We start from the raw sequence: 71485 nt of genomic DNA on the forward strand, positions 1-71485 counted from the left end.
GGTCCAGCGCCCATGCTTGGTTCAATGACCTTTTCAGAGTGGACCCCGACCTGCTCGGTCTCTCCCAACTGGTAGACGCCCTGGGTCCTACATAGGGTGCGACCCAGTACCTCAGGACACCACAGGGTCCTACACAGGGCGCGACCCAGTACCTCGCAACACCTCCTGCGGAGGGAGTGGGAGGACGGCCGACTCACGACGTTCACCCGCCGGAGCCGTGGACGTACGACCGGCAACAGACCAGAGCAGCGCAGCAGGCAGCGAGGCATAGTCGTGGCGCCGGCGAGCCTCGTTTCAAGCGAGGACGCATTTAGTGCGTAGGGCGATTTCTTATTTTTTATCTTTTGTAGGATTATGATGTGTACGATTATCTTTATATGAGAGGACTGCTCTATCTAGATAAGTTAAATGCTTTTCATTGTTCGTGTGCGTTCACTATACAAGTCTAAACATTTCCCAATTAAGAATTAAAAGCACACAATTAAAATAATCAATCACTACGAATGAAAATCGTGCGGCGAATAACGGAGTACATGACCTAAGCACAACACAATGAAAGGTCCAACAACACACAATATTATCCATGAATAAACCATGGACACACAACGAAAGGTCCAACCGCACACAACGGAGTACTAGCCAATAACAGAGCCTACTGAGTACAACGAGGCCACTTTCCCTTCCTCAGGGCATCGGGGTTCTCCTCCATCGCTGCTTTCGCTCGGCGTGCACGCTCAAGCTTCCTCTCCCTCTCCTCCCTCTCCGCAGCAAGACGCCTCATTTCCTCCTCTTTCTTGTGCTCCTTCTCTGCAGCCTCCTCTCCATCCTCTCCTTGTTCTCTGCCACCCAACGCAACATGTACTGCATCTCCTCCTTGTCCTCAGGTTGATCTCAGTGTCAATCCACTGCTCAAAATCACAGAGCGGTGGAGGGGTTTGCAACAAATGTAATTATTACAAAACAAAAAAATCATGCAAAATGTCATATGACACAAAATAATTATTGCACAACATCAATTCCTTACCATCTTGTTAATGCGGCGCTGACGAAGTGTAGGCTCAAACGCAAAATTGGAACACATCCAATACCTCTGCCTATACGTGTCCTCTTCATCGGTCTTGGCTACCTTGCAAGGATCGCCGCAGAAGCACATGGGCACTCGAACACCACTAGTCAAAGGTAAAGGATCGAAGGCATTTCCGGTCAACCGAACACCACTCCACCTTTACTATTTTCGTTGTAAGAACCGGAAGCAACTAAGATTAAATCATACGACTACCAGTTAACATAATAACGTGCACTGAGATTACCTTGCTTTTCCAGCTTTTCCACGCCTTGGCATCCTACGCTTGTATAATAAAAATATTAAAATTTCATGAAACTATAATAGTAAATACTTCTAGATCTAAATACTAAACTATGAACTGAAAACCGAATCTACTATACTAACTAAACTACATTTTTAACATCTAAAAGCACACAACCTATCTGTAGATCTAAATACTAAACTACGAACTAAATACCGAATCTACTGTACAAACTAAGCTAGATTTTTAGCATCTAAAAGCACAAGATATTTTTAGATTTACTATACTACAATAATGAAAAACTTACCTGATGACTAGGAGGTTTCTTCCCCTTCTTTCCTCTCTTTCTTTCTTCCTTCCCTTCCTTCTCTCCCTTCTCTCCCTCTCTGGTTCTCCTCTCAATAACAACAGGTCTGGATCAAGAGAGTTGGGTGGCCTAAGGCCTAGCTGCGGGCGGGTTATGTAGGGGGAACCCCCGCCAGCCCAGGTGACGGCAAGGGTCCTTACCGCTGGCCCAGGCGGCAGTAAGGACCATTACCGCCCGTGCGCTGATTGTACCGTGATGGTGCAAGGGGCCGGGTCCTTACCGCCGGCCCAGGCCGCGGTAGGGAGTTATCGCCGGCCCAGCCGGCGGTAATGACATGGGCCGACGGGGTCGGCGCCTTACCGCTGGCTGAGGCGGCGGTAAGGCCCTTCTGCCGCCTAGGCCGGCGGCAATAGCCTAGATTTGCAATTTTTCCATCCGACTATATATTTTTGCAAAATCGAAAAAAAATATAAAAATAAAAAAATTCCAACAAAACACACACGCGCGCGCATTCGGAGATGCTGATGATTGATGATTGTTCAGGCCTAGTAGTAGAGCTCGTGTAACGGTGTAAGAATCAACCAACAAGGTCATAGAGATGGGCCTGTATTATCAGCGTATCTTTTGTTGGTTTCCATCAAAAGAAGTTTGAAAAGGGTTGCTAAAACTAGTCATGCAAACACTATTCAATGGCCGAGCCCCTATCCATATGCATTGCAACAGGACAAGGTTTTAAAGCGTTATTATTTCAAACGTGAGCATCACGACACCCATGCCTGGGGATACAAGTTCAAATCCACAGACCAAAAGAGTTCTCACATCTACTGCATGCTACCTGACCTCCCACGAATAGGGATAGAGTTTTAAATGATAGACAATCAAACGATAGACAACCACATGTTGCTGCTTAAGTTTCCGATTAATCACCGTGTGCAGATCAAAACGCACGCTCCAAATCACCCAGGCAAAGGGCCAGCATCACCAGCTTGTGGCAAGAGTTATCCAGGCACCCATTGGATTGACAGGTGATCCATCAGAAAGGACCAATCGTCCATGAGAGCTTCCCTGGCCTTGAACCAATGTCTTTAATTCGTGACACCCAAAGCTCGAATTGCTCCACGTATTTTATTGGGCACAGAATTGCCCAACCCTGCATGCCACTTGCAGCATGTTTGGTGAAGAGCATGTTTGAAGAAAGTACACACGAATGGGAAACAAAACTCTCTTAGGGCTTATATTTCTCAAAAAATGTGAACCCTTGTACAGTAGGGGTGCCTCCCCTTTTATAGGAAGGCCAACCGACTTTTACCTACCGAATTTACCCATACTGAACCACTACATCCTAGGAATATGCTGTACATTTTAGTAAAGAAAGAGTTCTAATCCAACTTGTACACCCCAAACGGATCACGCTATTCACGCTATCAGGGTCATATTCGCAACGGGATCCCAATCCTCCGCACCTTCTCTTGAGCAACTTGGATTGGCCGCCGGATTCTTCCTCGAGGGAGTTCACGGGTCCTTCGCGCTTCCCAACTTGGTCTTCCATAGCGAAGGTGCCCCGAACCTCCGCACCTGCCTGCGAAAATGCCCTGAACCTTCGCGCCTTCTTCCTTGATCTTACGAAGCGAAGGTGCCCCGGATCTTCGCATCTTACTTTGCTCCATCCAAACATCGTTTCCTGCAATCATGCTTAAGTAAAACGCTGCTTACCTTCGCTAGCGGTTCAGCGAGGGTGGCATGCGAGGGTGACATTTGATATCCTTGATCCAGATCCTCAACAGTAGCCCGTCGTGGGCGAGGTCCTACTCCAGCGGGCCGAACCCTCGAAAAATCATTTGATCTTGATCAAGGATAAAAAACGTCTCCTTCACGTGCTGGAGCGGAGATCACCACAAAGGTTGTTGAATTGACACTTTTGCCCCTACTTTTTTACCGTTGAGCACGGTTATCGAAACGGCTCCTTTTCATGCCTATAAATAGAGAGGGGGTTGCGGTGACTTTTTCGCATTCTCATTTGTTTGGAGACCTTCACTGCTTACATTTGCAGTGCTTTGAGATTCATGCTTTCCGTGCCACTGCTTGTTCAGCTGTTGCGAAGGTGCATGTGCTACTTCTTTTTCTTTCTCCCGTAAGTTTCGCTGAGTCTCTTTTCATTAACATTTTTCCACTCTTTTCTTCATTCTAGAATTCATCGTGGCTCGCACGAAACAAAATGCTAGACTCATGAGCTCCCAGGAGTTAGCCGCTGCTGGGCTGGGAGATGCTGTGCATGATGCGAATGTGTCTGATGACGATTTGGGTGGTTCTCGATGAATTCACAAGGGTGATGATGCGTCTGGCACAAAATATTTTGAGAGCAAATCTAGAAATATTGGTGATGAAGAAGAAGACGAGGAGGGGGAAGAGGAGGATCTTGAGAATGTTGAAGCTAATGTGATGAGCTTATCCCCGAATGTCCCAAGATTTGCTTCTTTGGTCACTCGTTGGTGACCCAACGAGGCATTGACTTTTATGTGGAGAAATGTTATTTTGCCGATGGTGATTGCAGACCTTTGGACGAAGAAGAAATTATTGTTCCGAAACCCAATGGGACCATAGTATTTCGTGACTTCTTTGTTGCTGGACTGAGATTTCCTTTTGAAAATGTCGTTGTTGATATTCTCAATGCCTTCAAGGTTCAGCGGCACCAACTAACACCTAATTTCATTCCTCACCTTCTGAAGTATATTTGGAGTTGCCGCTTGTTTGGTGGTGAGTCGAGGCAGACTCTTTTTGCTACCATTTTGAATTGCATCATCAAAAGAAGCACATTTTGGTTGGCGAGGAGGAAATGGAAACTCAATATGGGTGTTGTACTTTTCGAACATGTCAAATCAGCGCTGGTTTAATTCATGTTGCCTTAATCCTTGCTCAGAAAAACATGTGGGCTGATAAGTGAGACTCATATTGGTTCTATGTGACGATTCCCGTTGTTACTGGACAAGATAGCGAGGGCAAACCCATTGTCGAGTACCCACTTGCAAGCAAGATTGAGGACATAGATGCAGATTATTGTCCTCCTTTTTCAAAGAAAAGCTGAAATTCTTCAGTTAGCAATACTTACTATATTGGCAGCCAGATCATTACTGCACGAGATGCAGTTGAAGAATTCTTGGCTGCTGAAATTTGGCCTTCGCGACACAGATGGTGTCCCAAGAGTTTTTATGAGAAAAATATTCCTGGTATGATAGTTGCTGTTAAGTTTCCTAAATTTGGAGTGAAAAAACCTAAGGGGATGACTGATCAACAAATTGTTGATGAGATTGAACGGAGAGTTGTTGCTTTGATTGGTAATTATTTGCATAAAGAACATGAACAAGCTCAAAAAACTTTGAGGAACAAAGGTAGGATCAATCACGTCTTTGATGAAATGGGCATTACGTGCGGTCCTAGTGCTCGTCCTAGCATCGCCAGCAAGAAGATGGTTGCGGTCGGAAATATTGGCTCTGAAATTCCTGAGGTTAAAGCAAAAATCACCAAGGAAGAAAAAATCATCCAAGAATCTATCTGATGCTTCTAAGCAACCAAGCTCAAAAACCGGCGGCTCCTCCACTGTTTCGAGATCTGCGAAGGTAATGGCGGTGCTGACAAAAAGGAAGCGTGAAGTCGATGCTGTTGGCAAATAATGCAAGGTTGTGCCCAAACTATCAGTTGTTGCTGAGGAGTCTCCCTCATCTAAACTTGTTGGATCGTCTAGTGCTAAAGTTGGTGAACAAGAAACTTTACAGACGGAATTGGAATGCCAACAATGCCAGGCCAAAAGAATACTACCAACACATGGAGGAGAACAATTTTTCTCTTGACATTGAGATGCTCGGAGCTTCTACCAATGTCCATGCTAGTATGGTAGATGTTTTGGATGACAATGACAGTTTGATCTACTTGGACGAAGATGTTGCCGACGTGGACTAAGGCATTGCTGTTTCTAAACTTTCTTTGATGCCCGAGTCAGGTAGGGCTAAGCCTGTTGTTGATTCTTTGGAGAACTTTCCATTGCCATTATCTTCGATCATTGGAGGCCGTACAAGTGAAAATGATGGATTGTCTCCCCTGCGAGAAAAAAATTGAGAAGTAGCTGTTGTATCAAAGGAGTTTCCCTCTGTGACCTTTGAAGAAGACTTTCTTTCCCCAAAGTTCATGAAATTCCTCCGTCCGCTAAAGGAAGAGATGTCTTGTCTCCCTATAAAGGTGATTTTGGTTCTTGAAGTATTTCTTGCTTTTGGTACTGATTTACTTTATTTCATATTTTTATAGTTTTGTTGTCTTGTAATGTTTGCAGATGGTGACACAACTGCTCAGACTCTACTTTTAGTGAGTCACCTTAGCTCTGACGAGCTGAAATTGATTAGGATGTCAGAGCGTTTGAGGGAAGCTTGGAAGATCAGCCTACTTTCAAGGGAGTTCCCGAGGTGGATCCTGGTGAGACTAACAATGACATTCCACCTTACTAGTATTTCGATCCTAAAGGTTAAAATTTTTTAATGCAGAGCATTATTAACTCGGGTCCTTGTTGATTTTATACAAACATGAGTTTGTGCTGTTGCTTGTAGAATTTGAAGCCAGCATTCAAGGCTTCAGTGGTCTTGAACTCTGCACTTTGATGACCACCTATGCAATGAAAGGTGTTATTGCTGGAAAACTTGGTTGCCAGAAGGTCTTTGATAAGATGGAAGACTTTCGCATTGAAAAAGATGACCTTAAAGCGGAGAACCAGAAATTGAAGGATCAGATTTCTCAGATGGAAAGTAACAATAAAGATCTTTCTGCTGAGGTTAAGAGCTTAGCGAATTGAAACCAACAGCAAGAAGAAGCTTTGATAAATCTTCGCGCGGCTATTGAGAAAGATGTCGAATGCTATCAACAAGTTTGCAAGGAACTTGAGACAACCAAGACGACCGCAACTGCGCGTTGGCGAAAGACTTGGTTGCTAAGCAGAAGATTATCTCTGAGTTAAGGCAAGTTAACCTTTCTCAAGAGAAAATTCTTGAAGAACGTGAATCTAATATTTGGCAGCGAGGTCTACATCTTAATCGCCAATATCAAGATGGGCTAAATCAATTTGCCGCTGAGCCCCAACCATTCCCTAGTACTGGAGACACTAACAAATTCTTTCAATGGCTCGAGGATGAATTGAAGTTCTTGCCTGGTATCTTGTCCAAGGTTGGTGATTACGGTGCGGCTACGAGCGTTGAAACATTGCTCCATTTGATGGAATGCGAGGGTTGTGATCATTTCAAGAAACTTGGCTCTCGTAGTTACGAATTTCTAACTCATTCGGATATTCCATCCCCTAGCCAAAATGTTGGTGTTGTATCAAAGATATTTTTTAAGGAGTACTGGATGAAGAGCGGCCGCGAGGGTGCTCGCAAAAAGGCTGTTGACCGTCTTGCGCAAGTATTTTCTATCCTTATTCTAGCTTTTGTAAACTTGAAAATGATTGAAATACCTTTTAATGCTATGCAATTACTTCCTCACAGTTCTATCTTGGTCAGGCAAAGCAGACAATGGAGACTTGCAAGCTTCAAACTCTTCACGGGGAATCAGCTACGCAAGGCCCGCACGCTGCTCCGCACCAATGGCTAGTTCCAGAGCCCTGCCATCAACCAGTTGTTGCGGAGGTGGCTCCATCGTCTTTTGTTGCTTCTGATTTTGCAGAACCGTTAGCGTCGCATGCTGCCAGTGCATCTCATGATTCTTTGGCCCAAGGAACACTGGCACATGAAATTCAGCCTCAAGAGCCGCCCTCAATTGGGGAGGAACTGAAGGTGTAAAGTTTGGAACTGATTGAAAAATTGATTGTTAGATGAAAATAAAAATGTAACTTATTTTGTTGTAAATATCCACTGTGGCGCAGGTTCCATGTGATGGAACTGTGTGTGATGTAACTCCTGAAACATTCTGCCAAGAACGCTTGTACGTCAGCGGCCATTCTTGGACGGTTTATCATGCTAAGTATCCGGCCAAGTCCTTTGAAGATTTCTAGCATTTTGTTGTTCCTATTATCCATCACGTAGTTATGCACTTCGTAATTTACTCAATTGTATTGGAGGCACTCGGATTAGTCAATCCCAAGCTGCGATCTAGAATCTTGCACTGTGGAAGTCAAGATCGAAAACGAATGCTCTAAGGATAACGAATACTATTTTGTGTATAACGCTTGTGATCCTTACACATCCCCTGTCCGCATAGGTTGTGTAATTGAACTTCCTTTTGAATTGTAAGCTTTCGATTTTCTTCCAATCTCAATCACTTTTGGAATAAGTTTTTGGTAAAAAAATGTCTCCCCCCTCCCCCTTCCAAGAAGTGATTGAGATGCAGTGGAAAATCCTCCTTTGTAAGTGTTAATGTTTGAACAATAGCCTGAGATGGATTTTAGCTGAAAGCCCTCGCAGATCTATTTTTTGGGTGTCGAATTTGGCAACCTTTAAGTTAATTTCGACATTAATTTTCTCTATTTATTTGCTTTCAACCTTTTAAGATGTCTTTCTTTAACACTTTCGCTGGGTGTTTTAGAAAAGTAATTTCATTGCGCTTCGGTGCTTCTTTGCCACCTTACGCGAAAATTCTTTCCCTAAACAGGAAAACAAAACCATCATTTCTTGGCTTTTTCTTTAACACCTTATGCGAAGGTGCATTCTTATCTTTTCCTCTTTTTAGAATATTGATAAGTTTAAAATGCGTCTCAGACGCATTCTTTTTCGCCTTGTGCGAAGGTGTTTTCTTATCTTTTTCTCTTATTGAAAGATGATAAGACTTGTGTCACAGACGCATTCTTTTAACACCTTGTGCAAATGTGTTTTCTTATCTCTTTCTCTTAAAGAAAGATGATAAGACTTGCGTCACAGGCACATTCTTTTAACACCTTGTGCGAAGGTGTTTTCTTATCTCTTTCTCTTATAGAAACATGATAAGACTTGTGTCACAGTTGTATTCTTTTAAAACCTTATGCGAAGGTGTTTTCTTATCTCTTTCTCTTATAGAAAGATGATATGCGAAGGTGTTTTCTTATCTCTTTCTCTTATAGAAACATGATAAGACTTGCGTCACAGGTGTATTCTTTTAACACCTTGTGCGAAGGTGTTTTCTTATCCCTTTCTATTATAGAAAGATGATAAGACTTGCATCACAGGCGCATTCTTCTAACACCTTGTGCAAAGGTGTTTCCTTATCTCTTTCTCTTATAGAAAGATGATAAGATTTGCATCACAGGCGCATTTTTGACACCTTATGCAAAGGTGTTCTCAAGCATAGAAGTAAATTTATCGCGTCACAGGCGCGTTCTTGAACACAATTTCAAGGGGAATTTCTTTACTTCATAATGTAGATGATTACATCGGAATCGCCTCATTAAAAACCTCACCTCCAATGTGGACCCCCTAGTGAGGAAAAGAGTACGACCCATTTTTTTTAAATGTAAATTTGCAAGAATGTAAAAAGGAATCTGATTGCGTTTATAACTCAATGCTACCAGCCCTGCACTTACACTTTGAGGTGAAGTAAATTGCAAGAAAGTAAATCTATGCTACTTTTAGGATTCGATTGTGCTTATAACTCCACGCAACTGATCCTGAACTTTTCTTTTGCTCAAGGATAAAACCTGCGGAGGTTGTCCACATTCCACGAATGCGGCAGCTCCTCCCCCTCTTCATCGACAAACGATAAGCCCGTGGCTTGACGCTGCTCATGACCAGATATGCTCCTTCCCAAGCTACTTGCAGTTTGCCTATTGTTTCTGCATTCTTTTTTCTCTTAAGGATGAAATCTACCACTTTGATGTCTTTTTTGACAACCTTTTTGTCTCTCCACTTTCTCGTTTGTTCTTGATATTTTGTTAAGTTCTCATCTGCCTCAAGCCTACCAATCTCAACAATATCCTTGTTCATTGCTTCATTTTCCTCGTTTTGTTCAGCTATTACCCTCACACTCTGGTGTGCTATTTCTTCAAGACACATTGCCTCAGCCCCATACAACAATCTAAAGGGGGTGAATTTAGTGGTTTTGAATTTAGTTGTATTGTGCGACCAAACTACCCTTGGCAATTCTTCTGCCCATTTTCCCTTTTTCTGATCGAACAGGCATTTTTTTATGGCAGTGAAGATTTCACCGTTTGCTCTTTCTATGGCCCCATTAGACTGCGCATGGTATACTGATGTGAAATTCAATTTTGTTCCAATCATTACACAATATTGTCTGAACTCATAGCAATCAAACTGCTTGCCATTATCGACAGTTAATTCCCTTGGGACTCCGAACTTGCATATGATTTACTGCCAAAAGAATTTTCTCATGGTTCCGGATGTGATTGTTGTTAAAGGCATTGCCTCAATCCATTTGGTAAAATATTCAACAGCCACAGCTGCATATTTGTTATTTCCTTGAGCTGTTCGCAATGAACCCACTATATCCATTCCCCATCTCTATAGCGGCCAGGTGGGAGCAATTAACTGCGAAGGTAATCCCGGTACTCGTTGATGTTTGGCTGCGAATTGGCATGCCTTGCACGTTCTGACAATCTGCTCAGCGTCTATGATTGCCATTGGAAAATAGAATCTCTGCCTAAAAACCTTTCCAACTAATGCTTTGACCCCGATATGAGATCCGCAATACCCACAGTGGACTTCTCTCGGCAGCTCAATTCCTTCTTCCTGTGAGATGCATTTTAGCAGTGGTGCACTCACTCCTAACTTGTACAAGTTTTCTCCTTTCATAATGTAACCTCTTACCCTTTGCTTCATGCACTTGAGCTCGTGTTCCTCTACTGGCTCATAGTTGTTGCGGAGGTAGGCTATGATTGAGGATCGCCAGTCCTCACTGTTGATTGCATTTACTAGACTCATGGGCTGCTTGTCTCGCTTAACTGAGGGAGTGGTAATGACTTCAAAGAATACATCGGGCGGTAACTGCTCGTTTCTGGAGGCTTTCTTTGCTAAATCATCAGCCTCGCCATTTCCTTTTCTTGGTAAATGCTCAACTGTGAAACCCCTAAAATGCCTTTCCATTCTCCTAACCTCCGCTAAGTATTTTATTAGTTCTAGCTCTCTGGCCTCACATTCTTTTTTTGATTTGCTCTTTGATTACTTTTGCGTCCAACTTCACCAAGAAATTCCTTGCCCCCAACGCTTTGACTTTGCGTAGCCCAAGCAATAGTGCCTCATACTCTCTAGTGTTGTTTGTGCACTTATCTGCTGGATCTGAGTATTGTAGTCTTGCAGTGTATCTAATTTTCGCTCCTGATGGTGATGTTATGATTGCAGTGATTCCAGCCCCTTTGCGACCCTAGGCACCATCGCAGGTGATCTCCCAGACTGGAATGACCTCTTCACCTTCGCAACAATGATTTGGAGCGGTCCAATCAGCCATGAAGTCTGCCAGCACTTGTGATTTTATGGCCCCTCTTTTCTCAAAATCTATGACATGCTTGGACAATTCAGTTGCCCACTTTGCAATTCTACTAGAAGCTTTTCTATTTGCAAATAAATCATTGAGCGGCTGATCTGATAGTACAGTTACCTTATGGGCCTCAAAATAATGCCTCAATTTTCTTGATGCCATAATTACTGCGTAGGCAATCTATTCCAGCTCTGAATACATTAACTTGGAGCCTGATAATGCCTTCGACACATAATACACAGGCAGTTGCTTCTTGATACCCTCACTCTCAACTTCCCGTACTAATGCGGCACTTTCTGCTGATTGAGAGGCAACAATATACATCAAGAGAGGTTTCCCAGGCTGCAGAGGTGACAATATAGCCATTTTCTCCAAATAGTCTTTTAGTTCTACAAATGCTTTGCTCTGCTCAGGACCTCATTCTAACTTTCCATCCCCCCTTAGCACCTTGAAGAAAGGCAAGCTTCTTTCAGTTGATTTTGAAATAAATCTGTTCAACGTTGCGATTCTTCCAATGAGATTTTGGACATCCTTTCGGGACTTAGGCTCTTCCATGATTCTGATTGCCTTTATTTTGTCCGGGTTTGCTTCTACTCCCTTGGTGGACACGAGGCAGCCCAACACTTTTCCTTTCTAAATTCCGAAAACACATTTTTTCGGATTCAACTTCAAGTTTACTTCACGGAGCCTAGTGAAGGTCTCTACGAGATCTTGGATATGATCCTCTCTTTGAACACTTTTCACAATGATGTCATTGACGTATGCTAGTATGTTTCTATCAATCTGAGGTTTGAACACTTCACGGTCATACAAGTGAAAGTTAGCCCAACATTTTTGAGCCCCTCTGGCATTCGAACGAAACAATATGTTCCAAACGGGGTGATGAAGCTAGTTTTCTCTTCGTCTTCCTTTCTCATCCACACCTGTTGATACCCTGAGAAACAATCGAGGAGGGACATGATTGCTACCCTTGCTGCTCCGTCAATCACTTTGTCAACTCTAGGTAAAGGATAATTATCTTTGGGGTAGGCCTTATTCAGATAAGTGAAATCTATGCACATTCTCCTCTTTCCATTATTTTTCTTGATAGGAACAGTGTTGGATAGCCATTGAGGATACTCAACCTCTCTAATGACCTTCGCATCGAGCAATCTCTGGACTTCAGATTTAACTGCTGCTACCTTGTCATATGACATCTTTCTCAACTTCTACCTCTTTGGTCTTATTGCCTTTTCGATGCTTAGCTTGTATTCAATAATATATCTGTTGACCCTAGCTAGGTCATTTCCTGACCATGCAAATACATCTTTATTCTTGCGAAGAAATTCGACCAATTTCTTTTCCTCCTCAGGATCAAGATCGGTCCCAATGATTACTTCCTTGCCAAAAACCATGTCATCCAATAACACCCTTTTGGTGTTACAATTTTTCTCGATGTTTACTTTCTCTTTGTCTTGTTTGGGCTCCTTGATAACCTTATTTACTTGATTCTCTACCTCAAGTGCATTTACATTTCTTTGACCCGGAGTTCTCCCCCTTTCTAAGTTTCTTCCATCACCTTGATCTCCAAAGATGGTGATAACACCATTCAACGCAGGCATCTTCATACACAAATAGGCCTCATGAATTGCAGCTTCAAATTTGTTCCAAAAACCTCTACCAAAAATTCCGAAATATGGATAATACATTTCCAACACATCAAATCATATATACTCTATTCTTGCATTTTGGACTGTCCCGAATGAAACCAGTAAAGAAATCTTTCCTAATGCATGGATTACTTTTTCTCCAAAACCATACAGTGGCGTGTGTGGGAGTTGCAACAGATACCTGTTTAGCTCCATCTTGTCGAAGGTGCTAGCGAACATGATGTCCGCGGAAGAGCCATTGTCTACCAAGATTTTTCCAATTGCCCAATTTGCAATGTTTGCATTGATTACCATGGTGTCGTTGTGAGGATAGCTTTTCAACTGCATGTCATCCTCCTTGAAGGTGATTGGGACATGAGACCATTTGGTTTTCTTCACTTTGCCTTCCACAAATATGTTGCCCACCACTCTAAAGTAATTGCTTCTTTGTTTCTTACTTTCGAATGCCAAGGCTGATCCTCCGGATATTGGCATAATCATCCCGATTGTTGGCAATGCATCTGACTGCTTTGACTGCCCTTCCACCTTCGTTGGCTACGGAGGTGCTGACGCTCCAGAATATGGTGGTGGTTGTGGGATTATGGGGTGTTCATGTGGAGCTCTTCTTTACGTTCTGAGCTTTAAAAGTCTAAGATTGCCAAATTGGTTCGTGTTTGAAAGTGGGAGTTGGCTGATAATTGAAAGCTTGTGTAGGTTGGAACGATGACACCAAAGTCATTTACTTCCCCATCTACATGGAGGCAGTGCCACTCACATGACTCGAATCATTGGATAAAAACTCCATCGACTCATGGAAGGACCTCAAGGTAGCATTCACCAACAACTATGCAGGGGCAATGCAGCGTCCTGGCAATAGGATCGATTTGTCTCAAGTTAAACAACAAGAAGGCGAGACCCTGCGGAGCTACTTACGTCGCTTCTTTGATAAGAAGACCACAATCGTGGACATCACGGAGCGCGACATCATATACTGCTTCCAGAACGGCGTCCATGACCACCGGATGTTCCAGGACTTCGACAGAAGATGCCTCACTGATGTCAAATCTCTCAAGATCATGGTACAGGCATGGACAGATGAAGAAGACAGGGAGATCGAAAGTTTCAAATCCAATCGCAACAAAGGCTAGAACAGCAACAATCAGAACAATGGCCAATGCAACGACAAGAATCGCAACGATCGCCCCAACAATGACAACTGAAATAACTACTCGGGAGGCCACAACTACAAGCGAAAGCTAGACAACGCTTTCGCAGCAATTTCGCAGTCATCCAACAAAGGTGGTGGCAAGAATAAAGACAGACCTTTGTTCAACGAGCTCCTGAAGAAACAATGCCCATGGCATCCATACCACAAGCACTCTATGATAGAATGTTTTAGTCTACGCAGAGTCATGAAGGTTCTGTTAGAGCCATTCGACACCAAAGACAAGGGCAAGGGCAAGGAAGACAAAGATGATGGTGGCAATGGTAAGTTCTAGAACCCATCCAACACCATCAAAGTCATCTTCAGCGGAACCCCGAGTACTGCTACTAAGCGGTCCCATAAGCTCGCTCTTCGAGAGATAATGTCCATTGAACCTGCAACGCCAATGTTTCTCAAATGGTCCAAGGTGCCAATTACCTTCTCTAGGAAGGACCAATGGACTAGTTTCTCTAGACTTACTAAAGTACTCATCGATGGTGGTAGCGGTCTCAACATACTATTCACCAAGACAATGAAGAAGATGGGCCTCGACAGCACCAATATACTCACCCCAATGAACTCTCCGTTTATATAGGATCATCCTGGGCAACGCAGTGGTACCCCTCGGACAGGTGGTTCTGCTAATTATCTTTGGGACCAAAGAACACTACTGGACAGAATACATCAGGTTCAAGATAGCGGATTTCGAAACATCATACCACACCATCCTCAGAAGACCAGCATTGGCCAAATTGATGGCCATCCCGCACTACGTGTACTTGGTACTCAAGATGTCGGGACCCAAGGGAGTACTCTCCCTGCGCGGAGACTTGAAGAGGTCGTACGACTGCGACACAGAAGCCATTGAGCTAGCAGCAACTATCCAAGTACAAAACTCGATGATGCAAGTCTTCACTGCATCTAAGAAGTTGTCCCCATCTAAACTCGAAATCCTAGAAAAGAAGTCGAGGACAACCAAAATCAAGCCGGCAAGTGAAGTAGACGTTAAAGCCATTGACCTGGAGATTGGTGATAGCTCCAAGATAGCCTTGATTGGCACAAGGCTAGATCCTAAATTGGAAAGCGCGCTCGCCAGCTTCCTCCGGGCCAACCGAGACATTTTCGCGACGAAACCAGCGGACATGCCAGGACGCCTAGGGAGTTGATCGAGCACTCACTCAACCTGAATCCAAAAGCTACACCAAAAAGATAACGCCTACAACGATTTGCCCAGGACAAAAGGGAAGCCATCAAGAAAGAGCTAGCCAAACTACTCGCGGCGGGCTTCATAAAAGAAGTCTATCATCCAAAGTGGCTCGCCAACCCCATCCTGGTGCGAAAGAAAAATAACAATGAGTGGAGGATGTGTGTCGACTACACAGATCTCAACAAGCACTGTCCAAAGGATCCTTTCGGGCACCAATAGAAAGAAAAGAAAAAGGAATGAAAAAGAAAAGAAGAAAAAGAAGAAAACAAATAAAATGCTCCTCAGTTCTTTGAGCCTCATTAAAGTTCCCAGTACTCTCAAGATTAAGGATTGATCCATACTCAATTTTTCAACCACGTGCAATCCGATAACGATGACTTCATTTGTGCCTCGAGATCATTCATTTGTCACTTGCACATGTCCACTTATCTAAATGTGTGTGTTTCATCCCTCTCCTTCTCCACATCTATTTTTCATGGTCTTTTTGACAAGTCTCAATAATCCTAATAGATTTCTCTCTTAATTTAACAATATTTCAGATATAATGTTTTGCTAGGATTGTTTCTACCTACCAAGCTCCACATAAGCCTTCCACTTTCATAAATGAGTAGAATAGGTTGAAAATAATCTAGTACAGGCTTGAGTGACTTGATGAGATAAATGTTTCCATGAGCTGTTGCAAGAGAATCTCACTGGTATTATATTTGCATCTTTTTGAAAAACTCTTCACGATGAAATAAGGTAAAGGTCTGAAGTTCACTTAAGTTCAAGAGCATTGTATTTATTTTATTGCGGTATGTTCTTTATTGCTAGTCTATCCTCCATGATGAAAATTAGCCGGTCACAACTTGAACTTATGCTAAATACTTGAGAGAGAAATGTGTCTTGTTATGTACAACTGAGTGCAGGGACGACATCAAAAGGCAATGTTGATTTCCTGATTAAGTAAGTATCCTGGACTTACTCGACGACGAGCAAGGTTTAAGCATGGGGGGATTGTTGACGCTCGTTATTGACACACTTTTAGTGTCATTTAATTGGTATTTTCATATATATTCTTAGGCTAATCTGCCACTTGACACCAAAAATAACCCCATTTTTGCATATGCATTGTATTTTGGAGGACATTCTATTTTTACAGAAAATTGAACTATATTGGAGCAACAATCCAGAGAAACACGAAGGCTAATGGGTCCAAAAAGGGCCTAGACCGATCAGCCTATAGAGGCTGAGGCCGATCGGCCTAGGGTCCTCAGGGCTTCGATCATGCTCATGTTCAGCGAGAATTTCTCCAAGAATACTTAGGGGCTAAGTTTCACAAGATATGATAAGTTCACTTTAGGACCAAAGATGGAAACAAACAGGACTTTGAAAAGATATCAAAATCCATCCTTATCCCGAGGCTATCAACGTGCAATTCCCGCATGCAAGTAAAAATAAGTTTCCATATCATCAAAGAAGACTTGACGACGAAGTAGGACGCGAGAGGCCACAAGGACCATGCTGATCAGCATGGACCCCCCAGGCTAATTGGCCTGAGGCTTTCCTTGCTCCTCTCGCCTTCCAATTTTCACCACGCTCTCCCCGGACTATAAGTACCCCAAAAATTCACCGACCTCTGGCATCCATCCACGAGAACTCGATGAAACGAAGGACATCCACCAGAGGAAGCTGAGGGCTACTGCAAGTCTTCGAAGTTGTCTAGAAAATGGCTTAGGCCGACCCTAGCCACCATGGCTTCCCTGCGCGATTGTGTCATTGTGGAGTTCAGGAGCTAGTTATGATCATCAATGGTATGTAATCGGTGGTGATGATCTGAATACATTTCTTATATGAGCAATGTTTTTCATGTCATCCGATCTATTAGCGACTCGTATTCTCCTTTTATGCTTTCTTCTTATCATGAATATGTTTATTCCTTAGTCTAATTGGAGGTTAGACTTCATAGAATGCTTTATGTAATCATGGTGATTAGATCTAGTATGTTGACCCTTCATGATATTTAGACATGTTCACTTGTGTTTGTGCCCTTAAACTACCTGCCCTGATAGAGAGGATCGTGATAGGATCTGGCTTGTGTAAAGTGGGATTTTTGGGAGGTTGATCGGAGGTAGTAGTTTAAAGATTGCTTTGGATGAGATGCATATTGTGCTTGCTTGTTAGCTAGAACTACAACTAGAAGACGATAGGCTCTTACTATCCTTGGTGGTTTTTTATCATATACATATCTATGGATGTGATCTACCTATTCTCATGATTTACTTTTACACCAAGGTTACCCTCTTCATATGCAATCTATGTTTCATGTTAGGATTAGATCCGTTAGATTATATGGAAAATCCTAGTTAGTTCGTTGCCGATCCACGGATTGATAAACATTGGATGGAATACTCTGAGGGAAAAGTCACGATGATCCGTGCGCTTGCGGTTCACAAACTGGCGTGCTAACTACCATCAACAATCCCAATCCTCCACACCTTCGCTTGAGCAACTTAGGTTGGCCGCCGGATTCTTCCTAGAGGGAGTTCACGGGACTTTCGCGCTTCCCAACTTAATCTTCCATAGCGAAGGTTCCCACGGGACCTTCACGCTTCCCAACTTAGCCTTCCATAGTGAAGGTACCTGGGACCTCTGCACCTACCTATGAAAATACTTTGAACCTTCGCGCCTTCTTCCTTATCCTACGAAGTGAAGGTGCCCCGGACCTTCGCGTCTTCCTTTGTTCCGTCCAAACATCGTTTTATGCAATCATACTTAAGTAAAACGTTACTTACCAACCGAGGGTGACATTTGATATCTCCGATCCAAATCTAAAACAGCAACAACATGGAAGAACCGCTCTAGTTTCCATTCTGAAAACAAATTCGAGCTTTTGAAAGTCATATCATAGTGCGTACCGAGTCCTGAACCAGTTGGTCCAAGAAGCAGCTAGGTTCACTTCATTATTTCGGGAGCCTGTGTCTTAGTAAGGATTTCCATTCGGCCCAGAGACAATTTGTTGGGCGCTTGTGTGTAAAGTTGGCCAGTTGGGGCTGTTTCTAGGACGACGACAAGGCTGCCTGCTAAAATTTTAATACCATCACCAGTCTTGAGTCTTGACTCTTGTGCGTCTTGATCTCGAAGAACCATGGCTGCGGATGAACTATGCATTCGTTTAGGTCACTTCCTTTTGAACTCAAACTTTAGGTCTCATTCGGATTACCTGGACATGAAGGTGTTAGTACTTGGTTACAGGAAGGCAAAGCTATGGAAGACATAGAAGGGGAAAAAACCTAAAAAAAAGACGAACGGTTGCCAGACCGCAGACTTCGTTTTTTTCTAAAATTTGTGTATAAGGTCAATATCAGTGCACAGTTACCAAGTTAGTTACCAAGATAAAAAACTATAATTGTGACAGTTGAGTTTCATGGGGAAAAACTCTATGAAACTCCTCATAATAATCTTGCCAAGTTAGCAATTTTGTTAACATGATAATAAATTTAATGCTCATGAAACTTCCATTAAGATCAGCTTGGATTAGCCGGGCATCATGAAGTAGTTAGTACTTCGATTTCGTTGCAGAAACACAAAGCTTTGGGAAAAGAAAAATCCCGAAAAAAGAAAGTAAAAGGATATTGACGAGAAATCCGATTTGGTTGCAGAAACACAGAGCTTTTGGGAAAAAACATCCCGAAGCAATTATAAAAAGATACACTGACGAGAGTGGGATTTGAACCCACGCCCTTTCGGACCAGAACCTTAATCTGGCGCCTTAGACCAACTCGGCCATCTCGTCTCTGTGATTGACACTGAACACAAACAGTAATGATTAGAGTATATTCTTGCCACAATCACGTGTCCTACTTCGAATCTGACGGAATAACTAACCGAAATTGTCTCAAACGAACAACAAATTATACAAAGAAGGAGAGAGTATGGGTCTACTTCTAGAGAGTAACACACCAATCATACATTCACCAACGTGTTATATTATAAGTATACACAAGTGGACCTTGATACAGATCGATCTACTAACCTGTCATGCATGCTGCGGCCCAAGTGAACCCAGCCCGACTGCTCGTTCCAACCTCCAACTAAGGGTCCCTTTGGAATTCTTGCCGGACACTCGCCTCACCTTGCTGTAAGGCCGCTTGTAGCAAGCTTGCCTGGCTGGGCAAGGATTTCCTTGCTCACGTAGGAGAGCCGATTCCGCTCTCCTGCGTTGGTAGGTTAGCTTGCTCACCGAGACGAACACAAGACAAGCACGAGATGTCACGGAATCCAGATCTGCCGCTGTCGAATCGAGTCCGGTGCCGTTGAATCGAACTCACCGGCACCAAATCAGACCTTGCCGCCACTAGTTGGAGTTGCCACATCCAGCCTCGCGCCACCGAATCGAGCTGCTCCACCGCTGAATCGTGCTGCTCCACCACCGATTTGGTGAGGCGAGGCGAGCGGCGGCAAGGGATCCGAACGGACCCTGAGCCTGTTTCTCTACAGCTAAAAAAATTAAAACTAGAAAAAACATCGTAGGTAAATCGCGTTACGCGCTTTGGGTCTGCCATCGATCGATGCAACGCCGTCCATAGCCCTCCGCCCCTCCGCGCACAAACCGCCTGCCGTTTGATCCCCCGCATCCCTCCGAGCCGTACTTCGCTCCGCCCGCCGCGCTCCCCCCTCCTTTCCGCCGTTCGTTCGCCTCCCGTTCACCCTCCTCACGATCTCTTTCTCGAGCCGCCGACGGCGCCCGTGCCGCGCCGCCGCCGTCCCCCATCCTCTCCGCGCCCCGACCCCTTTCTCGAGCAGCCGCCGCCGCCCGCCCTCCATCGCCATACCCGCGCCGCCGCCGTCCCCGGTCCTCTCCGTGCCCCAATCGCCATACCAGCGCTGGCACCACGAACGCCAGCACGCGGCCCAGCCTCGTCGCGGCCGCTCGCCAGCCGGCCTCCTCGGCTCAAGGAGACATTCTCCGTGGACGTCGCGGCGGCTGAGGCGGCCCCGCTCGCCGTGCCCCTCGCCGCGCCCTTCGCCATCGCGTCCTCGCGCCTCGACGCCGTCTCCATCGTCGCCGTGCGCGTCGAGCTCCGCAGCGGCGCCGTCGGGTGGGGGAGGCACCCGTGCTGCCATCCGTCGCCGACGAGGACCAGCCGGCCGCGCTCGCGGCCCGCGGCGTCGCTCGGCGCGCTGCTCGACGAGGTCGCCGGTGTCCTCCCTGGACACGCCTTTGCATCGGTGAGGAATCCGCACCTTCCCTCGCCCGGCTCGCGGGGTAGTAAAATTTGCATTCTGTTGCAGCTGGGTTGACAGGTGCTTGATCTTGAGATGAAGTGAAAAGTCTAGGATGTTGTGGAAATCTTAAATTGTTGAACGTGGTGATCCCGATGTTGATGGGGTGACTGCACTTTGAAGTATAGGCTTTGATGTAGATGGGAATTGCCTTTCAGGCGCTGAATTACTGAAAGATTTTGTTTCTTTCAGAGGATCTAATTTGTTGCCATCCTTACGAGGTGAGTGGCATGAATTTTGCCATCATGTGAGAGGGATGAATGTGAGATGGCCTTCAGAGGAAGCGTAACTGAAAACCAAGCTTGGTTATAACCGTTAATATTTGCTCTGGATGGTAACTGGCCTGGTGAAATCATCCTTGAAAACCCATTTAACCTGAAAAAAAAATGTTTGGTTAGTTATAAGCTTAGAGCAGTTCATTCAGAATACAAGCCCCTAAACCAACCAGTTTTGTATCCCAAAAAAAAACCTACATAAGCATAAAGGTCCTTTCCATGTGAAAAATCAATTATTTTGTTTTGCTCATGTAGAAATGTACCATTTATAAAAAAAGACCGTTGATGAATAAATGGAAAAACAGGCATGGATTATTGTTTGTTTCTGATATTCATATGTGTACTCAAGTGTTCGGTTGTTGTTTACACATCAAATACAAGATTTCCCATTCCATGTGTATTTGATTGTAATTGTTTTCCAATTAAGGCTACAGCAGGAGTGGAGATGGCACTGATTGACGCGGTTGCTAACAGCATTCACATCCCTCTCGTGATTATTTGGAGGGGCATCAGATACTGTGACCACGGACATAACGGTATATTTTTATCCCATCATAGTCTGCACTATGTCCAGAAAGTTATAAATACCTTCACCAAATAACATATTCCATATTTCCCAACCTAGATTCCAATCGTGGCCCCAAATGAAGCTGCTCAATTGACTGCAAAATATCGAGGGCAAGGGTTTCAAACACTGAAGCTCAAGGTTGGGAAAAACTTGAACTCAAATATGGAAGTTCTGAAGGCTATACGGTTTGTCCATCCAGACTGCTCATTTATCTTGGATGCGAATGAGGGATACACAGCTGATCAAGCAATTGAAGTTCTTGATAGACTAAATGGTTTGTACTCCTGCAAACTCTGTGCTACTATATCAATTCACCTTTTAATCTTGCCTCAATATGTTGAATTTATTAGCTGTTCATGATCTGTATATTCCAACCTTCTCCCAGTAGTTCTTCTAACTTATTTTTGTTTCTATTCTGTCACTGGTTTTAGAAATGGGTGTGACCCCTGTACTCTTTGAGCAACCAGTTCACAGAGATGATTGGGAAGGTGTCCATGATGTTAGTATTGTTGCCATGGAGAAATACAAAAGTCGCTGTTGCTGCTGATGAAAGTTGTCGGAGTTTACTTGATACTCAGAAAATAATACATGGGAATCTGCCCCATGTTATTAACATCAAGCTAACAAAATTAGGGGTTCTTGAGCCCTTGAAATAATCGACACTGCAAGAAAAGCCAATGTCACTTTGATGATTGGCGGTATGGTTGAGACTAGAATCGCTATGGGTTTTGCTGGTCATCTAGCTGCTGGGCTTGGTTGTTTCAGGTGCGTTTGTTGTGAAAGTATGAAATCATTTTTTAACATTGTGCTTAGGTTGCTCCAGCCAGCAAATTGAAAGAAATATTACTTTGTTCAAGACCTTATATATGTTGAATCAGCTGCTAAAATTGTTCTTGAAGCATATGGATGCAGTTTTGTTGATCTGTACACACCTCATTTACTGTCGGAAGATCCAGTGTATGGCGGCTATGAAGGTAGTCTTACTCTCTGCACAAAACTCTTTATATGTCTGCAGCTCCTTTTTAAAGATAGTGGCTACTGGCGACTACATTCATGTCTACTTTTATTAAAAATGGGAAACTACGGTTGCAGGTCCAGTAATGGTTTCAGGCCCACAAAGATTCAGTAATGCTTTCGTATGATGTGTCATATGTGTTTTTTCCTTGACTCAGCCTGCTGAACCCAAACCCTTCTGTATCTCAATTCTCATTTGAGGAAACTACTTATGTCGTGGAAAATCTGTATCTCAGTTGTCTTGAGGCTGCTATGCTTGTTGGGAGATTGATCCTTTCAAGCTGCTGACCTTCATAAAACAAATTAAGTCTCAAACTGTATCTCCAGTTTATTGTTTATACGACTCATGCAAATTCTCTCTCCAGCCTTTGAACCTCTGTCGTACAAGTTCACAAACGCCCGAGGCCATGGTGGTTTCCTTCACTTGGACAACGATGAATCGGTATATCACAGTTATCCCTGATGCTTAGTTACCCTCTGGCTTCCTGTAAAAGTATTGTGTTCTTCTCCTTGTTTCATGTGGGAGCATTGTATTTTTTCCCCTGAACTGACAATGTAGCTAGCTGATTTGGGGGAAAACGAGGGATCTTTCCCTTCCTCTCATCTGTCACATGATGCTTGTGGGGAATTTCCCTGCGTTTAATTCCTACGTACAAATCCTGCTAAATTTTGGTCTCACCATTCCATAGTGGGTATTATTTTTTTTCATGTGTGCCTATACCTATGTGCAACGTCAAGTTGTAGCTTCTTCTATTTATTTTTTGAACTTTCAGGTACCTTGAAAATATATTAAGATATTGTGGTCGATGCATATCTTTTTTGTTCCCCCCTTTTGTTGCACTCTTGTTAAATAAGATTTTTTTATACTTACTGATATGCTTGAGATCAAATCAGATTATAATAATGATGCTCAGAGTAGGGTTTGTCATGAAAGATGGCCACCAACCTCTTAATAACATCCCTGTCTTTTTGGGCAGACTCCTCACGGCACATGGTAAACCTATGCTATTAAACTGCCTTCACCAGATTACAATGAACTGTGAACTTCAGAACTTTAATTTTTGATAAGTTGGAGTCGATGCTTAAGACTTCAGAACTTTATTTAATATATGACAATTTTAATAGCAGTTTGATTGTTTTACTCCTGAGTACCAACAGCTCTAAATTTTTGTGCACTGCACCCTTAGTTTTTGAGTAAATAATACTGATTGCTGAGGTTACAATGCATCTTTCTATGTGGGACTATAGTTTTGTCAAGTAAGGCTATGTACACATTGATAAATCTGCTTCAGAATAATATGGCTGATACATTGCAATCTCATTATCTGAACAAAATTAGGTCTATCTGTTATTAGTAGAAGGCTTACTTGTTAAAAAGGACCTAAATAGGTTTCTTTGTCTATATGAATCTTCGGGGAATTCTGCTTATCTTCCATGGATAGATGCTACTTCATGTGTGTGTCAGCTTTTTGCTTGCCAAAGGAGCTTGTGACTTGCAACTACTACTTATTCAATGATCTCTAATAACTGAATCATTTTGTTCAGATTCTAATTATCAGATCTTTTCCTGATCTCTTTATGTTTTGAGGTGTTGGATGAGAAAGGGTTAATGGTGGTTGCTACCATGCTACAAGAAATCAGAGCTTGTCGTTATGAGTGCTGTAGTTGAAGTGGGGTTAGTGTACGTTAAACCATGATGGGCCTAGGAGACTTCATCATTCTACACTCAAGAAGCAGAAAGGTGATTGTTGCCCCCCACGACTTGTTGGATGCAGGTTGGTTTGGTGTTTGCATTCGGTTGGTGTTTGCATTCGGATCAGGTACGATTCATAATGCTTTGATCCGCGATTCTTAGAAAATGTTGTGTTTCAGGCAGCCAATGTGTTGACGCAAAAATCAGACGATGACCTTCGCGTACTAACACACGAAACCTGAGAGATCTGCTTTGCTTAAGTACAGGTTGTAACCCTCTCGATCCAAGGCGTGCCAGTCAATTTGACTTGCTAATTGATAAGGATAAAGAAGATGTTAAATTTGAGAGCGAATCGGCTGATGTTCCGATTAGCTCCAGGAGATCGTAACGGCCGGGTAGCCGATACAGAAAAAGGACGATAGGTTAGGTTAGTCGATGTATGCATATTCAATGCAAAGGAATTGTTGAAACGCAACCTAAACAATGCTACGTGAACAATACTTGAAACAGATCCGATCGGAACCTATTCCAAGCTGGATAGTGGTGATAGCAACAAGATTTATATAAATAAACTTGCAGATCTAGTGAATATCGATAACTTGATGAATAAATCTAGACGAAACAACAGTGATGCACTGGAAGTTAAAGTCTAGAAATTACTCGTTAAAACGGAACTTCGTTTTAACTTACAGTCCAGCTGGAGATCAAGATGATACAGCCCTGCTAGCTTGGAGAACTCGTGAAGAAAAAGAAATTTTTGGCGAAGTCACCAACTTGAAAGTAAATTACGATTAAAATAGATTTGTTTGTTTGTGCGTACCTATTTTTCAGACCTTACAGGGTTTCTATTTATATCCTAAACTCAAGACTTCTAGTGGGTTTCTATTTATATCCTAAACTCAAGACTTCTAGTCCTAATTGATTAGGACGCAATACAATATCTGTCCTAATTGATTATGACGCAATACAATATCTGTAAGTAAAGAAACAAACTTTTCTAAATAAAATGACTCGTACAAGAGTCGGAAATGAATTTGACCTCCCTTGACCAACTCTACATCCATTGTCTCGCAATATCTTCGCCGATCAAGACTCTTGCCTTTTAACGGTCGAACCCTAATATCTCCGATCAGCTGGAATCCTCTTGCTCGCATCGGTTAGGTCTCCGTCACCCTTCATCGGCTGACACCTTCCGTCCTCATCGGTTGGGTCTACATCACCTTTCATCGGCTAAACCTTTGTGACTCTATCGATCGTTTTCACTAGCCGTTGCCATTTTGTCATGCATCAACATCTCTGCTTCCTTTTGACGTCAGTTTTGACACGTGTCAAAAAACGGTATCAACAGTGTTAATCGGTTGCTTGGGATTCTTTTGCTAGCAAGTAGTAAGGTTGCAATTTCGTCATCACCTGCAGATAGGCATCGAGGTATTTTCCGCATCCAGGAGTGTGTGCACCGCGTTCGTGGGAGCGGTGGAGAAGAAAGGCCATGAAGCGGCTCCCAGGACAATGTCGTCGACGTCCACGGGGCCTTGTGCAGGTCAGCTTCTGCGGTTCTACCCAACCTTGGTCTATGTGAGATCTGGCTTTGCGAGCGCATGGAGACACCCCCACGGCACATGACCGGTTGGAGCAATTGGCTGGTAGCTTGCCATGATGTGCACTTTCGATCAGTTCATGATGGCCTCCATGCGCGTGAAGGTAATGTGCTCGTGGAAATTCTCCTAGAGCACTGTCTGGATTAAGCCACGAATGTCATCATATTGTGTGAACTATGCAAGCGTTTTCTGAAACATTACATGTGCGGTAGTACAGTTAAATATGATAATAGAATGATGCTCGTTTTATGATTTACATGGATGGATTTCAAGATGAATTTAACAATTGTACTGCATTCTGGCTTTATTTTGTCATTTATAATGACCTGTTGGTTTGAAACTTGCTCATGCATGGCAACTGATATATCTTCATGAATTAGCATGGACCTAGAAAACCCATGGAAAGATACCGAGTACAGAAAATTTCATATTTTGGGTGTTCAAAACAAGTTATTTAAGAAAGCAAAAGGATCCTTCTTTAAATAAGGGCATATGATTTAAATAAGGGCATATGATTTGTTGTAAAAAATATAGGTTTCATGTCATCCTTTGGTTTCAGACTTTCGGGCATGCGATAGATTTGGTTTTGGGCTTGAATGCTCTGGCGTATATAATTTTATTTAATTCATTAACTACGTTCTTGATTAATTTTTTTTAATATTTAGATTTATTTTCACATTATTATTGTCTCGTCGAATACTCCATGTATTTCTATATATATTGTCCGTAGCAATGCATGGGCACGATCCCATTAGATGATTAAAATTTAAGTTTAACTTTAACTAAAGTTTAGACGTCTAAACTTTAGTTGGCTAAAATTAGTCTTGTCTGGTTTGGAGCGAATTTTTAGGTAAAAGTTCATTCTATCCTTAGAGGGTGTAGGGGAAAAATAGCAAGATTTCAGTGGGAGGGTATTTTTTATCTTTATGACTAAAATTAGCCCCCATTAGCTGAGTTTGGAGGATTAATAAATTAAAATTTAGTTGGAGAGTTGGCTAATTTTTAGCTCACCTTTAGTCCCACAGTTTGGATCATCAAAAGCTAATTTTTAACCTGATTAAGTTTGACCTTGGATCCAAACCGAACCTAACCTAGTCATGCGAGCTTAAAGCCAGCACTGTGTTAACTCTTGGTCCATCCATCTACATAGGCGTGCCCGTTTTTTTTTTTGCATATTGCAAAAATGCAAAGTAGCTTAGGTACGTATCCTAATTAAGTATTTTCTTCCAGCAAGCTTACGTTGCACACTTGTATAATGTTAGAAATAGGGATAATTGGTGATCAATTAGTGGTTAATGGTGCTGCTAATAATGACATATTTCACTATGCTAATTTTATGTTAAAAATATTCGTGCATCCTATAAACTCGGTCAATTTAAGTTAAAGAAATTTGGCTTAAAATAAAACTAAAATGTTCTATACTTTAAAACCGATGGAGTATAATTAAGCTTGCACGTTGTACGCCGTTGGCTTGACCTAGTGGATGCATGGTTGGCACGGCACGACCTAGTGGATGCATGGTTGGCACGGCACGTGCATACGTATATATGCTACATGCAGAGGTGGATCCAGGATCTCTAGATATGGGGGCTCATTTCCTCCTCCTTCCTTCCTCCTCTCCGGGGGTTCCAGCCCCCACACTAGATCCGTCCCTAGCTACATGCAAATCTTTTGAAATTAGAACAAACGATTGAGTAATCCACTAGCTCTAGAACCAATTTGGCTTAATGGTCCATTACTCGATGTGTCATGTACATCATGGAGATAATATACTCCATCATGGTACATAGGGACATAGCACGCCCCATCCATCTTATTATTTTCTCATGATGTTCTTTATTCCTTCTTGCATCTTCTTCTTCCTCTTTGACAACCTTAGCTTTGATCACTCTTGTTAGCTTCACAAAGATACTGACTTTGACACCCTTGTCTCATGCCACCCTTGTGAAGACCTAGGTTAACAGCGGTGAGGGGGCCGCCACTCAAGTTTGAAAAAACATAGCTATTTTACAATGTTCCACCGTAAAACCCAAATAACTTATAGTCTAATTACTCTTACTGTTGACGTATGTCTTTTTTTGGCGCACCCCTTGGACCTCTTCGCCGCTCCAGTAGCTCACGTGGGCTATCATAACATGATACTATATCTTGGTGACATCATGTGGTGCAGGAGCCTCCTGCTATTTGAATAGTGTTTTCATGCATATTCTATACTAACCCATCACTTGGTACTTGAAATAATCCCATTATTACGTATTGTGTTTTGGACCATATTGCAAAATCACAGGAAATACGATATAAATAAAGGGTTTTTCTACAAGGTGTACTTGGGTCCGGACTTTGGATATTGAAAGGTCCAAATCATGAACATTGAATTGCAGGCCTGCAGAAGAAACTGAACTTGCACGGGCTATATCTTTCTCATCCGAACTCCGATTGGGGCGAATTTACAAGAAAAATTGCATGGCTCAACGAGATATACAACTTTCGTATGAAGCGCTCGGGCATTAGAGGCGAATAGGGGGTGGGCCGATCGACCTCCCCTTTCACCTTTCACCAGGAGGAAGCTCGTGATGTCCTTAGGGTTGTTTTCCAGATACTTGGCCTCAAAGGCACCCTAATTGACGCCGCCAACTATAAATACCAAGACATGCAACAAGGAGGAGGATCCCGACGAGTCTAGACCTAGCCACCGCCGCCACAAGATGAAAAACAGGGATTAGATCTATCACCGCGACGACCAACGCCGACCAACGCCGATGGAGGGCGGGAGGCACGAAGAATCCCTCAGGCCCATCGACCTGAGGAGCCCTAAGCCAATCGGCCCAGGGTGTTCTTACACTCCCTCGCCGCCATCTTCGGTGACGACGTTCTCCAGAGTCTTCTTCCCCCCCTTTTTGCGTCAATCTCTGTAAGATGATGGGGTAAAGCCTCCGTTCATCCCTAGGATTGTTTGGATCCTTGATATGTAACTACTACATGTACTTTATGCTTATCAATTCTTCATGGTCTATATCATTGCAATGCTTCATTCATATGTGTTCTAATCAGCCCATATTCTTAGTAGTGTGTGTGGTAATCGTGGCGATTAGCTTAACTATGTGGACGCTTTGATATAGATGTGTGAGCGAGATTGTTGAGTACCCCTATGTAGTGACGGTATGCAGTAGGGAAAGAGCGGAGCAAGCACATAATCGTTGTGAAGCTAGTGAAGGTAACACCCCTTTTGTATTGTAGATGCATATTCTTGTGAACCTAGATCTTAGGAAGGGAACGCATATCTATCTTTATTTTCCATCTTGTATCACCCTTTGCTCTTTGTTAGTTTAGATTAGTTTGTCTCTCTACACAACTCATAGTCTTATTTCGTTAGTAAAGTCAGTATAAAGTGAGAGCCAGCATCCCACTTGTCCACGGATTGATAAACCTTGGAGGATACTCTAATGGAAAAGTTACAATTGATCCATGCATTTGTGGTTCACCAATTGATGCGTTAACTGCCATCAACACCTTCCAAAATGCAGCTAAGGAACATATTTTTTAAAGTTCATGTACAAACATTTTTCTTTACTATTTTTTACATCCATTAACATTTGTTGACAATCATCAACATTTTTTATAAATTGTCACCAACATTTCTTGACGTTGACAAACAATTTTTATATGTACCAACATTTTTATTCAAATTTTTTGCATTCACCAATATTTTTGGCTCAACATTTTTTTGACATTCACCCATTTTTTTATGAGATAGTTCACCTAAAATAATGTTGACTTTTAAAAATGCAACAAAATATAGTCATACTGGATCTCATTGTAGTATTAATCCAGCAAATATCATGGTTCAAATATATTTTAAATTGGAAATAGACTTTAAATTGGATGCATGGGTTAAGAGAAAAATAAATCAAAATTTCAGATTCAAAAGGAATCCCTCCGGTCATGCATCCCGAGCAGCCAACTAGGCTCTGACGCGTGTCCTGCTCCCCTCCTCTAACCGGTTGTGCGTGGAGCAACAATTGCATGTGCGTTGATCTCGTCCATTCATTTCGGTTTGCACGGATCTCAAATATTGGAAGGTGGATAACAAATTTTCTTTTGCAAGATATATAGGTTTGCTGGTGGTACAACCGGATTATCAAGGGAATGGGAACAGAAGGCCCAATGCATGTTCAACTCGTGGGCCTAAGCCATTAGCAAGCCCAAGCTTAAGGATTCCACTCATTCATTGCTAGAGGCGACAAAATTGCCTGATGTCACCTGAAGCACAACTCGGCCTGCTCAATAAACAGTAGCAGCATGCAACCCAAAGAAGGGAGTATGAACGTGGTATGCAGTTGGACCAACCCAAAATGTATAACATTCTTTGACTGAAAGTGGGATTTTTTTTGGCTGAAATGGCCAGTCAAAATAACGTAACATGAAGAAAACTAATATAACCATTAAAAATTTATTCTACAAAGTGAACAATAAGGTTGAACACATGAAAAAATACTTTCGCACTTAGAACAAATTAGTCTTGCATGTGACCAATTTAGTCAACAAAACTACAAAAGTGAACAAAATGACCCTGCATGTGAGAGAAAAAAATACATGAAGAACAAACTCATCAATATTACAAACAAATTATGTTTTCAGGCTAACAAAGTATGTATACATGGTGGAAATGACTAGTATAAAAAAAGAAAAGAAAAAATAAGAAGAAAGGATAGTACTACAAAAAATAAAAGGAGAAAGGAGGAAAGAAAACTAGTATTACTGAAATGAAAATAAAAAAATACAAATTTTAATAAGGAAGAAAAGGAAAAATATAAAAAAAAGCAAATGCTTGAAACGGAAAATGAAACAAAAGGAAGAAAAAAATAAAGGTAGAATAAATATGAACTATACCAGTATTAAATGACTGCACGATTATTTTGAAGGGAAAATAAAAAATAAATAATGAATAATAAAATAAAAATAAACAAAAGAGAACTATAGAAGAAAAAGCAAAATAAAAATAAAAAAATACAATAAGATGCAGGAGGCGCCAGGCTTGCGCAGGCCACGGCAGTGTATCCCCACGCGGCCGAAAACGTTATTGGTCCAGCACCTCTTTTGCGGGCTAAAAACGTTATTGGGCTGAATTCCTTCAACCATCGTGTGTGCGCGCGACAAGAGATCTCCACGGGATCTTTTCTTAAAATTTCTTGATCAGAACTACTACGAACGGATCGGTACGAGTCGCATATGTTTCTATGCGCAGTGTTGGTCTATTGGCAGGACATCCGTAGAAGGAACTCTAATCGCCATTGATCTACTGTTACTGCGTTCCAAAAACAATAGGGATGAGTCTGGCAGTCTGCGATGGGAAGTAATACCTACCGGATGCGCAGGGAAGCAATTGCATGGACGATTCTGCCAACTAATAAATCCCGGGTGCTGAAACTGATGGCCAGCTGAATAATAATTACTCTATCCGTTTCAAATTGTAGGTTGTTTGTACGTACCCAGACATACACTATATTTCGGTGCATATAAACATCTATACACTTAGAAAAGGCAAAATGTATCTGCTAGCTGACGCCTCGTGCTGCTCTTTCTGGTGTGGTCGATACAACCAAAAGGAAAGTAGCAGTGGCAGCAGTAGCAGCAGCAAAGCAAGACAAACAGCTGCATCATTTCTTGTTCGTCTAGGTTGGACCCATCAGCCGATCCCCGTCCATGGCTGGAGCTAGCTAGCTTGCTTGCTCATATTGTATATTTCCATGCCACTTCAGGAGACTTTCTTCGTTTTTTTTAAAAAAAATAGATAGACATTTGCAGAACATTTTTCAGTGTGGGATGCACGCACTCGGTATGCATGCGCCGACAGGAGAAGGGCAAGGCGTTGCAGGTCCATGTGAGCCACCCGCGTCGATCCCCTGCTGCCTCAAGCAGCAAGCACCGAGGCGTAGTTGAGTGTGATGCGATGGACGGTTGCGCACACAGCTATCACGGTTGCAGTCTTTGCCAGTTTTGCAAGTCTGTGTTTCCAAAAGAACGGAGCCTAGCTAGCCTTGGAGGCATCAGGGGATAGCCAAGACTTTTGGGGTTGTATGCAACAGAACGCATGGACTTTGTGGAGAGAATCTCGCGGCGTTAATACATTCGGTTAATCTTCGGTGGTCAAATGCAATGTACCTTCGATTTGCCAAAATACTCCACCCACGCAATTAACTAGTTTGATTGTGTGTTGCTTAACTTTTTCCACCAAAAAAAAAGTCTAATGTGTAAAATCTTAACTCCTACAACCTGTAGCCTTATGTGGATGAATCCAAGAATTGCCAAGCCGTATGCCCAAATCCTATTGATCTCGTATTAAATCCGGCCAGTTATGCAAATGCAATTTTCCATTCTATGGCCGTGACATTCATTCACGCGCGTGACATTTTTCCTTGCAGCAGTTATTTTCTGTTTATTTTGTGGATCTTCAGTTTTACAAAGTGCCTTGAACGCCCTTAATTTTCTAACCCTGGCACTGTGCGTATTTAAGTGCTGTGCTTAAGCAACTTTCTCACCTCCCCCCCGATCCCACTTTTCAATTCCTTCCTCTCTCGCTCTTGCTTGTGGAGAGGATGCTTGTCACCTACTCCTTTTAAGTTCCCCACTCCCCCCTCTCACCTTCCGCCTCTTTTCCATCATATTATTGTTATCCTTGAGGCCCAAAGCCAGCACAGAGCAAGCAAAGGGAGAAAGAAAGGGAGGGTGGGGGCCAAAGGAAGCAAGCAGAAGCAGCAGCTCACTCCTCGAGCATTGCAGTTGCAGCGCTTGCTCTGTGCTGGTCTTGCTCAATTGGTCTTCAGGCAGGAATCCCTGCTTGCTCGGTGATGGACAGGCACACCTGCAAGCTCTGCTTCCGGAGGTTCCACAATGGCCGCGCGCTGGGCGGCCACATGCGCTCCCATGTCATGGCTGCCGCGGTGACGGCAGCGTACTCGCCGCCGCCGCCACTGCCGCGGCCGCAGTCGCCGCCGCTCTCCCTGGCGTCCACCTCGTCGACCGAGATGGACGACAAGCCGGCGCAGCACAAGCCGGTGGCGTCGTGCGGTTTACGCGACGGCGCCAAGAAAAGGTCCAGGATCGGCGCCCCTGAATTCTCCGGCGGTTGGGCGGCCGGCGGCGATTCGTCGGTCGTGCAGGACGGCGAGAGCGACACGGAGTCACCCCCGCGGTTCGCCGTGAGCCGCCGCCGGTCGAAGCGGTCGCGCCGTCGCGCGCAGCCACCGGAGTCCACGCCGGATCCCGAGCAACCGGCGAGCAGCGTCTCCGACGCGACGACCGAGGAGGACGTGGCCATGTCGCTCGTGATGCTGTCCCGGGATTCGTGGACGCGGTCCAGATCCGGGCCCAAGCACCACCGGGCCCAGGCGAGCTCGGAAGCCGAGCAGAACGACGACGACGACGCGGACGAGGCCGAGCACGGCCACGACGTCGCGCGCCCGCGCGGCAGGCACCAGTGCGGCGCGTGCAGGAAGGTGTTCCGTTCGTACCAGGCGCTGGGCGGCCACCGCGCCAGCGTCAAGAAAGGCAAGGGCGGGTGCGTGCCGGTGCCGTTGCCGTTGCCGCCGCCAACGCCTCCCACCGCGCCGCCGTCCAAGGCTCGGCGCGTCGAGACCTCCCCGGTGATCCACCAGTGCCCGTTCTGCTTCCGCGTGTTCGAGTCCGGGCAGGCCCTGGGGGGCCACAAGCGCACGCACATGCCGTACGCCGGCGCGCCGGCCCCTTCGACGCCAGCGAAATGCGGCGACAGCTCGGGGTCCATCGATCTCAACGTGCCGGCCGCGGTGGACGACGACTTCGAGCTCTCCGCCGTGTACGACGCAGAGTTCGGCAGCAGCACCAGACAATGAGCTCACCTGCTGATGCTGATGCTGATCGATACATGCTACCAACGCCATCTTCAGATCGGAAGATGTACTTGCACAAGCGCAGGAACTGCAGACTAGCTGCTGGCTGCTGCTGCATGCTGGAAAGAGATCGAGCACTCGAGGTTCGATGTAAGGGCTTGGGAGTTGGAATCCATGCAAGAACCAGATGGAGAACGACAGTTGAGCGTTTTGTTTTCTCTCTTAATTCTCTCTGTTACTCTATTGCGATTGTTAGTGTAGCAGTTCGTGCCTAATTAGATGAACAGCATATTCAATTCTTTTTGATCTCTTGTACCTAAATCAAATTGACCCATTTACTTCAAATTTCTCATTGAAAAGTGGGGGCAAAAGAAAATTGCATTCACCATGTTCTTGACCTGTCCCATTAAACTCTGCTTCATTGAACCTCATACTCACAGCACTAGCAGCAAGCCAGCAAAAGCAGTGGCAACAGATGCATGTACTAGCTATAGTAACTTATGCTCGCAAAACCACCAACGCTTTGGCTCCAAGAATTTGGCTGTAGTACATTGAAATTTCACATGCCGGATCAATCGTACTAATTACTAGTAAGCCATACCCCGGTGGTTTTATAGCTAACTCCTCCCCGCTGTTCGTCGTTAGCCTTTCCAGCTGTTGGCCACACTGCCTCCCGCCTTGGCACGTACCAGAGCGCTGGTTCGTGCATCACGCGACTCATACCGCACCGTACCATCTCGTTCAAATGCTTAGTACTCTCGGTTGAGTACTCCCACCATTCACCAAGTCATGAGCTGTGTGTGTGCTTGTGCCACAGCATCAGGCTCCACCAGAACAGTGCCATGAGTACCTGAGCTTAGCTTGGCTTCTCTCCTAGTGCTAGTGCTAGTCCAGCTCGCTTTGCTTGCCTCAGACTCCGATCAATGCAGCAGTAGCAGCCTAGCAGGCAGCTGCTCGTGCTTGCTTCCCAGCCAAAAAGGCTGAGCTCTTGCTCTGCTCGCGGCTCGCGCCATTCGTTTCCACCGCCGCTACCGGCCGGTGCCCCGCTCGTGCTCGTGCATGTGGGCTGTGGGGAAGGGCACCTGGTCCCCCGCCCCCGCATGGCAGCGTCGGTGTGGGGGTGCGCTTGCTCTGCCGGTCTGCCCAGTTTGGTGGCTGGCTGTGGCTGTGGCCTGTGGGAGCGGGTTCCGCCTGCGCCCAACTGCCCGCCGTCGCTTCTTGTCCTGACTCCCCGCCTTGGCGGTTGCCTCCCGCGCATTTCTGGTCCTGGGCCCTGGCGCCTAGCGACACGGTCGGCTTCGTGCCTTCGTCTCGTCTCGTTCCCCCATGGTCTCCCACTCTCCCCTCTCATCTCTCGTCTCCGGCTGCCATTTGCCCGAACTAGGCACGTCCGAGGTACGTAAAACACACTGCCGCTCGCTTTCATTCGCACCACCATTTCGCAAGCATCTAAAGCATATACGCGCGTATATGTACCCGGTCTCTTGAAGGAGCGTGCTTGCACACTGTCCCTATCTGTGTGTGTTGTGCCGACTGCCGAGTGCCGAGAGCCCAAGACTGCCGACACAGCGACACAGCACACTACTGGCAGGTAGGGCGTCCCTGACACGCGACGATACTACCATGTGGGGCGCAGTGGGGCGGACCCACCTGTCGGTGTCCGTTCGTAGGAACTAATGAGAATATTCTACACAGCAGCGCGCAGCCGATCTGCCAGGAGTCAGCGGTGGACGGGAGCCACATTCCCGCGGGTCAGCGTCGCCGTCGTGTTGAGTTCAGTGGAGCGATCACTGCTCGGTGTTTGGTGTACTAGTAGTGGCCATCAGCGGCTGGTGGGGCGGTTAAGCCTGCGTAATCCGCGGCTTGACTTGTACTAGTACGAACCTGCCTGAACCTGAAGGCCTCGACCTCAACAACAGGAGAGATCTTGACTCGCGGCCTGACACGCGCGCTCGTGGCGCTAGGGCTACCACCATGCCGTGCCAGGTCGGACCAACTAACTGCGACCCGTGCCGTGAGGTCCGGGGTTGGCCGACTCCACGACCGGGACCTGGTGCTGGCCGGCGGGGGCATGCAATCGGCTCTGCGCACCGTTGATCAGGCAGTGCGACCCCCGTACTCGTCGGATCCCCGTCACGGTCGGCCGGCATCGATCGTTGACGCGTACATACCTGCTTCGTCGTCTCGTCGACACCTCCGGCGTGCCGGGTGGGGCCGGTGTCAATGCCCTGGCCCCGTATCTGACACACCGTGTACGCGCGCGTGGACGTATGCTATAGGTCGCTAGCTAGCTCGCCAGTGCCTTTGCGCCTACTCGCCTCGCCCGCCAGCAGCGTTGAATCAAGCTCGGCTGCAGTGGCTCGGTGACGGTGAGACGTTCACGACAGTGAGATCGATGAGGGCGGCTAGTCGAACTGATGACCGGGGCCGCAAACTGCCGGTCGTTGCGTGCGCAGCATGCCAGTACACAGTACCCACCATGTACGCAATAAAAATAAGAAATCATGCATGTACCGATAAAACAAGTGCTAGTGGCGCGCGGTCTGTTGATGATATCTAGGCACGAAGCAGTGTCCGTGGAGGTAATCATTGATTAGGCGTAGCTAACCGGTCAGTGTCTGTTTGACATCTCAATAACCTAACCTAGCAGCAATTCGCCGCCAAAACCGAGTACATGCTACCACCACCTCTCGCATAACGGTGGGAGGAGCATATCGATCTGCACGACGGCGATCTGGATCCGCGCCGGCGGTGCCTGTGGCCTGTGCCTGCCTGTGCGCGTCAACCGCCGTGCTCGCGACAGGAGAAGTAAAAGCCACGGCGAGATGCGCGATGCGTTGGGTCACGGGCTCACGAGCAGCTAGACTGGCAAACGTACAGCACAATCATACAGCGCGACGCGAGCGCGAGGAGCTACCTCCCGTGGTACGTACCAGCTACGGTAGCTTCATAAATTTCTGCATCGATTTTAAACGGCCAGCGATGACTGTGCGATCTAGAGCCATCAGTGGTAACTGAGCGCCCGAGTCTGCTGCTCTGTTGGGAAATGGTGGCAGAGCGCTGCCAAACCGGCCTGTATCAGCATAAAAGAAAAGGAGAACAGCAGATTTTGCCTAGATAAAAAAGGGAGAGAATCTGGGTCAGCTCCTTTGAGTAAGCGAACGACTATTTCGGTTCGGAGTTTCAGAGTTCAGACACGCTATCATTATCAAGCGGCGATGATGTATATATGACGTACCGCCATGATTCGCTGCTAGCATGACAGGTCGTTACGGGAGACGAAGCTGATGACAAGATCATGTGGAATAATGATAAGCTCCAGGCCTCCTTTAACTGCTCAATGGCCGGAAGACTGGTAGCTAGCTGCATGTGTTGCCATAGATGATGTTGCGAGAAAGTGGGCGCTTCCTTGCTGACTTCACAACGAGTACCGAGAGCAGAGAGAGCTCCATTCGCGACGTGAAAGGAAAGTTCAGGAGCACCCACTGCTCGTGCGTAGCTCGCGTTGTCTCTGCTCTTCTTTTTCGTGCTGGTTGCTGCTTTGCTGGGGCAAAGGAATTTGCCCAAGCCGAGGATTATAACATACTGATGGAACCAGACAAAATCCCGCACTAGCAGACTAGCGGTTGACTATGAAATTCTGAACACATCTGCCCGCACTAGTAGTGGGAATAATTGACAACGCGTCTGTCAAGTCAAGATTCCGAGCCCGTCGCGCATTGTTTACATGAGAGATTTCTCTATGCAGAGGGCAGCAGCAAAAAGGCCGGAGGAATGTACTATTCCATATTCCACAGGCAGAATCACTGAATCAGGGTCAAGTGGAGTCTACAGGCAGATGAAATTCGGACTGGTTCCGATGGTCGCAGAAGTTCGTAGGAACGCGAAGAAATGATCGCCAGTTCTTCCCGTGGCCGGTTCAGCTGCCGCCCCAACATGGCCGTTGCGTTGCTGTGCTCATCACGTCAGGTTAGCTAAGCTGGACACCACAAGAAATAAAAACAGAGTCCTGCGTCGTCTCCTCTGGGGGCGACTCGGGGCACCGCGCCGCCGCCGCCCAGCCCCCACCTCCACCGAGCCCTGTGCGGCCGCCGCCGCTATCCCGGCCGGCAACGGCGGCCAGCAGGCCCGGGCGCCACGCAGGACTGCAGCCCAGCAGGCACCCGGAAGCAAAACACCGTCTCCGCAAGGCCCTAACTCCACCGTCTCGCACGCCTCCACGTCTTGTCTCCCCTCCACGCGATCACTTTTTTATTTTCTCGTGCGTCCACGCTAGGGCAGCGACGAAGAACTGTACCAGCGCCGGCGCCTGGCAGCCTGGGTGGCGAGACAGCGAGCAATTGAGCGAACCACAAGCCAGCAAGCAAGGAGGCCGGCGACAGGCCTGAGCAGAGAGAGGGAAGGGCAACGGACGTCGTCAGGCAGCCAGCAGGAGCCCTCCGTGTAAGTTATTTACCAAATTTTTATTCCTCAATTCTGTTAATGTACCCTTTAATAATTATAATAGTTAAATGTTCTTTTCATCTTTTGTATGCATGTTTATTAATTTATCTAGACGTCTAGTGTTTCAAGATCCAAGCCATGTCTTTTGCAAATCGATTTAGAAAGTACTAGATATATTTGTTGTAAGGAATCACAAATGCCCTCTGGTAATCAAGAAACACCGCAAGAATAAAACTGTTCAAGTAAAAATTATGCAATGAAGATTAAATAGGTACGATTCTTGATACATTCGATTGCAATTTAATACATTATACCATATACGTCATTTCTTGTTGTATTTTGCCGGTCGCTCTTTAAAATTTTGTACAGGACCTCAGTTTATGCCGCCCCAGCCCTGTGGCCAGCTACGGGAGGCCGTCGCGTTCCCCTCCCCTCCTCTCCCTCCTCCTCTTTCCCCTTCCCTCTCTTCCTTCCCTCCTCCCCTCCTCACCAGCGTGCGGCGTGGCTAGCGGGGATTCGGTGGTGGAGTGCCACATCTGCGCGTCGGCCGCTGGTCTCGCCCAGATCTGGTGGTGTCCGCCGCAACTGGTCGGGCGGCGGCAACGTGGCCCGTTAACCTAGGCGCTCGCGGCCTTGGTCGTCATCGCCGTGGTCCTCCTCGCGGCAACAGCGGTCGGCCTGTTCGCGCTCTTGTGACGTCAGTGGCGTGGGCAGAAGGTCGTCGCGAGCGGCTCGTCGTCCACGGCCGGCGGCGGCACCGAGGCCGTGGCGAAGGTGTCGTCGGCTCACAAGAGCGTGTCGTCAGCGTTAGCGAGGCTCGAGTACTCCAACACCTGGGACCCTCTCGCTGGCACGGGGGACGGTGCCACCGCGGGGCTCGGCTCCCCCTCCTCCTCGCAGGCGACGCCGGATCCGGTCTTCCTTGGTCTGGATCCGTGTGGGGGCCCGTCGCGTTGGCCCATAGGGGTTTCGTCCGTCGGGGAGCCTGCCGCCACTCCAAGAAGCCCGATCTGCGCCGCCGCGGGTGGCTGCTCGTCGGGGAGCCGGCCCCACGCCACTGCTCCCGCGGGGGACATGACGTCGAGGGCCCGGCACGCGCCGCTAGGGCCTCATCCATGACGCTGGGCGGCGACCGCCGTCGCCATTGCCGGGTCCGGTGTTGTCGAATCGCCTCCCATTGGCGCAGTCTGCCCTCCCGGGGCCCGCGTGCTGCCGCTACATGTCGCTGCCGTTCCCTCCACTCCTCGTCGTCGCCTGTAAGAGGGCGACTGCGGGGATTTCCAGCCGGGGCAGCGCGCGCTCCAAGGTCGCTTCTTTCTCTTCCTTCTCCTCCTCCTCCCTTCACCCCACCTCACCCTGGTCGTGTTCAGGTCGCTTTTCAAGGATGGCCCGGGGGTGACCCGATTGACGCCGGTGCCTCCCGCCCTGCCGCTATGGGTCGCTCGCTCTTGGGTTGCTTGCTCTTCTGTTGATGGTTGTCACTCGTGGGGCCATGCCTCCTCCAGCCATTTTCTTCGCTGGCAGGGATGGGAGGATGGGTCTTCGTCTTCCCCATGGTGCTTCGGGTCACCACCTCATCGTCGAGTGTTGCTGGGAGGAGAGCGGGCTTCGGCTCCACTCCTCTCCCTCCTGGTCGTCTTTTGGTCATCGCGGTCGCCCGTGGTCATCTTTGAGTCATCGTGATGGCGGTCGTTGGTCTGCGGATGTTCCCCATCGTCATTGTTGTGGACTGCTCGCTGCCATTCCATCGATTTGGCTCTCATTCAGGCCTTGGCGGTCTGCTGCGTGGAGTTGGTTCTGGGGGCTTTAGCGAAAGTTTTGCCCGGTTTTCGCCGGTGCCAACAACGATTGCATTCCTTAACGTAGCTCACCTCGATGAGGACATTGTTGCGGCCACCAAATCCATTTGGTTTTGCCAGGTGAAGACTTGGTCTAATCCTCCGTGGACAGATGGACGATGGCGGCGTTGGTGTCGCTTCCCCCTTGGAGCATCGTCTTGCATGACATTCTCGCTCTACGTGCGCTGACTCCGGGTTATTAGGCAATCGGTGCTGTGCATGTGTTTATGGTGGGTCATGTTTAATGTTGTGGTGGTGCGGTGGCTTCCTTTTTCTGTTGTTGTGTTTATGTTCCATGTCGCAGATGGTGGTTCTTGTATCTCTGCACATTGGAGTTTCTCTTGAAGTTGCATCGTTGTAACTAAACTCTAAGAAAAATGTGCACGTCTATTAGGTAAGCTAACGGCATAATTGCTGTAGCCCTAATTGTGTAGGAAAAAATGGTAACTAAAATATGGATGAATAAATCATGCACGTATCATATTCAAAATGTTCACATGCCTATTTCTTTATATTTCGTGTTAAATAAAAGCCACATCTAGATGATTGCATGTCAATCTATACTTATATTAGCTCGCCAAAAAAAAGTTACAAATCACTCGAGTAAATTTGATTTTTGCTTTTCGATCGATTTTTCTTACTTGCCTTCAGCAGGTGAAGCTGGGGCTGTTTGCCGGGTCCGCTAGTGCTGTCGGCCTGCGGCCCATAACTCCACCTCAAAAGAAAAGGAATACGGCCCATAACTTCTTCCCCTCCCTATCCAATCCAATGCTGCGAATCACCCGCACCGACCGCCCAATCGCCTCGCCGCCATGACAACGGCGGTGGCCATGGAGCTGGCGCCGCTCCTGCGGGCCGGCACCGGCGCGGCGGCGGCCGCATCCTCCTCCTCCTGCTCGCAGCGAATCCCGCTCCCGCGTCGAAGAGCTGTCGGTGCTATCAGGGCGTCTCCGGCGTCCGGTCGGTCCGAGGGCGCCGGCGAGCTCCCCGCTCCGCTCCTGCCGAACGCGCGGCGGCGGGGGCGCGACCCCCTCTGGCACGGAGGCGGGTTCAGCCTCGGTGTGGACCTCGGTGATGCTCGCACCGGCCTCGCCGTCGGGAGGGGTATCACCCTCCCTCGCCCCCTCACTGTACGCACCCCCTAGCTCTCTCGCTTCGACTGCTCAAAGCCCACTAAATTGAGGTCGAGTTGGAACGGCATCAGGTTCTGAAGCTGCGCGGGCAGAAGCTGGAGGTGACGCTGCTCGACGTGGCTCGGCAGCAGGTGGCGTTTTGCTTGCCTTCTACCTTCTGCTCTTGGCTATGGCAATTGACATTTCAAATTTTGAACGCCATGTTCGTTTTGGTGTATCCTGAACATGTCCCTTTGATGTCCGAATTGCAGGAGGCCGACGAGCTCATCATCGGGCTTCCCGTGTCGGCCGATGGGAGGGAGACGCCGCAGTCCAACAAGGTGCGGAGCGTTGTCGGGAGGCTCGCCGTCCAAGCGGCCGAGAGGTTTGTTGCTTCCTTGCACTTCCAAAATTTAGTGGACGGTGTTTTTGGTGAGCTAAGCTAGGAGCTTTGTGCGCGTGTTGCAGGCTTGCAGCACCGTCAGTAGTTAAATTTCCCAAATGTTCAGAACTGCGAGTTCTTTGATTGCTTCAATGTGTGTTCTAGCGATTGCTGAGTGGCTCAGTGGATTTGTTTTCACCGCGCAGGGGCTTGAGGGTATATCTGCAGGACGAACATGGAACTTCGATTGATGCTCTTGATTACATGATCTCCAGGTGAGTCTTATATTGGCGACCATTTGACAGTTTGCCATGTCACTGTTGCTGCAACACCTAGCTGAACCATTTAAGTATCTAGTCCTGCTTCATTCGACCAATGTAGAATCTTTAGATTTGGGAATACAACATTTTCTACTGCACACCGCCGGCTCTCAGATGATATATTGATGTGTTAATTTGAGAATCACTGAGAATCTTGTCTGAGTATGAACCTCATTTTCCAGGGGTGTCAAAAAGTCTGCACGCTATGTCAAATCTGATGCGTATGCTGCTGTGGTACTGTGTATTATATGTTTCTACTAATTTACGCATGACCGGTTGCTTCTGGCTAATTTTAAAAACTGATTACTTTGGTGTAGATGATATTGGCGAGATATTTCAAGTCATCAGGTCAAGGGGCTCAGATTGTTCTTCCCAGGCAACAAGAATTACAGGACAATTTAATAGCTCACTCTAGGCGGGATGCTGAAATTTAGGAAGGCATGTCTTGTACTTTCTCCAACTGTAGACAACATATCCAATATATATAATTGACAAGAAACACTTTGTTGTGATGTTGTCTCAGTGACTTATTATGTTTTGGTTTTACACCTAGAACAATCAAGGGGAAATTGGCAGCAACTTCAATTTCTATACCACATCATCATCGGGTGTGCTATGCATAAATGATTATTCGAGATGCTCTGATTGTACTGTGCCAAAATTACAAGTTATTTTTCAATGTTATCCAGACTGCAAATTGAGTATGGGCCCAAAACAAAAATGCAAATTGACTAATAACATATTCAGTGCTGAATTCGTGATCATTTTTTTCTGGGTTTTCCTACCTAGCCTTCTTCTTTCTCATACATTTGTTTATGATTTTAGTTCAGTTGTGCAAATTTGTGAAACACCGCAACCCTGTAGGCCTTATATAGCTCTTTGCCTATTTATAAGAATGCATATTTACGTAGTTTCCATCAGAGACTGGAAAAAATATGTTCAGGCATAGTTCGGATCATCCAATTCAGCAAGTCACGAGGTACTTCGCAACAATCCCCACACCCATTCCATGCAGCAAATATGCTATTTTTTTTTCAATTCAGTACAGCTGACCTATCTTTCCTGAATCTGCATCAATCATGGTTGCTGCAGGCAATGTCTATACATTACTATCAACACATTAGAATGCCTGAGCGAAAACTGTCAGAATGAATCAAGAATTAACCGATCTGAATCAGCTGTCCATGTGGTGATGAAGCATCTGAAATCTGTGCATAAAAGAATCAGTAAAGCTTGCTGAATTCAATCTCCTGTGCTGGTTCACCAAGCCGGGGGAATAATGGATCCCTCTCGAGCATCGTCTGCACTGAGTCCATCATCCTCACCAGGGATGCCCACAAGAATGGCGCAGAGCAGAACGCGTACCCAAAGATTGCCAGAACCCTCACAATACCATCGTGATACCATGGGAATGCCATAACGAAGAGCATGCCAACAATCGCGAGCCAGGTCGTAAGAACGTCAAGTGGCGGCAGCAGAAAAGCATTGATCACGACCACTGAAAGGGCGAGTGCGCCAAATAGGTAGATGGACCAGCCCATGATCGGGTGAACTGTGCGTGGGATCACAAAGAAAGGAATGGAATATGCAGCCACCATAGCCACAATCACAGCCATCTTGATCAGCCACTGCACCAGGGCATTTTGCTTCTCAGGCCGCCGGTTATAGCACAGTTTTGTCATCCCTGGCCTTGCCAATCTAGTGACTGCTATGATCACTATGTACATTAAAACCTCCATCAGAATCACTGGCATTTCAGCAGCATACCTGTGGAATGTAAGCATGTAAACATTAAGTGGACAGAACAGCAAACAAATTTTCTGTCTGCTCAAGTACATAATTTGCTTCTATGTTGTTTTAATTGACTTACCCAAGATCATCCCAGCGCTGCTTGTGCCAGGAAAGGCCCAGTGGCAAGATTGGCCAGGACCACCAGTACCAAGGTTTGAACCAAGGGGCGCTGGGGAATGTGATCACACTGTTTGGCCCACACGGGACATGCCAATGCAGCTTGAGATCTGCAATGTTCCATCAGAAGGGAGGTTAAATCTTAAGAAGCAATAGCCATACGCAGGTGTATTGGTATTGAAGGTATGTAGCTGTGGCACTCACAGTAGTAAGATGCATCCATTTGATAGCCGAGAGGAAGGCGATAGGTCCCGTTGAGCTTTGTGCCGTTCTCAGGAGGGTGAAACATTGGTTTGTCGAGCAAGTCTGGGTAGCATCCAACCAGAAAGCCTTGGTCGGCACCATCAGAGTTTTCACGGCCTACCTCAAGGTCATGAAGCATGCCCTTGAACACATCCATAGAAGGCTGCAGATTGAAAAACAATCCCATGTTAGTCTACTTGGCCATTACATATGTCTGAGTACAACATGTCTCAGGTGAGTAAATTTAACACAAATCAGTTTATGGATGGTTGGCATTGTCTACAGATCATTCGTACAAACAGAAGATTTTACTTCATTTTGGGAGTGTCAATGCATATTCAAATCTATTGTTCCAGTTCAACTGGCAATGACTAATTCATGCCATTATTAACACAGCAGTCTATACAGGGAGATCAGTTCAATTTAGGATTCGCACTGTTACTAGACTAAAGAGCATCTCGAGTGACATAGCTAAGCCAACAAGCCCAGACGATTTTTGGTCATATTGGACTGGTGAAGGTGGAACAACAAATGTTCGGTCGTACCTGGAGCACAAAAAGGCCAGTGTGGAAGTAGCATGGGTTGATGAAAACAGCGCAGAACTGCCCACATTGGAATAGCTCATCTGTGTTCTGGAGGAAGATGTTGTCGGAATCAATCATGACGACACGCTCATAGTCGACCAGAGTCCATGCGTAAAGCTTGTTCAGTGTCAGCTTGAACCTCCTGTTGATCCCTCCTAGGTTGCTCTCATAAGGATTCCTGAGGTTCTCCACTATCACCACCCTCATACCATCCTCCTCTGTCCTGCATATGTTCCAATGTATCGTCAGTATGCGCAGCATTTCATTTCCGTTTAGCAGTAAAAACTACTGGAGCATTGAAACAGTTATTTCCGCCGGAAGTAAAACAGGTACAGAAAAGTTTTGTTGACCATTTTGAAATGATCAAGCCATAACTGGGAGGGAAATGTCACCGATTCAAATTAATCATTTGTGGTTGACTTTGAAACCGCCAATAAAGGCATAGTACGAACCTGGTCAGACAAACTACCAGAAACGTTTATATTTTGCTAAAAATCCACTGTGCAATCACTGTTTTCTTAAGAAGAATGAGGAAAGTTGACCAGTGCTAATTGGACAGCCGGCAATCAACAGGTACAGGTTGGAACCAGATCCAGGAAGCCAATAGTCAAGGGCTCAAGGCTTCAGAGCCAGTGCACCCATGGCAGCATATTCTGAAGACTTGTAGCAATTACTAATGGTACCGCAAAATTTGGAATCGCTGAAGTTACCCCAAAAGACACGAAAAAACAAAGGCAGCCAGGAGAAGCTTCCTCTCTGCAGGTGGGCCCTGCCCCACTTCCCCAGCCTGCAAATCATCGTGCTCCCAAGTACCCGAAACACCCCTCCTAGTCTTCGCCTTCAGTTTCCAGTTTCTACGGCACCGAGACGCGGCTTGCACTGCTTAATAAATAAATAAATTACCACTAGCAATTGCCTGGATATTTCTCCCCCCTCTAGGAATGGCTTGAGAGCTGGATTATAGGTGGCTCATTAAGCAGGGGGGGGGGGGGGGGGGAGGAGTCCAACTCTCCAAGCCAGTGACGCTGCGGGGCGGAAGAAGGAGGCGGTACTCACATTGCGCGGACCCAGTCGCGGGGCACGTCGGAGGAGGCGATGAGGACGCGGTCGGCGTCGGCGCGTACCCGGGTGAGGGAGCGCATCATGACCCGCACGGCGACGTAGAACTCGTAGTCCCGCGGCGTGCCCATGTACATCATCGCGGCGTACGCGTGGCGGTGCCGCGCCGGCGGGCCCTCCACCCGCGCCAGGCCCCGCCGCTCGCCCGCCGCCGCGGTCACCGCGAGAAGCAGCAGCAGAGGCAGCACCGCCACGAGCCGCCGCTCGGAGACCGGCGGTCGCCCCGCCATCTCTGCCGTCCCACCGCCCCCCCGCGCGCGCGCGTGCGTCTCGCCGGCCGGTGCGTCACCCTGCTGATCGGCGATCAATAAGCTGCTGGCCTCCCTGCCTTGCTCGGCAGTCGGCACGCGTGCGGGGATGCTGTTTGGAGGTGGGGAGGGATCAGACTAGCAGAGGGGGTTGAAGATGCCCGGATGGCTCGATGCTTCTGGTTGGCAAAAGCAAGGGAAGAATGGAGAGACAGAAAAGGGAAGGTCAGAGAGAGGAGGCCAGGAGGCGGGCGTTTATTTAAGAGTTGAGGGGAGCGAGACCGGCCGGAGCAGTGGATGCTTTCCCCTCGTCTCGCCTCAGCGTGCGCCGCCCGCCCCGGTACGCCCACCTGTACGCGCCTGACGCGCGGGGCCGGGTCGCCTTGGGCCCGCCTCCCAGCGACCGACCGCGGCTAGAGCGAAAAGCAACGCCTCCGTCTGTCCTCCCCTTTCTCTTACCGGGCCGGAGCAGAACGGGAACGGTTCCTTCCTTCTGGGGGTGGCTACTGGCTCGTGAGACGTGACGCGAGCGCGCGAGGCGAAGACGGGAGGCTGGGAGAGGGGAGACCGAGCCACCGAGGAGGACGAGGAGGCGAGCAGAGGGTGTGCGTTGGGTTGGTGGTGCGACGGCCAGGATGGACCGGGCCCGTTCTACACGCGGTCGACGACTCGAGGAGGAGAGCGGAAGGGTTCCGTAGTCGCGGCACGTTTTAGTGCCGAGCTGCTGGCAAGTGGCAACTACAGCGAGAAAATAGAAGGGCTGCCCGGCAATCCGCTTGATGCGCTGGCGCTGCCGCACTGCCCTTTTGGGAAGAAGCAACCAGGTCTTGCCGTCTTGGCCTCTTCGGAGTTGGGACCTCGGCGGATTTGGTCCGGAGGCTAGACGAGGAGATTGGCCACTGTTTTGGCTGTTGTCAGGCCTTGTTTAGTTAGGGAATTTGGGAGGTGCCAAATTACTGTTACAGCACTGTAGCACACTGTAGCGTTTCGTTTGTATTTGTGAATTATTGTCCAAATATTGACTAATTAGGCTCAAAAGATTCGTCTCGCAAAGTACAACAAAACTGTGCAATTAGTTTTTAATTTCATCTACATTTAGTACTCCATGCATGTACCGCAAGTTTGATGTGATGGGGAATCTTCTTTTTGCATAGTGTCAAAGTTGGGAGTTGGGAGTAACTAAACATGGCCTCACTCTGGTTTTGGTAAATCCAGGGAAGGTCCCGTTGGCACCATCTCAGTGGCGTTTACAGGATAAAACAACCCCCCTGCTCTTCCCAGTGTTAGGAGGTGCCCAGTGGCTACTGGCCTGTCTGGGCGTCTGGCAAGTGGCCACCATCTCAGGCTGCCGGTGCCGGGTCAGGTCAGAGGTCCTGCCGCCTTCGCCATTGTCATGACACGCCTGATGTTGATGCAAGCCTAGCTCGGTCCGTTTCATCCGATTCTGATCTCATCCACGGCGCCACGGGCACCTGTCTTTCTACCGAAGGCTGTTCGTCTTTTGTGGACAGATATGCACGGCCCTCATCTCGCCGTCGTCGCCCTCCCGCCATCCGCTTGCTTGAATGAAAGGGACAAACCAAAATCCCCGGACATGCATGGACCGGTCGGCCTCGCACCGCGCATGTGGGGTCGACGTGCTCAGGCGTGAGGTTGACCGGACGGAGCAGGGCAACCTCTTCCAGTTTTCCTGAAACTGCACGCCGGTGCACCGCAGAGCAGAGCGACCGCCGGCCGAAGGATCTAGCAAAGCAGGGCAAGCTGCCAAGCTGGCACGGGGAGAGAGCTCTTACGCTTTGCCTGTGTCCGTGAGTTCTGAGGTGCCGCTCACTTTCACTCCATCTGGGACGGACTGATGGTGCCGCGTCAACGTCATTAGCGTCAGGTCGGAGCTGGTAAATAAAGTCAACCGCCCCTGCATCAACGACGGCACGCTGCCGATAAACAAGTGCGGAGTCGGAGTACTCGCCTGGGACCCGACGGGAAGCTGCACGGCATATACTCGCCTGTGGAATCGTTCTCGTTGCGGGTACGCGAGCTGACGAACGCAATGCTAAAATAAAGGAACTCCTCTGATTACATCTTGTATCGATTTATAGCTAAGCTCCTCTGAATTTTTTGTTGATACTTTAAGCTCCTCTGGATTTTTTGTTGATACTTTAAGCTCCTCTGATTCGACGTCGCCATCCATCCAAGCCAAGAGATGATCGCCTTTTGCAAAAAAGGCGAGGCCACGCCGGGATATGATAGAACTTGTATCGGAAGAGACCCAATCGCAGGTGTTTGGATAAGAGCGGCCACGAAGCACGCCTGACACCTGCACCGATTAAAGAACAGAATATGCTTCTTCTTTTTTGTTTTTGTTTTGTGCTTCGGGCATACATATCCTTTCGTGTGCTCGGGAAGTAACCAGTGACGCGCCTACACGTCCGAATTGATCAATTCGGCGGAACGGGACGTTTCGATATAGACCATTGTTGCTGATGCAAGGCAGCCGCTCCATGATTGGGCCCCCGTCGATGCATGAGGTGGTCGTCGATACGGACGCATACTGCATACAGAGCTCCGCTATCATGTACGTAATCTCCATCAACTTCCTTTTTTTTTCCCAAAAACAATCTCACCATCCGATCACGTAATAAGTACCCTGCCGATCGATCGATCGAACAGGCGTCTGCAGAATCGGTGCGCTCTGTCTGATCGGGGTGACAACTGACAAGGATGCTAAGTTCCATCGTCTAGGCAATGCGGCAAAAGACAGGCCTTGTTTACTTCCCAATTTGGGATAGGCAAAATTGACATTTTATCATAAATGCGCAACTGTAGCGTTTCGTTTATATTTGTGAATTATTGTCCAAATATTGACTAATTAGGCTCAAAAGATTCGTCTCGCAAAGTACAATGAAACTGTGCAATTAGTTTTTGATTTTGTCTACATTTAGTACTTCATGCATGTACCGCAAGTTTGATGTGATGGGGAATCTTCTTTTTGCATAGTGTCAAAGTTGAAAGTTTGGAGGGAAGTAAACATGGCCACAGAGAGAAACCTAGTGGCCATCGTCACTTGCATGCTCCTAGACTAGACCTAGTGCTCTCCTGTCTCTGGCAACACGGACGGTAAATCCCCCCTAGGGCTCGCAGACCGTGCGTGTCGCGTAGCTGCATCGCGACGGGGCTGACGTACGGGCTGCCTTGCCTACTTGTGCCTAGCGGAAAGGAGCTGTGGCAGTAATTACTTAATCCGACGTGAAACCATCGTGTTACTCACCGCCGATCGCCCCGATCCTTCAACCCCGGCACGTAGCGTGTGTCCGGTCGTGGCGGTGGGTACAAACCAACTGCAGGCAGCACGGTCCTCGGCAGCGCCGCAGGAAGTAGTACTAGGTACTGTAGCTACTAGTCACCTGCGCCTGCCGCGGTGTCCTTATCTCGCCCACTTCCCAAACGAGCACGCACGTCGCGGCATCCGGCACCGGCAGTGGCCTCGTCCAGGCCGAAGCACGCCGCTGCTGACTCGGTCCGTGCCGCGCGTGGTGTTCCCTTTCCTCCATCGATCGTCTGCCCCGCGCGGGGGGCGCTTTTCCCTTCTTCGTGGTTATTGCATACTGTCCGTATATTGTATCGGTTCGCCCAACACCTGCCAAAAATATCTTTCTTCCTTGCCCTTATTAGAGAAAAAAAGAAACCTTTTCTGCCTCGGTGACTGGTCATCTTGATCGGTTTTCCGTCCCTGTCTCTCCCGTCAAGTCTCGCGCTCCGCGCTGCTTTGTTGACTGGCGAGCACACGCCATGCCTAATGGTGAAGGAAACGCCGGTGATACGGTGGGGTGTGAATGCGAACCGATCGGTCCACGCGGAGAGGATCCCGGCGACACGGTCGCGGGTCCCAACCACCAGGTACCTCGTCGACTCTCCTGCGATTTCAAGGCTCCGATGATCCGTCGTCATCGATCGAGGCCTAGCTGATCGACCGAGTTGCATACTGTCATGCTTGTGCGCAAAGCTTTCTAGTTGTAGCGCAGTACACAACGTCACATGAAGAACTACGCCAACTTATCGACCTGAGTCTGCCTGCTGGGTTCCAAGGATGTAACACACTCGGGGACGGGAGCACTCCCCGTTGTTCTCGATTCCAAAGAAATTAAAATTCAGACGATATGGCTTTAACTATCTGCAGATATTGTCACCAGTCACCACATGATGTTCGATGCATCGTCGTGACCAGGCACGATAGATAAGTCGTCCTACCATTCTTGACATATTCAAACTGGGGTGCCGCTATAAAGAATGCGGGCGGTGGGTGACTTGTTGAGCAGAGCTACCATCTGGTGGCGCTCTCTACTTGTATGCATATATACAGGTGATACCTGAAGCACTCACTGATCAGCTGCGTTCGCTCGAAGAAAGATGCTAAAAAATTGCTACAAGGGCACTCGCCATACTTAAGCCCTATTTGAATAGCAAGTGCTAAAGTTTAGCATTATACTAAGGGTCTGTTTAGTTCCTCCAAAATTCCAACTTTGGCATTATGCAAAAAGAAGATTCCCCATCACATCAAACTTGCGATACATGCATGGAGTACTGAATGTAGACGAAATCAAAAACTAATTGCACAGTTTGGTTGTACTTTGCGAGACGAATCTTTTGAGCCTAATTAGTAAATATTTGGACAATAATTCACAAATACAAACGAAACGCTACAGTATGCTACAGTGCTCGCGTAGTGATTTTGGTTGTCCAAAATCGGGCAACTAAACAAGGCCTAAACTTTAGCACCCTCAAATAACAGATGCTAAAATTTAGCATAGGGCTGTTTGGATGGGGTGCTAATCTTTAGCATCTTAAAGGAAAAATATCAACTTTACCCTCCATTTACTCCTCTTAACTACCCCTGCAGGACCCCTCCCTTTTGCTGGTGCACAGCTCCTACGCGGGTGTTTGGCGCCAAGAAAAGTACCGGTTGCTGGTGTGCAACACCTGCTCTGGGTGTTTTGCCGGCCTTTTTTTCCTCTCATTTGGCCAGCTCTATTCCAAATAAGTGAATGAGAAATACATTACAATTATTTGCAATGTCCAATAAACATTAAACAACAGAATAAGCATAGTCCATTGTCAATGTCATTACAACTCAACTATACAAAAAATCAACTTGTCTATTGTACAAAGCATAAGCTATTTCATCACGAAAATCATTCATATTTTTATCTTCGTTCGATGCTTGGGTATTTCCCGCATGTCCTTCAGAGCTTGATGCTTCGGCCATAGGAATAAAATTTTCATCACGATCGCACATATGAAAGGCCCTATCGGTAATATCGTTCTCTCTAATGAAATTGTGAAGTGCCATAAATGCTACTATTGTTTTGCTTTGCTTTTGCATTGGAAAACTTGGAATGCCCAATAAAATCCTCCAATCATCTTCAAAACTCCAAACGACCTCTCAATAACATTTCTAAGGGACGAATGCGCGTAATTAAATGTCTCTTTCATACCTTTTGGAATTGGGCCACTACGGAACTCAGGAAGATGATACTTCGTATCCTTGTATGGTGCAAGGTACCTCGGACGGTTAGGATACCCCGAGTCTACTAGATAAAACTTGCCGAAGAGAATATTGTAAGGTAAATGAAGTTGACAACATATTGGTACATGCTTACATAATTTTGTAGCCAAAGTAATTTACCTGGAGGAGGGTGTGGATACTTGTCACCATATTTTTTTATGGCATCATTGAACACTCGCACATCGTGTACTGTTCCAGGCCATCCACTAACAACAAATGTGAACCTCATGTTGAAGTCACGAATAGCAAGCACATTTTGTGTAGGATATCCATGTCTACCCATATGCTGAACCAACTTATCATTTGGCACCACAACTGGTACATGAGTCTCATCTATAGCTCCTATACAATTGTTGAAGTATGGAGCATACCGAGGTTTTTTCAATCTCTGGTGCATGGTCTTAAATTGAGGGTCCTTTGACCTAATAATGTCTATTGCTAGCTCTAGCTAGCTTTAGAACACTGGACAAAACACTATCGAATGTGCGGCTTATTGTTTCCAATGACCTTACAAACCGATCCTCAACTTGTCTAACTGACTGGGACGGACCATTTATCCATAGGAACATTCCTAAAGCCTCCATCTTTGACATTTTTCTAATTGCCCTCAAACTATACGACTCAACCAACAAGTCATGAAGCTGATGAAATAATGTGCAAGACATCCTAAACATGTTGTAGACTAACAAACAGACACATGGTAGCATCCTAGACTAACAAACAGACACCAACTAACATATTATTGAACCAACTAACATCTTAGACTAGATTCTTATTCTGGCACCATCTCTTCAAGAATGCCATCCTAGCTTCAGCACATGGTAGCGGAAGAAGAATTCATAAGCAATTTGGTCCTCACAGATATCATAACATGCAAACATTTCTGCACTGTCATGACTTGCATCACATTCTAGAGCTAACTTCTAGCACTTCTTAACTGCGTCTACCACTGCATTGTTGTTTATCTTCTGTCTTTTCTCTGCGGTAAATTTAACAATTCTATTCCAACATTCTTGAATATGTTATGAGTCATATCATCCTTATGAGTCATCCTAGTAAAGTAATTGGTCACCACATTCACCATTGGGCTTCTTGATTTTTTCCCTGGACTACTAGCAGTGGACCTTGTGCTACCATTGGACCTCTTCCTGCTGTTAGAGCTCAGTGGGTTGTCATAGAAGGACCCATCTTGGTCATAGTCAGCATCAAAGTCTTCTCCATCTTCTCCATCTTCAGCATCTTGACCATCTTGTTCCTCTTCCTCTTCAACTCCAGGAATAAATGATGTGCTACCATCAACTACAACATCATGGAACATTTCTTCAAGTTGATCAAGGTACTCAGGAGCACCGTTCTGTAACTTTCTCAAATCTGGTTTGCCCTGCAAATCAAATACAATTCCAAGTTATATAAGTAAACCCTGTAAGTAAAGTGGTTGTTATGTTGATGGAAATGAATCATATGCCTCTCACCTTTGTGTTTTGTTCCCATCACCATTCTGGGGCAAAAACTGTTCCATCAGCATTTCTGCCCAGTCCAGTTTCCTTTTGTAGGCTTCTTCAGAAGGAATACTTCTTTTTCAATTGATGACTCCTGTTCCTCAACTGTGTCGAGTCATGCTTCAAACCAGTGGCCATGTAATATTTTTCAGCAAGTATCTTGTATCCTCTTCTAGACATTGTGCCTTTGTGACAGTTTCCTGCTCTAATTTGCTCTACCCACAAATCACGGAATAGCCTAGTATTTCTTTTTGACCATTGTGCTTTGTCACTTTTATCTAGTGCATATTAACAAAAAAATATTTCTAAGATAGCATATACATATTGGATAAAATCAGAAAGTACCACAATCTAATGTTTCTAAGACAGCAGTGCTTATGACAAGTTATGATCACACAATGCTGAACTCATAGCACACATCAAAATAATTGATTACTGCATGCATACTAGTTCAAGGCATTACTCACAACATGACCAAACATGATACACCAGAACAAGATCACATATGGTTTCTGAAGATATAATCACATATGGTTATGAACTGTACAAAAAAGGAAGGCTCGAACATAGTACCTTGGAGTCCGGGAATATAACTTCCATACACATCGTCTCCCTGACAAGCCTCTGCTTCACTTGTTGGTCCTGGATGAAATGCTCGGCCACTGGCACATCCTTCGCAACGAACTCCGCTGCCGAAACCACCATCGGGGAAGGATCCTGTAAACAAGGACCTTGTTGCATGCCCTCCACCCCCTCTGCTGCCAGCCCCTTTGCTGCTGCTGGCTCCTTTGCTGCCACCAGCTCCTCCAAATCCTCTCCTGCCACCACCTCCTCTGGTACTGCCACCACCTGAACCCCCATTGCGAGGCATGCGTAAGCCAAGGGTACGGCTTGCGCGGCTCCGGGGAACTCCATCTCCCCGAAGGAATTCGGAGTAGCTGCTGAGGTCGGGGAACTCCTCAGCCTGGGAGTTTAGGTCTAGGGCTTCAATGCCCTGATGGGAAGGAAGGGAAGATTCGGACTAAGAGAAGAAATCGAAGCCGCCGGGGAGGGGGGGATTGTGGATCGGCCTGGGGGAACAAGTCCTCGAATCCATCATCGTCGTGGCTGTCTATGAGCAACCGGGGGTAGTTTGGGGGCACGGCGGCGGACTACTGGCGGTGAGCAACTCGTGGATCTAGGGGGTGGCGTGGGGATAAAAGGAACGAGATCTGCGGGCGGGGAGAGGTGGATGTGTGGGCGCCGAGATGAGGACCTACGAACGGGGAGAGGAGGATCTGCGGGCAGCAGTAAGGCTAGACGACCGGGAGGGGAAGGTGCCGGGAGGGGAAGGAGCTTCCAGCGGGAATGGTGGCGGGAGGGAAGGGCGGGCGAGAGGTGAAGGCGGCGGCGGAAGGTAGGGGATGGCCGACGCTACATGGAGGACTAGAGAGAAGGAAGGATTGGAGGGGAGGACGGGCGGGATGGGGATGGCGGCTGGAGTATTGCGTGGTAGAAGGAGATGGCGGCGGCGGAAGGGAAGCTGCAGGAGGGAGATGCTGCGGGAGGAAGGAGAGAGAGCGAGGGCAAGCGGTAGGGAGGAGAGAGATAGCGAGGGCAACCGGGTAAAAGGAGGAGTTAGGGACCACTTTTAGCACAAGTTGACCGGTTTAGCACCCCTTGGGTGTGCTAATGAAAATGGTTATGCTAAAGTTTAGCACTGTGTATCCAAACGGGGCCTTAAGAAATGGCACAACTAGCTATTTGCGCAAAACTATTCAGGATCCGGATCGATCCATCGGCAGTGCCACCGAGCACAAGGTCAACCAACGTATTTATGGGAGTGCAAACGGAGATTCGCCTCAAAAAACAATCCATCGGAGATTCTTCTTTTGGTGTCTCCACCTTTGATTCCGAGCTTGAGCTAGGGTTGGGCTTGGATTTCCGTTAGTTGCGTCGATCACCTTTAGCTAGGCCTCAGCCCATCAGATCATTAACCATGAATTGGGGCCCTCCAGTAGCAAACTAGCAATCGTCACATGGCTGGCTGTGGGATGGGTACCTACCTGCCATTCGTTATGATACTGGTTCATTCTTTTCCTTTCGATTCCTCCCTCCCCTCCCACCCGCGACAACAAATGAGCTGCCACGACCGGCAAGCACGAGCGCAGGGAAGGGGTGGTGGCGGCCGGCAGGCGCGGGGATTGGCCGCCCCAACCGGCGAGCATGAGCAGGAGGGAAGGGGCGGCGGTGGCTGGCGGGCGTGGGGATGGGCCCCTCTTCTCCTTCGATGGCACCCCTCCTGGCCGGTAAGCGCAAGCACAGGGAAGGGGCAGTGGCGGTCGGCGGGTGCGGGGACGGGCCGCCCCGGCCGGCGAGCACGAGCAGAAGGGAAGGGGTGGCCACCTCCCTCCGCCCTCCTCCTCCCAGGCGAACGAGTAGCAGGTACGGCCGGCGGCGCAGCCTCTTCCCCGTGCTTGGTCGCCAGGGGCTGCCCTCCTCATTCTGGCGGCCGCCCTCTCTAGCCCCATCCTCTCCTCCCAGCGGCAGTTCTGGTCGCGCCCGACCCACACGCATCTTGGTGGGGACGCAACAGGTGACCGGCGGAGCTTCTGCTGCCAGGGCAAGGCAGGCTCCTCTGGCGGTGCCCGTCAGTCCGCCTGCTTCTCTTCTCTCTGGCGCGAGAGGACACGCACGTCCCAAGGCAGTGCGTTGGACATCATATTCCGGTGGTAGCTCGTGGGGGCGTTGCCGGCGGCGCGCGGGACGAAGTCAAGCAGCCAGGCGGAGTCGGCGGAGGGTGGGTGTGAGCCTGCGGCTGCCTGGCACGCGCACCTTTGCGCCAGCCGGCGGTGGCAGCAGCTAGACCAGGGCGCATAGCAGGCGCGGCTGCCGGCGGGGCTTTGCATCGGGGCGGGGTGGACCACGAGAGAGTCAGAGAGATGAGAAAGAAACCAGGAGAGAAAGAACGAGAGAGTGTAGATACATGATGAGGATAAGAATGGTGGAAAGAAAGAGAAATAATAAAGGAAAAATTAATGGGAAGAGAAAAATAAATAGAAAGAAAGAGAAAAGAGAAAAGAAAATCAGGATAGCCTGTTTTAAAAGCGTTAATGGTGGATGCAAAACTTAAATAAATTAAATTTCCTTTTCTAAATGATCATTTACACGTGATTCGGTGAACTTAAGGTTTTCAAGAGTATTATAGACATTTCTTACAAAATCTACAATTTTCACAGCTATTTCAACCAAACGGTTTTAAGTTTTCTCATAACTCCCAACTCACAGCAACTTTTTCACAACCCACATCCTACAACGGCTGTTCTACAGCTCCAAACTAACAAACGTGCGTTCGTCAAACTCTCCGTGTGTCACTGGATGGCCTAATACGCACCGGCTAGTATTCGTGGATCTCGACCCAATCAGACTCAAAGTAAGATCACTTTGCGGATACTATTGCTGGATAGATAAAGGCCTGTCCCTACTACGTTGTGATCAAACCAGATAGATTGCTCGGGAGGCCTTTAGCTTTCTAGCAGCAGCGCTACACTAGTAGAGAATTGGCTTTCGATGCGCCCCCTTTTATCCCGGTTTAAAGTTGGCCCGGGACAAAAGGGGGTGCGCCAAGGTAGGCAAAAATGGAGGGGAGAGTTAGTCCCGGTTGGTAATTGCAACCGGGACTAAAGGCCCCCCTTTAGTCCCGGTTGCAACGGCTAGCTGGGGGGTGTCGGTGGCGGCACCATTTTATCCCGGTTGGAGGCTCCAACCGGGATAAAAGGGTTGGAGGCTCCAACCGGGATAAAAAGTTTAGTCCCGGTTGGAGCTTCGAACCGGGATAAAAGGGTGTCCCTTTTGTCCTGGTTGGAGCTTCCAACCGGGACTAAACCTTCAACCGGGACAAAAGGTGTTCCTTTTTGTCTCGGTTGGAGTTTTTAACCGGGATAAAAACTCATCCCCATTATATATGGCCAAGACAGAGGAATTTCTTCCTCCTCCAGCCCGAGCCAGTCCAGCACATTGACAGAGAGAGCTGAGCTTCACCTACTCTCCGGTGGTGCCGAAGCAAGGGAGGTGCTGCCTGAAGTTTTTTCCCTCATTTTTGTGGGAATTTCACTCGGCTAACACAAGTGTTGTGAAGGTTTGCTACTTCATCCTCGTGTTGTGCTTTGATTTATGCTTTGGAGATGGAAAGATTATTTGCTAGAATGTGATGATGAAGTAGAAAATGGAGAGGTATTTTGAGCTAGAATGTGAGGGAGATTGATGTGTCATATATATAGTATGCATTATTGCAGTGGTTTAAGAATGATGCTACCTTGTCTAGACAGTTTATGTTATCAAATTCAATATGGTTTTTCAAATCCATACTTGTTGAACTTGCATACCGTGTTCATCTCTGCGATGATGTTCTCCGCCGAGCAGCAACGTATGTCAAGAAGGAGGTTCGATTCTACGAGAAAGAGTGGATACGGACATCGTGACCGTGTCCCCTTTTCCGTAGCATCTAACCTTTTTCATGACGAAGTGCGGTGCCGCCCAATTGAGAACATGCTCGCGAGATGATCCCGGTCTTCAAGTTCAACAACTTCTGCAGTGGTAAGGAAACAATTTTTGTACATAGATGACTTCTGCTACTTGTTGAACTTATCAAATTCAATAAGGTTTTTCAAATCCATACTTGTTGAACTTGCATACCGTGGTCATCTCGCATAGGATGTTCTCCGCCGAGCAGCAACGTATGTCAAGAAGGAGGTTCGATTCTACGAGAAAGAGTGGATACGGACATCGTGACCGTGTCCCCTTTTCCGTAGCATCTAACCTCTTTCATGATGAAGTGCGGTGCCGCCCAGTTGAGGACATGCTCGCGAGATGATCACGGTCTTCAAGTTCAACAACTTATGCAGTGTTAAGGTAATAATTTTTGTACATAGATGGCTTCTGCTACTGGAGGAAGTGGCGATGGTGGGGGCGATCGTGGTTCCTATTTCGGCAAGGGGAAAATCATAGTTGGCCCTCAGCATAAGCCGAAGAAAAAGAGCGCGCTGGAAAAAGCAATGCTTCGTTATTTGCAGCAATGTCATGAAGAAGCTGTTGCCGCGGGTCAGGAACCTCTTTTTGGTGGTCGTTATGCTCCACCCTTAGTCCCGGGTGTTTCACGTCCACTTAGTACTACCGTTTTAGGCGGCACAAAGAAACCTAAGGATGAGGTTGGGTCAGCGGAACCTTCGTCTTCACCGTCCAAGGATGTTTAAAGTCCTCCTAGATAATAACCAGTGGATGGCTTGTTGTATTGTATCATGTTGTTTGGGACTTTAATTTAAATATGTGTATTTGGATCTTCATGTTGTTGTATTGTACCATGTTGTTTGGATCTTTAATTGATTTTCACGCGTAATCCATTGTCAAGTGTAATCCATTTTCATGCGTAATACGATGCAGATGGACCGGCAATGGATGTATAATGCAGACAGGCAGAGCAAGGCGTTTATTGATGGCTTGCATTATTTTCTCGAAGTGGCCAAAGCGAACAATTCAGAGAATGGGTTCGTATGTTGTCCATGCTTCCAATGCAATAACAAGAAGGAGTATTCAAAGGATTTCTGGGGGACTATTCACAGCCACTTGTTTAAATACGGTTTCATGCCTAACTATTTGGTTTGGACCAAGCACGGTGAACTAGGGGTCATAATGGAAGATGGCGAGGAGGAGGAGGAAGATGACACCATTCCGGACTGGGTTGTAGGCCAAGCTTTTGCAGGTACTACAATGGGCGAGGCTGATGAAGATGAGTTTGCAGAAAATAGCCCTACTTATGACCTTGGTCAGGTGATACGAGATGCATACAGAGATTGCGAAACTGAGAAGGAAGCAGCAAAGTTGCAGTGCATGATAGATGATCACCAAAAAATGTTGTACCCAGGTTGCCAGCAGGACCATAAAAAACTAGGTACGACACTAGAATTTGTGCAATGGAAGGCAAAAAATGGTGTGTCCGATAAGGCATTTCAGGGGATGTTGAACATTATCAAGAAGATTCTCCCCGAGAATAATGAATTACCGTCCACAACATATGAAGCTAAACAGATTATTTGCCCTCTCGGATTGGATGTTCAGAAGATACACGCATGCCCTAATGACTGTATCCTCTATCGTGGTGATGAATACGAGAAATTGGATGCTTGTCCCGTCTGCGAAGCCCTGCGGTATAAGATCAGGCGAGATGATCTTGGTGATGTTGAGGGGCAGTCTCCCAAGAAGAGAGTTCCCGCGAAGGTGATGTGGTATTTCCCTATAATACCACGCTTGAAGCGCTTGTTCAGGAACAAGGCGAATGCTAAGTTGATGCGATGGCACAAAGAAGACCGTAAGGAAGATGAGATGCTGAGACACCCCACAGATGGGGCACAGTGGAGATAAATTGATAGAACATTCCCGGACTTTGAAAGTGAAGCAAGGAACATAAGGTTTGGTTTAAGTACTGATGGATTCAATCCATTCAGTGAGTTGAGTAGTGGCCATAGTACTTGGCTTGTGACCCTTTGTATGTTCAACCTTCCTCCTTGGCTGTGCATGAAGCGGAAGTTAATTATGATGCCGGCGCTTATCCAAGGCCCAAAACAACCCGGCAACGACATTGACGTGTACCTAAGGCCGTTAGTTGATGATCTTTTACAGCTCTGTAAGGAAGAAGGTGTACGTGTGTGGGATGAGGATAGACAAGAGATCTTTAATCTACGAGCATTGTTGTTTGTAACCATCAATGATTGGCCTGCATTGAGTAACCTTTCAGGACAGGCAAATAAGGGATATTGGGCATGCACCCACTGTTTAGACGACACAGACAGCATGTACTTGAAGCATTGTAAGAAGGTCGTCTATATGGGTCATCGTCGATTTCTCCCTGCTCACCACTAGCTGAGAAAGAGCGGGATGCATTTCAAAGGGGCGCCAGACCATTGTAAGAAACCTGCACACCGTAATGGAAAGCGTGTCTTCGAGATGATGAAGGATGTAAATGTAGTCTTTGGAAAGGGACTTGGTAGCCAACCTGTTCCGAACAACGATAACAGACATGCACCCATGTGGAAGAAAAAGTCAATATTTTGGGAGCTATCTTATTGGGAAATCCTAGAGGTTCGCAACGCAATATACGTGATGCACCTGACGAAGAATCTTTGCGTGAACGTGCTAGGCTTCATGGGTGTTTATGGAACCTCAAAAGATACATTGGAAGCACGACAGGACCTGAAAGCCATGGGGCAACGAGATGACCTACATCCGGAAAAGAGAGATAATGGACAACACTACTTACGTCCTGCCAGTTACACTCTTAGCAAGGAAGAGAAGGATAGCATGTTTGAATGCTTGAATAGTATGAAGGTCCCGTCTGGGTACTCCTCGAATATAAAGGGAATAATAAATATGAAACAAAAGAAGTTTACAAATCTCAAGGCTCATGACTGCCACATATTGATGACCCAGTTGCTTCCGGTTGCACTGAGGGGTGTTCTACCAGAAAATGTCCGGTTGCCGCTCGTAAAGCTATGCGCGTTTCTCAATGCGATTTCACAGAAGGCAATCGATCCATCCAAGCTATCAAAGCTACAGAACGATGTGGTGCAATGTCTTGTTAGTTTTGAGTTGTTATTTCCACCATCCTTCTTCAATATTATGACGCACTTACTGGTTCACCTAGTAAAAGAGATTGGTATTCTCAGACCTGTATACATGCACAATATGTGGCCTTTCGAGAGGTTCATGGCAGTCCTAAAAAACTATGTTCTTAATCGTGCCCGTCCATAAGGAAGCATCGCCAAGGGATATGGAACAGAGGAGGTGATCGAGTTTTGTGTTGATTTTATTGATTCATTTGACTCGATTGGGGTTCCAACTTCACGCCACGAGGGGAGGCTCCGAGGAATGGGCACCCTTGGAAGGAAATCAAGTTTGAGCAATGATACTGATTTGTTCGACAAGGCACACTACACTGTTGTACAACAGTCATCCTTTGTGTCTCCGTATATCGAGCAGCACAGGCAGATGGTAGCTTCCAAAAACCCGACCAAATCCGATGCTTGGCTTACCCGTCATCACATGGAAACTTTTCCCTCCTGGTTGCGCCAACAACTTATGGGTAACTCTGAGATTCACCCACAGCTTGCCTGGTTAGCCAGGGGACCTGCTAGCACAATCGTCAAATTCCAAGGCTATGAGATAAATGGTTACACATTTTACATGAGAGTCCAGGACCAGAAAAGCACGAACCAGAATAGTGGTGTCCGCATAGATGCCATGGATAGAAATAATAGCAAGGAGTCGTATTATGGTTTCATACAGGAGATATGGGAACTTGAATACGGACCGCTGTACATCCCTCTATTTCTTTGCAATTGGGTGAAGCTAACTGCCGTAACTAAAGATCAGTACGGAATGACAATAGTAGATCTGAGCAAGACTGGATACAGTGATGACCCATTCGTACTTGCTAATGATGTGCATCAGGTGTTCTATGTGAAGGACATGTGTAGCAAACCCAAGAGGAATCCAGAAGAGACATGGGGGCCAAAGTGCCACATAGTTCTTCTAGGTAAAAGAAAAATCGTGGGAGTCGAGGATAAAATAGATCAATCAGATGATTATAATCAGTTTGATGGCATGCCTCCATTTGCCGTTGAAGTTGATCCAAGCATCCTGCTATTATTAACAACTCTACCTAAATTGAGTACTTTTAACCATAAACCAGTGATAAATCAAATCACTAAGTTAAGAAGTGAAATGATCTTTATAAACCTAAGAAGCTCTTTTTGGAGTTTGAATTAAAGCTTGAAATTTTGTATACAAACTTAAGTTCTTCCCAAATAAGAGTTGTAAAACTTTTTAATTCCAACAACTTTTGTTAAAGGCAGTTTGACTAATTCGGAGTGGAAGGAAGTCAAAAACAGCAACCAAAGCCGGTTTTTCTAAAGGACCCTGAAAATCTCTTAAGTCATGGAATTCGAGTTTTCCTTCATCTTGCAAGCTTTCATCTCCCGTTTTCCCTATCTAAACTCAAGTCAGAGCCTTAATGAAAGTTGTAGTACTTCGAGTGTATTCCAACTTTGTCACACTGACCCAGATCCAAATCAGACCCGAACTTGTTCAAAATCCCGATCAAAGTGAGGTAAACCAGTCAACTCACCCCGGATGCCTTAAATCATAAGTCTGGAATTCCAGATTTTTGGCTAACTTTGGCGTAAAATATCTTTGAATCCTCTCACGATCAAAACCGACACCTTAAACAAAGTTTGAAGAGCGATCAGTGTTGAACAAGTTTGTTTAAGGGAGTTTCGGAAGTTGTGTTGAAAGATTCGGAGGAGGATCGCTCCAAAGCTGGTCGGGCTTGCTGCCCGAAGGGAGCCTCGACGCCCGCGCGCCCGAGCATGTTCGCTCGCGCGCCGCGTGGCCGCCGGCCACCGGCAGCTCACCGGCGCCCTATCACCAGCGCGATAGCGATAGGACAAGAGCCACGGCGCCCAACCCGCGCCTGCGACAGGACGGAGCGAGCGCAGGGCTAGCCAACCGCCGGCCGCGCGCAGGTCGCCTTCCACCTGCCACGGCTCTGCTCCGCCAACCCCGTTCCGCCCGTCCGCCGGGAAAGCTGCCACGACCATGGCATCCTGTGCCTCCGCCTGCTCGCCCAACCCCCATGGTAGCCTTCCGCCTTGCCCGTCCGACAGACCGGAAGCCCCAGACGCGCGCCGCCCAAGGCCAATCGCCGCCAAAGACCACCCGGAGCTCCGCCTCCTCTGCCCAATGGCGCCGCCGGCCAATGGCCGCCTTGCCCGCGCACTCGCCGCTCCCGGCCTTATCCTTTCCCCACCAGAGCCCCGCCTCGATCCTCCGCGCCACCGCGGCCCTATAAAAGGGACCCCCTCACCGGCAATGCCACCCCTTGCCACCGCCCGCACCTGCGCCATCGCTTTCTCCTCTGAGCCCCCTCTTTCTCCCCGCACCGCCGCTGAGCTTCCGTGGAGCTCACCCCCTTGCGCCACCCCCACACTCCGGCGACTTCGCCGCCACCCTCAAGCCGCTTCTCCCAACCCACCAGCTGCCTGTTCCTCCGCGCGGTACTTGAGCTTGCTGGTGTCCGCAAGAAGCACCGTCGCCGCCGGAGCACCGTCGAAGCACCGCCGCCGCCGGACCACCGTCGAAGTCTCGCCGCTGCCCAAGCCGTAGCGCGTACGACTTCCCGCCCCAAGTCTACTCCTTCGACCCCAAGGCTTCACCGGTAGACCTGGAGGTAAGCTACTTAACCTCCCTGTCCGGCTCGCCCGACCCCTGTCCTTCCCATCTCGCCCGACCCCTGTCCTTCCCGTCTCGCCCGACCCCTGTCCTTCCCGTCTCGCCCGACCCCTATCCTTTTCGTCTCGCCCGACCCCTGTCCTTTTCGTTTCGCCCGACCCCTTTGTTTCGGTTCGCTCGACCCTTTTTCTTTTCATCTCGCCCGACCTTTTCCCTTTCGCCTCGCCCGACCCTGCCAAGTTTCGCCGACCCTTTCTCCGCCTCGCCCGAGGGCTCGGCTGTAACTTTTTCTTTGACCCAAGGGTATCGGTGAAATAATTTCTGGGATTCCTCTGTGTTTGAGTCTGGGGACCTCGGTACGGTTTTCCTTAAACCTGAGGGTCAGACCCTAAGTTTCCCCCAATCCAACCCTCTCATCCTGCTCTCCACCAACAGAAGTTGAACTCCCCCCACCTTTCCTGTAGCTTTGCTACAAGTGTCCGTGGTTAAACATGAGTGTGTGAAATAACCATCCAAAATGTTTAACCCCTGCATTGCATTTCTGTGTAGAGTGAATCTCGCGACGGACGTACGAGCTTCACCCGGCACCCTAAATAAGGTTTCTTTACGGTTCGCCTTCGAAGGAGAGCCCGAACCAGAGCAAGACCCCGAGGACCCGGAAGCTTTTCCTGAAGGCAAGCCCCGGTGCATGAACTCCCTGTTTTACTTTCATGCCACTTACTGATTACTTGATTGCGCATTTACGTTCCAGGAGTTGTAATGAAACCTTAGATGCATAAACTTAGTACCTTGTCTGAATACTAGTTGCTAAGGTCGAGTAGTGCAATGCTTAATAGGTTTCAGTAAAAGTCGAGTGATTTCCTGTCACTCGCGAGTTATAGGAGTTGAATGTTTCAGTTGTGTCGCAACTATAAGGACGACGGACGGGGTCAGGCTTATGTTCGACACTTGGTCGATTGCCCCGTCTGTCTAAATGAAAATGGACTAAGGTCGAAACGTGTCGGCGTTCATGATCAAGTGTTTGAAAGTACTAATCTCATACCTAATATGGGATGGGGAAGCCTAGTACCTGATTGAACTGGGGCGTGGCATACCCTCCGGCTGTCCTTGGAACGTCGTTCCCATGGTGCATCATGTGGGTGCAAGTACGGTCATAGTACGGCAGAGGCCGGGATTATGGAGCATTGCACGCCAAAGGCAGTTGGCCCTGACACGTGCCTAAGGGATCGATGGGGACGGCGGACAAATGAAGCGACCTTCGTGGTGCGCGGATGTCGTGAGATTAGGTTTGCCATGCATGGTTAATAAATTCGAATCGATTCATCTGCCTCTCACAGTTTGGGACTACTTGATCGCTATTCTGCACTGAGTAAAGATGGAACATGATGATGATTTTAATCTTGATGCTTGTTAAGTAATTGCTTGGAAATCATGTTTGTTTAGTATAAGTTGCTAATCTAGACTGGATAAAGAACATAGAACATGAGCTAAAATGTTGAAAGTAAGGACTGACTTTAGACGCTTTAGGCAAGAAATCCCCAGAGCCAGAAAGCCTTGCACGTCTAGGTCTCGGTCGTGTCCTTCCGACGGGTCAGTCTTGCTGAGTACTAGTTTCTCAGCCTTGTTGTGGCTAATCTTTTTTAGATAATAGTTTGGTTGCTAGTACCACTTGGCCGACCCAGCTTCCTCTAGGCTGGACCGTCGAGTGGGATCCTTCCTCGAATGGCAAAGGAAGAAATTTTTGATGTCATGATCGGCTCCATCATGATGTCATGTATCGACGTTTAGCTTCCGCTAGTTTTATTTGACTTCGAACCTTGCAAATTTCGGTCTGAATTTCGAAAACTCTGATGTAATAAAATGTGGGACTTGTTGTCGTGATAGAATGTTGTAACCTCTGTGCTACTCACCTTCGCGTGAGCGATGCTTCTCGATCCTGTTTATGTGGTTAATCGGATGAAATCCGACGGTCGACCAAGTTGACTTGCTTAAAGTGCATAATCGCGTGTCAGGCGACTTCAATGCATTTTAGTCAGGTTAATTGGGGCGGTTCCGCCACACTATCCAAAGAAGAGGCTCCGTACTTACGCCGCGATCATGATCAAGGAACTTTCGTGAAGAAGAAATTTTACAACGTTGTATTGTAATGCGCTAAATTTACATGACCTTTGTGTATTAATTGATACAATTTTTAATTTACCCTATTAACCACATACAAACATGGATTTTTCTGCGCATTGAAATGATTTAATTGAATAATTTCTTGATCACAGCGATGCAGTAAAATAAATATTTTAGAGGCTAAATGAACTGGTATAGAATTAATGACTAAATCATACTTATTGTCAATTTACTCGCTAATTAAATATATTTTTGCATGTACAAAATATGTGAAGGTTTTTTTTTCATCCTGAAATGCAGTGAAAAGATAAATAAAATCCATTTCCAAAAAACAGGCGGGAGAAGAAAACTAGGAAAAAGACCTTTTGTCCCGGGTGCCAACAGCAACCGGGACAAAAGGCCCCCCTTTTATCCCGGCTGCAGTTAGGGTTCTTTTCGTCTCCCGCCTGGACGTACCCTTTTATCCCGGTTGCCAACTGCAATCGGGATAAAAGCCCCCCCTTTATCCCGGTTGGTGGTGGCACCCGGGATAAAAGGGTAGCCTCCCAACCCCACCTGGCGGATGCACCCTTTTGTCCCGGGTCCCGTCACCAACCGGGATAAAAGGGTCCTTTAGTCCCAGGTGCCATTACGAACCGGGATAAAGGGGGGGGGGGGGTTAAAAGGCACTATACTCCTTTCTACCCCCACGCCAGTTACACTTAGCAAAATTTTCGCCAAGTCCCGCACGTTCTGCTCCGTCGCCGCCCGTCCGCCTCCCTCGCCGGCCGCCGCCGCCGTCGTCCTCCATTGCCCCGGCTGTCGTCGTCCTGCTGCCGACCGCGCCCAGACATCCTCCTCCTCCATGACCCCGGCCGGCCCGCCTCGATCCTCCTCGTCCGTCGCGCCCGGCCCTCGTCGCCGCCGGCCACCAGAGCTCCATCGCGAGCCTCGTCGCCGCCTCCATCCTCGTCGCCGCCTCGTCGCCCCTCATCGCCGCCTCGTCGCCGTCCCGCCGTCCCGCGCGCCTTGGCTCCGTCGTCGCCTCGGCCGCCGTCCTCGCCGCCCCGGCCGTTGCCGTCCTCGCCGCCCCGGCCGCCGCCGTCCCACTGCCCCGGCCGCCGCCGTGCCGCCGACCCGGCCACCTCGTCGCCCCGGCCACCGTCGACGACCACGCGCGAGAGGTCCGCCGCGCCGGCCGGCACTGGCGCCGGGAGTACCGCCTTGCTGACGCAAGCCCACCGGCTTACGTCAGCAAGGGCCTTTTTTTTAAGTTAGAAAATTAAGTTAGATTTTTAAGTTAGATTTTTGTATATGTGTTTAAGTTAGATTTTTAAGTTAGATTTTTTTAAGTTAGATTTTTAAGTTAGATTTTTAAGTTAGATTTTTTTTAAGTTAGATTTTTGTATATGTGTTTAAAAATCAAATTAGTGTAAATTAGTAGTAATTAGGTTCATCGCTCCACCTAGGTTAGAAATGAATCTTGTTTCGTCGTGGTTCCGTCCCCGCCTCCGCCGTCCCGCCGCCCTGACCGCTGCCGTCACAACCTAGTAGGCACCGCCCGTGGTTCCGTCCCCGCCTCCGTCGTACCGCCGCCCTGACCGCCGCCGTCACAACCTAGGCACCGCCTGTGGTTCCGTCCCCGGCTCCGCCCGCCGCCCCGGCTCCGCAAATTCATGTTATTGCTAGAAATTCGTAAAAATTCATGTTATTGCTAGAAATTCGTACAAATTCATGTTATTGCTAGAAATTCGTAAAAATTCATGTTATTGCTACAAACTCGTACAAAATTCATGTTATTGCTAGAAATTCGTAAAAATTCATGTTATTGCTAGAAATTCGTCACAAAGTACTACTAATTTGTAGAAATTTGTATAAATATTCCGGACTTTGTAGGATTCATGTTATTTTATGATTTCATTATATACATATAAGTAAGGCGATTTCTATGACTGTCATGTATGATTCCATGTATGTGTCAATCAATAGTTGAATTGGCAGACGATGAGACCGCAAGGTATATCATGGAGCAGATAATCGCTGGTGATGGTAGTGGCGACAACCTTCCACCATCGTACACGGATGAAGAGGGCACCCAGGCGGACATGTTCCTCAACATGTTCGCCGATGGGAATGAAGAGCAACAGCCCCAACAACACCTTGCCGTGGCGGAAGGTTCCGGCGAGGTATATATAACGATTCTTGTATTGTTTCACGCCACTGTTACTACTACGTACTAATTAACGAATCTTGAACTGTTAGCCCTCCGGATCGACGCAAGGGTAGAAGACCCGAGGTCGTACAAAGGTGATGGAAGGGAGGCTTGTCATCACGGAAGTGACAGAAGAGGGCAGGCCGGTTGCTCCTGAGAAAGTAGCAAAGAAGTACGTGAGTCAGATCGGGGCAATCGTCCGGGACAACGTGCCTATCAGCATCAGAGAATGGAAGGGTAGAAGCACTAATCCGTACGCCCTCCCGGAGACAGAAAAGAATATACTGTGGGAAGACGTCAAGAGACATTTCACATTCCCCGAAGGATATATCGAGAAGGATGTGAAAGCATGGACGCTTAAGAAGATGGCTACACAATTCCAGACATTCAAGAAGATGCTGGATACCCACTACATTAAGAAGGGCCGAACTCCAGACTTCAATGCGTGGTCAAAGTTGAGGGACCACTGGGATGCATTTGTTGAATATAAGAGAAGTGAAGATGGTGTGAAAAAGATCATGACCAACACAACAAATGCTAGTCAGAAGGGCTACCATCATCATCTGGGGCGAGGTGGGTATGACTCAGTAATTCCCAAGTGAAGGAAGATGGAACAAGATCTGATCGTACGAGGAATCGTACCTGCAACTATTGAATGGCCCGAACGATCAAAAAATTGGTACTACGCTCATGGAGGCTCCCTGAGCCAAGAGGATGGGACGTTGATTTTTAATGACACAATACGTGAGAAGGCCGAACATCTTGTGAAGAACATTCAAGATTCTAAGGCTGGGACGTTGAAAGTGGACCGAGAAAATGAGCTCACATTGGCCCTCGGTAATCCGGAGCACCCAGGACGTTGCCGAGGGGTCGGGGTGGTTCCGTGGAAGTTTGCTTTCGGAGGCGACAGCGCCTCATACAGAAGCCGGAAGCGAAGAAAGGAACAGATCGAGGAGAGCTGGCTGCAGATGCTAGAATCTAAAGTGCAGGCACAAGAACAAAGAATGATGGATGAAATCAATCGTCAAGTGGCCCACGCAGTTGCGGAGTTGGCCCAATCTGGAGCATTGCTGAATCCTAACACCGCCAGCCCTTCTCAACGCCTCTTGAGCATTTGTGCTTCTACAGGGGTCCCCGATGCGCAGACACCTAGGTTACCCGTGGAGGAGCAACGGTTCCCCGTGGATGTCATCACGCAACGGACCTCATGTGAGCTGCATGCACCGGTCGGCAACCTCACTATTAAGGTATACTTATACATAATATTTATGCAATCTTGTCAATTGATCCAGGCCTTGAGATCGGAGTTCAACTTGTTTACTTCTGCTATATGTACAGGTAGCGTACGGGAGTGCGTTAGCAACCCTGGCGGGGCAGAGCAGTCATGGCATGGAGATTCCACCTGGCTACGCCAGCGTCCGCGTAGAGCAAATAGTTGATAGCTAATATGAAGGTCTAGAGCTCGACCTCCCGGGAGGCGACGGGGAAAAGACATTGGCAGATGCGCTTCATGGGATCATTCTATAGCAAAAACGCTACATCATTATTCCCGGCACGGAGCCATCTCCTCAGAGCTCAAGACCGCTCCCCATAGATCCCCAACAGCGACCTTCTCCTCATACCTCGAGACCGTCATCTCCTGCTCCAGGACCGTCCCTTCCATCTATATCAAGGTCTCCATCTCCACCACATCCTGGTGCTGGGAGCGATGACGACAATAACAACACCCCTCCCCGATCACCGTCGCCGGCACCAAGAGCGGCCCCCTTGAAGGAACCTACACCACCACTAAAGAAGTCACGAGCACCGCCTCCCAAGCAAAGACAGAGAAAGAAGAAAACAAAGGAGCCTGAAGTGACTCGCAAGGAACGCTTGGAGGCAATGTCTCATGCGGAACAGTGGGCAGAAATCCAACGAGAGGCCAGTGAGTGGTTCAAGAAACAAGCCGAAGATAAAAAAGCAAGGGAGATGGAGCCACCGCCAGTAAGTTGAAGAGATTTAAACTTTTTTATCAGGATGGAAGAAGGAGCCAAGAAAAGAATACCACTCTTATCAAACTATGAACGGGCTTTAGTAAAGGTTGATGAAAAGGATAAAAGGAAAGGAAAGTCATCTTCCAGCGGTCCTGTCCCCGACCTCAGCCATTTATCAAAAAAAGATGCTCAACGGGTAAAAGCAATGCCCTTGGATCAACAAGCAAATGTATTGAAGTTCATGGAAGAAACAGGTCTGGGACTTGATGAATGCATAGGGCAAGTTGAGACGCCAACTGCACCGTCCCCTGAGCCGAGATGACCTTATGAGCTAGGCAAACCTCTAGTAAAGCCTTCATTGGTACGGAAGCTATCAACAAAGATGTACGCATTCCATCAATGGTACATGATGGCATCCGCCGACTCGAGGGAGATGCTCGGCCTGAAGGTAAAACCGATAGATTTTCACGGCGAAGGGGAGAAAGTGCTGTGGCTAGACTTCAAGGATATATACGAAGTGTACCATCATGATGCCCTGGACGTCTCTCTGATCAGCGCTTGGGTTCTGTTAGTGTCCGTTTATCTCTACATGTAAATTTTGGCGTGCGTCACTGTACTAACTTTGTCTTCCATTTCATGTAGGATGCTAATTCAGACATGCCGCTGAGAGGCGTACCTACATATAGGCTTCATGGATCCATCTGTAGTTAACCAACAACAGATACAATTAGCGTCGGAAAAAACCTTGGTGGAAGTATACAATTTCCTAGACAAATAAACATTCAAGGATTTCATATTACTTCCATACAACTTCAAGTAAGTGTGTGTATACCGTGTACTTTCGATGTCTTTTTCCTTATCTCTACATGTTAGTTAGCTCTAATATGCATGAACATTTTACGCACGCAGCTTCCACTGGATCCTTATTATAATTGAGCCTGAAAGAAGCCACGTCACTGTCTTCGATTCGTTGAGGAAAGATCCGGTGGAGTACCAAGAAGTGCAAGACATGCTAGACTTGTAATAATTCTGGACCTTTATCTCTATGCAAAAGTTTGTTTCCTAAATTTTATCCCTGTTACACTATATCATTCATTATTCTAATCCACAGCGCATTGAAAAATTCATAAGGACACACAAAGGTCCATTCAAAGAAAAACTTACATGGAACACAGACTTCCCGGTACGTATGAAGTCTGCACATTTATTACATTGTATAACAAGAATATTTCATAACTTATTTTTTTTGCACTGAAGTGCTTAAGACAGGAACCCGGGAATAATCTATGTGGCTACTACATCTGTGAGCACATGCACAGTTTTATGGGACCCAAGGGACTGAAGATGACGCCGCACAACTTTAAAGTATGTAAAATAAAACTATTACTAGTTAATTATTTTCTAGCTCCTTATATGTATTTGTTCGTGTAACATTCACAAATTTCCAAATTATAGATGTTAAATATTCAACAAGGACTCTTGAAGGAAGAAAGAGTAGCGGCAATATGTGAAGGTCTCATTGGATTCCTAATGGACGAGGTGGTAGATCCAAAAGGAGAATTTTATTACGATGGACGACAATTAGACACTCCGATCAGCAACACCACGACGGGAAGATTGTAGATAGATACTTTGATTTATTTGTATATATAATACGCGCTAATTATGATCGATTTGTACTAGTTGAATTGTGTATATGAATTGTGTATAAAAATTGTGTATATATATAGTAATTGTATAATTACAAATCCCATTCAGTTAAATACTAGTTGATTTCGTTCTAAAAAAATCTCAACTACTAAAGGTTAACAAAAGGGCCGCGGTACTACGTACGTGATGCATGCATGAAAAATTCAGGCGCCAGGCAGTGTCATGCAGGGCGCCATTTAGTCCCGGTTGAAATCCAGCCGGGACTAAAGGGTAACCCTTTACTCCCGGTTGGGAAAACCAACCGGGACTAAAGGGGCACACTTTAGTTCCAGTTGCTTTTACCAACCGGGACTAAAGGGCCTGTCCCGCGCCTGGCGTGGCAGGCCCTTTAGTCCCGGTTGGTGACACCAAGCGGGACTAAAGGGGGACCTTTACTCCCGGTTAAAAGACCCGGGACTAAAGACCCCCCCTTTTGTCCCGGTTGGTTTATCCCAGATGAATTTTCGGGAGATATGCACCCTACCAACCGGGACTAAAGGCCAATTCTCTACCAGTGCTAGCATCTGGTGGCACTCTTATACGCACCAGTGTTAACGTGAACAAGGTTTACATAATTGCTGAAATTGTGCCCACGGAGCTTACCCTGCCATACTAAACAAATGGCA

General features: G+C 47.1%; 3 protein-coding genes, 1 non-coding gene and 1 pseudogene across 4 annotated transcripts; 3 read left to right on the plus strand and 2 right to left on the minus strand.

The window, feature by feature from the left end:
• Positions 1-18779: 18779 nt before the first annotated feature.
• TRNAL-AAG lies at positions 18780-18860 on the minus strand. The gene has a single exon. It is a non-coding gene; the product is annotated as a tRNA-Leu (tRNA).
• Positions 18861-21052: 2192 nt separating this feature from the next.
• Positions 21053-25776, plus strand: LOC101782156 (annotated as a pseudogene).
• Positions 25777-32094: 6318 nt separating this feature from the next.
• On the plus strand, positions 32095-33751 carry LOC101762158 (zinc finger protein ZAT4). Its single transcript, XM_004983639.4, has one exon. It carries the CDS (start codon positions 32347-32349, stop codon positions 33367-33369), a length of 1023 nt encoding a protein of 340 aa, XP_004983696.1. The 5' UTR covers positions 32095-32346; the 3' UTR covers positions 33370-33751.
• A 6621-nt stretch (positions 33752-40372) lies between these two features.
• LOC101762562 (putative pre-16S rRNA nuclease) lies at positions 40373-42098 on the plus strand. The gene is made up of 6 exons (XM_004983640.3): positions 40373-40777; positions 40852-40911; positions 41032-41144; positions 41348-41416; positions 41644-41695; positions 41779-42098. Exons 1-6 carry the CDS (start codon positions 40460-40462, stop codon positions 41893-41895), a joined length of 729 nt encoding a protein of 242 aa, XP_004983697.1. The 5' UTR covers positions 40373-40459; the 3' UTR covers positions 41896-42098.
• Positions 42099-42386: 288 nt separating this feature from the next.
• Positions 42387-45839, minus strand: LOC101762968 (putative glucuronosyltransferase PGSIP7). The gene is made up of 5 exons (XM_004983641.3): positions 45253-45839; positions 44158-44419; positions 43574-43775; positions 43332-43479; positions 42387-43228 (listed from the first exon to the last, which is right to left on the minus strand). Exons 1-5 carry the CDS (start codon positions 45543-45545, stop codon positions 42685-42687), a joined length of 1449 nt encoding a protein of 482 aa, XP_004983698.1. The 5' UTR covers positions 45546-45839; the 3' UTR covers positions 42387-42684.
• Positions 45840-71485: the final 25646 nt, after the last annotated feature.

This window comes from Setaria italica, chromosome IX, assembly GCF_000263155.2.
Source record: "Setaria italica strain Yugu1 chromosome IX, Setaria_italica_v2.0, whole genome shotgun sequence".
In the NCBI taxonomy this organism is placed as follows: domain Eukaryota; kingdom Viridiplantae; phylum Streptophyta; class Magnoliopsida; order Poales; family Poaceae; genus Setaria; species Setaria italica.

Coding starts and splice junctions, on each gene's coding strand:
- LOC101762968 (XM_004983641.3), bottom strand. CDS start 45,545: ATGGCGGGGCGACCGCCGGTCTCCGAGCGGCGGCTCGTGGCGGTGCTG. Junction 44,420..45,252: donor CGCGACTGGGTCCGCGCAAT/GTGAGTACCGCC, acceptor GAACATATGCAG/GACAGAGGAGGATGGTATGA. Junction 43,776..44,157: donor CTGGCCTTTTTGTGCTCCAG/GTACGACCGAAC, acceptor TTCAATCTGCAG/CCTTCTATGGATGTGTTCAA.
- LOC101762158 (XM_004983639.4), top strand. CDS start 32,347: ATGGACAGGCACACCTGCAAGCTCTGCTTCCGGAGGTTCCACAATGGC.
- LOC101762562 (XM_004983640.3), top strand. CDS start 40,460: ATGACAACGGCGGTGGCCATGGAGCTGGCGCCGCTCCTGCGGGCCGGC. Junction 41,145..41,347: donor GCCGTCCAAGCGGCCGAGAG/GTTTGTTGCTTC, acceptor TTCACCGCGCAG/GGGCTTGAGGGTATATCTGC. Junction 41,696..41,778: donor CTGATGCGTATGCTGCTGTG/GTACTGTGTATT, acceptor ACTTTGGTGTAG/ATGATATTGGCGAGATATTT.